Source organism: Euprymna scolopes, chromosome 6 (assembly GCF_053919585.1).
Source record: "Euprymna scolopes isolate OS-2025 chromosome 6, ASM5391958v1, whole genome shotgun sequence".
NCBI lineage: Eukaryota > Metazoa > Mollusca > Cephalopoda > Sepiida > Sepiolidae > Euprymna > Euprymna scolopes.
The window spans coordinates 31317755-31389843 of NC_136487.1; the positions used below are offsets into that span (position 1 = coordinate 31317755).

General features: G+C 36.1%; 1 protein-coding gene across 1 annotated transcript; it reads left to right on the forward strand.

Moving 5' to 3' along the window:
• Positions 1 to 16528: 16528 nt before the first annotated feature.
• LOC145278142 (uncharacterized) lies at positions 16529 to 39404 on the forward strand. The gene is made up of 14 exons (XM_080130422.1): positions 16529 to 16789; positions 20253 to 20372; positions 20589 to 20633; positions 21526 to 21673; positions 22117 to 22178; positions 26574 to 26699; positions 28080 to 28127; positions 29260 to 29373; positions 30667 to 31141; positions 35144 to 35820; positions 37562 to 37592; positions 37945 to 38192; positions 38454 to 38484; positions 38926 to 39404. The coding sequence occupies exons 1-12, from the start codon at positions 16721 to 16723 to the stop codon at positions 38124 to 38126; spliced, it is 2097 nt and encodes a 698-aa protein (XP_079986548.1). The 5' UTR covers positions 16529 to 16720; the 3' UTR covers positions 38127 to 38192; positions 38454 to 38484; positions 38926 to 39404.
• Positions 39405 to 72089: the final 32685 nt, after the last annotated feature.

Genomic DNA, 72089 nt, shown 5'->3' on the forward strand with positions numbered 1-72089 from the left:
TTTATTCCAGGGAGCCGATATACTATATATACGGGTTTAGAGACACCTTCGATAGTTAGTTAGCATGCAGTCTGTAACGGGCGGCTGAGAGAGACGGTCGACAGACGGAATACCACCCAGCAAAGGCAAGGCCGATAATTTAGATGTAGACAGGACTGTATCAGCGTTCAACATTTCCAAGATGGAAACAACAATTGAAATAACTCGAAGCTTATTGTTCGTGGTAGAATTTTCGTTGCAGCTTTCCGTGCAACAAAATCAAAGATGGCTCAATTGTGTGTTAGCCAAATGAAGAAAAGCAAGATAAAACCACTAATAGTATGAGGGCTAGGAAACTTTGGAAAAGGAATGGGAGAGATTGGAATCAGAAGGATGGCTGAGAAGATACAATGGATAACAATAATGAAAACGGCTAAAATATTAAGGAAATCCCTTGAATACAGAGGATAATTATATATGTCAATATATATATATATATATATATATATATATATATATATATGGAACCAAGCAACTTCTCAGCTACTTTGTACTTAACGGACAGTTTCCTGTTTTTCCTTTGATCCTCTTACCATAAAGGCAGTATCATCTTTTAAGAAAGTTATTCTCTATATAATATGTCTTTTTACATCCCTCTTATGATGAGAAGCGTTTGGTTTCGAAATACCATGGCCTGAAGATGTTTCTCTATTCCTAAATATTGGTTTCCCTTTTGAACTGATAGCATAATAAAAATTTATTGTAAATTTTTTGTCCCTTTGTTATCTTAACTTATTCTATAAAGCTGCTTGAGTGTATATGTAAGTATATTTATCATACTAGTGAATGTTAAACGTAAAAAATAATATACATGAAAAGTATTTATAAAATCCTTGCTGGTATATGGACCTGCAGAATAGATTTCCATATAGGGGTTAAGGAGTCAGGAGTTGGAGTCGGCATCATAGGAATTCTAGGAGTCGGGGTCGGAGTCAGACTTTTATCATCCGACTACACAACCCTACTTAATGTGTCTATAATTATGTTCGAAAATTACGTAAGATAGTGGCTAACAGCTTAGACATAATGAATTAGTATGTGGCATCTGTTATTGCAAACCTACGACACTTTGATCCAGAGGGAGATTTCTGCAGTCAAATTATTATATAGGAGACTTGTAAGTAAAAGCATATCAAGCTGAGAACGAAACCAAAATCTAAAGACAGTAAGTCAAGTACGATAACCATTAGGCCGGCTTTAAAGTGGAGTATGGGACCAAGTGAGAACTACTAGAAAGCTATCTGACAGAGTTCATGTGGAGACAGAAACTCAAAGAAGATCACTTCGTCTCATATTGGACCAGGAAGCAAACTTGTACCCTCAGATTCCTTCCACTTTCTCTAACGCCTCTTCTCCACCTCCGCTGTTATCGTCTGCTGCTCTTAAGCCTATAGAAAATATACCTACTATCTACCACCTTACTGTTGTGGTGGCAACCACTTATTTGCATATGCGAATAACATAACACTATAAATGGCAAGCCTAGGTTGGCCTTGGTGTGTCTTACTCAAATGCCACCAGAAGTGACGCCGAAGAGCGTACATGTCCTCCCACCAAGACTCTCTGACTCGACACCGTCATTTGTACATATTGTAAATATACCTTTTCTTTAATACACTTATTATTGCGTTATCTTGTTGTTGTGTCTTCATTGTATTTCCTTACTAATTATTGTTCAACCTTGCAACCACAACAGTTGGTGACGAGATATGAAGCGTCAAATATAACAGTTTGACGAAGAACTATTTAAAAAAAAAATTTTTTAAAGTACAACGCAAAGGTTGACCATTTTTTTTAAGGAATGCAAAGTGTTGACGAGCAAGCGGATTTTACGCTAAAGAGAAGTTTCAACTCAAGTGAAAAAAAAAAAAAAACTCTAACGTGGCAAAAGCGACAATTTACGCCGTTTTCTGGGAATCCGACTTGCAAACGAATGTAAAAGTGAATTTTTGTTTGTCGCTACACGACAAATCTTACTAAAGGACCAACTTGCAAACGAAAAGCAAACTTTGTTCTGTCGCAAAAACGACAGGTCAGACCCGTATTACGAAAAGCAAGGAAGTAACCTACGAAAAAAGTTCACCAGTGGATTCTAATTACTGTTCTCCGTAAACAAAACAACAACTAAAGGACTTTTTAATTAATGTTTTGGTTGACGTCGGTACTAAAAGGAAATACCACAGCTAAAATTAAAATTCAAGGAAAGGATTTTTTTTCTTGAAGTTGTCACTGAATAACGGATAATACAGTAAAACGTCACGGAAAAAAAAAGGTAATCTCAATGTAAGAGGTATTTTAATTACTAAAATACTAGAGAAAAAAAACTCAAAGAACTAAATGTACTGCATACATTTATTCAATTGTGACTCGATTAAAAAAAAAAACAAAAAAACCCAAACTTTTATTTTGTGGAAAGAGTTACTTATTAGTAAGTGCCTAAAAACGGAAAGTCAATTCCATTTCGTGATTCCAGATAAACCTGTTTTATTTTTTTTTTTTTTGCAGCGTGACTCGCAAAAAGAATATATTATTGCAAGCAGCGATATTATTATTGAAAACAGGAGCTTACAGCAATTTGCTTTTTTGTTGTAACCCAAACCGGTGTATATGGTACATGGTACAATATTTTTTTTAACTACACACTAAAAAAAAACAAAAAAACAAAAAAAAAAACATGGAAGACTTATCAAAAATGTTCATGCAATTTTTACAAGCACAGGCTGAGTGGGATGAACGCAGACAAGCTACACAAAACGAGCTTTTGCAAACACAAATACAGGCACAGGCTGACCGCGAGGAAAAGAGAGAGGACAGATTATTGAAATGGCAGCAGGAACAAGAAGAAAAGCAGAAAATGGCACAGTTAAAGCAGAAAAAACTGCAATTGGAACAGGAAGAAAGGCATAGAAACTACAATTGGAATATGAAGAAAGACAAGAGGAACGTTTTGCTAAAACACTGGAACTACTAAAGAGTAATCGAGAAAATGTTGATAGTGTTAATTTCTCCCATGCAACTATTTTTAATAGCATGGACACATTTCATTATGTGCCTGAGGAAGAGAAGAATTTTGAAGCATACTACACAAGATACGAGGATGTTTTTCAACTGGACTGTAAAAATTGGCCAAATAGTCAGAAAGTGAGCCTCTTACTCAGAAAATTGGGTACATCAGAACACAGCAAATTCGTAGATTACATATTACCTAAAAAAACTGCGGAATTAGAGTTCATGGAAGCTGTAAAATTACTAAAAGAATTATTTAATCCAAATATATCTCTTTTTCATAAAAGATGGCTGTGCATGAATCTAAGAAAGATGGACAACCAAGATTATTTGACATATGCATCAGTTGTCAATAAAAACTGCGATAATTTTAAACTTGCAGAACTAACGGTAGAAGATTTTAAATGTCTAATCTTCGCTCAAGGGTTAGTTTCCACGAAAAATGCAGAAATACGCAGACGAGTGTTGTCTAAGCTGGAATCTGAGCAAGATTTAACCCTCCAGAAACTAGCAGAGGACTGTGAAAGGGCCATTACACTAAAAAAGGATTAAAAAAATATAGAAGAATCCGGAGTGGCATATGTAAGAAAAGTTAGAAAACCATACGCACCAACCAAGAACTTTACAAAGAAAAGCAATGGAACGGGATATTCCAAAGATAAAAACCATAAATATAGTACAGAATATAACAAGCCTCTTCCTAGATATAACTGTAAGAGATGTGCAGATTTGTAAGGAGGTGGGACACAAAAGCGATTGCTGCAGATATAAAGATTACACCAGAAAGAGAGTACAGCAAACAAAATCAAATACAAAATTAGACAAAGATCGGCGAAAATACGTAAAAGTGGAAATATTTAAAACATCAATAAAGTTACAACTCGACTCCGGCTCCGATGTTTCTATAATAAACCTGAATACGTGGAAAAAGTTGGGAAAACCGGCCATGATGAAAACTAGTAAAGCAGCCTGGACGGTAACTGGTGGTGGTATAAAATTTGAAGGAAAAGTTGTCCTCCCGATAAAATTGAAAGGGATTTCGAAGAAATTAAAAATATTCGTACTAAAAAATAGTGAAAATCTGTTTGGAATAGATTTAATTGAGAAATTCGGACTATGGGATAAGCCAATCAATACATTCTGTAAAAAATTAGAATGTTCTTCTCCAACAACAGTAAATATAAAAGACGATTTAAAAGAATTATTTCCTGAGGCATTCACGACTAACTTAGGTCGCTGCAATAAATTCAAGGCCTCGTTTGAACTTAAAGAAAACGCCAGCCCAATTTTTAGAAAAAAGCGAAATGTTCCGTTCGCTGGGTTGGAAAAGATTGATAAAGAATTAAAGAGATTGGAACAGACGGGAATTCTATCAAAAATAGAACACAGCGAGTGGGCAGCCCCCACCGTATACGTAAAGAAAAAGAATGACGAAGTTAGAGTGTGCGCAGACTTTTCGACCGGGGTCAACTCCCTATTAAAAGATCACCATTACCCCCTACCAAGCCCAGAGGAAATATTCACGAAGTTGAATGGGGGTAATATCTTTTCCAAGATAGACTTGAGCGACGCGTATTTGCAAATACCGGTCGAGGAGAATTGCTCAAAAATACTATGCATTAATACGCATAAGGGATTATACAAATACAACCGATTGCCTTTTGGCATCAAAGTAGCGCCTGCCATCTTTCAGCAAGTGATGGACACCATGCTAAGTGGTATTGAGTGCACATGTGCATACCTGGACGACATTGTTGTCAGGAGCAAATCCCTAGAAGAACATAAGGAACATTTGAAACAAGTATTTACTCGAATACAAGAATTCAGCTTTAAAGTAAAAGAAAGTAAATGTGACTTTTGTATGAGCGAGATTAAGTATCTTGGACACATAATAAACAAACATGGACGACGTCCAGATCCAGACAGATCTGCGGCAATAAAAAATATGCCAGTACCCGATAATGTAACAACCTTGCAGAGTTTCTTAGGACTCGCAAATTATTACCAATCTTTTATTGAAGGAATGCATAATTTGCGAGCCCCCTTAAATAATCTGCTTAAAAAGGATACACCGTGGAACTGGACGCAAGAATGTCAAACCGCTTTTGACAAAATAAAGAGCGCACTAACATCCGAATTATTCTTAACGCACTTTGACACAAACTTAAAAATAGTCGTCGCTAGTGATGCTAGCTCCTACGGCTTAGGAGCATGCATTCAACATATTATGCCGGATGGGTCTAGAAAACCAATAGTGCACGCTTTGAGAACGCTGATACCAGCCGAAAGGGCATATTCACAAATCGAAAAAGAAGCGTTGAGCATAATCTTTGCCGTGACTAAATTTCACCGATATTTATATGGTAGACAATTCATACTTGAAACCGACCCTAAACCGTTAGTCACGATCTATGGATCAAAAAAAGGATTGCCGGTATACACCGCAAATAGATTGCTGCGCTGGGGTACAATACTACTTAATTACGATTTCCAGCTACAACATCTAGCATCAAAAAAGATTTGCCATGCGGATGGACTGTCAAGACTGATACCACAGAAACACAATCTGGAAGAATCAGTCATTGCAGCAATTCGGACAAATGTTGAAGTAAAAAATATGGTAGCAAACATCATTAAGGAACTACCCGTAACTTTGTCGGACATTAAAAGGGAAGCCGAGAAAGATGAATATATAAAGGACATAAAAGAGAAAATTATAACGGACACAAAGGTGCAGGAAGTTTTCTCCATATGTGACGATGTGTTACTGTACAGCGAGAGAGTGGTAATACCCAAAACATTGCAGAATAGGATGTTAAGAGATTTCCACACAGGACATCCGGGGATAAATCGAATGAAGTCGTTAATGAGAAGCTACGTGTACTGGCGTAACATGGACACTGACATAGCGACAACAATTGATAAATGTAAAGGATGCCAGTTAGCGGTAAAATTTCCACCTATAGTACACAAACCTTGGCCGAAAACCGACCAACCATGGTCGAGAATCCACATGGACTTCGCTGGTCCAGTAGGTGAAAACTATTATTTAATTGTAGTGGATAGTTTCACAAAATGGCCGGAGGTAATGCGTTGCAGGAATCCAACAACGAACAACTCAATAGGGTTCCTACACGAGTTGTTTGCAAGATTCGGTGTACCAGACACACTGGTCACTGACAACGGAACGCAGTTCACATCCGCAGAGTTTAAGGAATTTTGCGACACGTTCCGAGTGAAGCACATCACGACTCCGCCGTATCATCCAAGGTCGAACGGCCTCGCGGAAAGGTTCGTGGACACGCTAAAACGAGCGTTAAAGAAATCCATTGGAACACCAACAGAAAAAGCTTTGCAACAATTCTTGCAAGTATATAGGATTACACCACATCCTAGTACACCATCAAACATATCACCAGCTGATCTAATGTTTGCCAGAAAGGTAAAATCAGCGTTTGACAAACTATTGCCAAGGCAGGCAATTATCCGAAACACTACACACACGAGAAGAAAGAAATATAACTCGGGAGATCGAGTATATTTTAAGTGCTACAGAAATAACACATCTTACTGGGAATGTGGAGTAGTGGATAAACGCATTGGTGATTGTACATATATGATTAAAGGTCCACAGAATATACATAAAAGGCACCTAAATCAGATAAAAAAGCGTCATATCCAAGATGATGATGATACGACAACAGTCGAAGAGGAGGACACCATAGATATCATATACGAATCTTTTAATTTGGAACCGCCTCAAAATGCACCTGAACCCCGAAGATCAGGTAGGAAAAGAAAAGTGAATGAACCATTAATGGTAAACCCAAAAAGAAAAAGATATTGAAATCTGTGTGACTTCAAATCTTGGGAGGGGGGTGTTGTGGTGGCAACCACTTATTTGCATATGCGAATAACATAACACTATAAATGGCAAGCCTAGGTTGGCCTTGGTGTGTCTTACTCAAATGCCACCAGAAGTGACGCCGAAGAGCGTACATGTCCTCCCACCAAGACTCTCTGACTCGACACCGTCATTTGTACATATTGTAAATATACCTTTTCTTTAATACACTTATTATTGCGTTATCTTGTTGTTGCGTCTTCATTGTATTTCCTTACTAATTATGGTTCAACCTTGCAACCACAACACTTACCATCCTCGAAAAAAGCAAAAAAAGCAAAAAAAAAAAAAAAAAAAGGCTGCATAGTATGTTCACAAAAAAGAAACACTTCTGGTGACCAAAAAAATTTACGGAAACAAATGTCTCATTAATATAATTATAGTCTATGGCCAAAAAAAAGAACAAAAAACAAAAAAACAAAAACGAAAAAAACACGAAAATAGTCTCATTGTTCGTTTTTGTTATTAAAAAAAAAAAATAAGTGTACGTACACAAAGAAAACATCATATTTATTTTTATAATTCAATCGTTTTCTGTTTTTCTTTTTGAATAAAAGTTTCTCATTTACTTAAATCACAAAAATCTCATGCTTTGTTTACCTTTTGTTTTTTTTCCACACAAAAAAACCGTACACACACACAAAAAAAACTGTACTAAAAACACACACACACACACACACACACACATACACACACACACACACACACACACACACACACACACACACACACACAAAAAAAAAATATGTATTTATTTTCCTTTCGTTTTCAGTTTTGTTTTCTTGTTGAATTAAAGCTTCCTGATTCCCCTTACGCTTTTGACTCCCAAAGTTTCGTCTGCTAAAATTTTAATCACGTGATTACGGTGTAGCATCAATAAAATAAACCATTAATTAAAGTGCCGCTTGTTTTGGATTTAGCTGAATACGATACTAAAAATCACTTTATTGGTACTTATGATTTAAATTTATTAAAAGTACACGCGAATTCATTCATAATTGTGAAATTATTCAAATTGAAGAAATAAAACACAAGTGCAACTGTGGTTTGAGTTGTCCCCCTTTGCAAATTGGCTGTTTGGAGAAATGGAAAACTAGATGGCTCTGTGTGGTTTGAGTTGTCCCTCTTTGCAAATTGGCTGTTTGGAGAAATGGAAAACTAGATGGCTCTGGTTGATAGTCAATTTACATAAGTGGAGAAATGGGCAGTATATAAACGGTACTTATTTTTTTGTTTTTAGCAGGTGTGAAGAGCGCAGAGAGTGAAACGACGGTTGGAAGAAGTGACGGCGAATTCTTCTTGTGACGGTGAATTATTTTTGGACGTTGAAGAGCTCGACTTTTTGGAAGGAACAGCTGTGTCTTATATATATTTTTTAAATTTCTTTTTTTCTACTTCACTACAAGCTATTTCGGTGGGAACTATGGAAGCAAAGAGGATCAGCAGTGAAATGCTTAAGACGTTCTCTGGAGAGGGAGATGTTATAACCTGGCTGACCAAGGTTAAACTTGTCGCTAAGTTGAGGGACATCGCGGATGTAGCCAGATTGAGACTGCTGTATCTTGATGGTGATGCTCTGGCCTTATATCTTGAGATGCGGGAGGAGGATCGACTGTCTGTTGACGTGATTGAGGAAAAGTTGAAGGAAGCATTTACCGAAGGACCGTTTGTGGCATATGGCAGACTAAGCCGTATGGTGAGGACCGGAGAGCCTGTCGATGTTTATGCCAACAATATCAGGAGGTTGATGGGACTAGCAGGATTCAATGAAGGAGGCCGTCGACAGATGGTTAAGATGGCCTTTATCAATGGCTTCCTGGACCATATTTCTATAGCTCTGCAGCAACTGCCCGGTGTAAATACTATGGAGGTGGCAGAGTTGATTACACAGGGTAGGGTGCTGGTCAGGAAAAAAGAGAGTGAGCAGGGAATCGTAGCTGTCACTTAACGAAGCAAACTGCAGCAGGAAATTGTGAAGGACGAAAAGCAGAGAGGACTGTGGCAGAGACCCAGGTTCTCTGGCAGATGCTACCGATGCCAAGGCCCCCATATGGCGAGGGAGTGCAGGGAGCCAAAGCCAAAGTCACGTGTTACCGCTGTGGGGAAGTCGGCCACATCAGCAGATTCTGCCCCCAGGGAAACGAACAGGGGGAAGCCACTGCGCCGGTGGCTACCCCACTTATTCGATGAAGGCGCTTCAGGGTATGTCACCACAAGTAGAGGTGACCCTAAATGGACGAAGTGCAAAAGCCCTTGTCGACACGGGCTGTACTTCAACAATTGTCACCAAAGACATGGTTGACACATGCAATGAAACCAGCAGCATTACGGCAGTTGACGGCAGAGAGGTGAAGTGCAATGGCACAAGTATCGTTCGGTTGATGGTACGTGGGATGTCACTAACAATCCAGGCGATTGTTATTAACAAAATTGTCACGGGTGTCGATGTGGTGCTAGGGATGGACGCAATTGCTCGACTAGGGGGCGTTACGGTATATAGGAACTCCGTGATATTTGGAGGACATCAAGGGGCTGCAGGTGTGCAATTCGAAAAAGGTGACACAGGAACGGCCGGGTTAGACAAACGTTGCATGATAGAGGACCAAGATTTCTCTGTACACTTTGATGGAAAGAATTGGACAGTCAAGTGGGCATGGAAGGGAGAACCTCCCATACTGAACAACAGTGAAATGCTACGAGCATACGTTGCGAGGAGGCACAAGAGTTGAATTTGAGAAGGAGGTGGACCGATGGATCTCAGAGGGGATTTTAAGACCATGGCCGGAGAAGGTGAAAGGTGTGCTGCTGTTAATGGCGGTTGTTCAGCCCACAAAACAAAAAGTTCGGCCAGTACTGGACTTCAGGGAGCTGAACGTACACGTTGCATGTCACACGGGAGGCGATGTGATGGACGTGTGCGGAGAGACCATGCGAGAGTGGAGGCAGATTCAGAAGGCTGCGACGATTGTGGATTTAAAATCTGCATACCTACAGATCCACATTTCACAGGAATTCTGGAAATACCAGCTGGTCAGATACAAGGGCCAAACATACTGCCTGACTAGGTTGGGTTTTGGCCTGAATTCTGCACCAGAAATCATGGCAGCGATCCTCAAAACGGTGCTAAGCAAGGAGGACGTAGTCAGAAGAGTCACCAGTTCCTACATTGATGATATTTTGGTGGATGAGACGGTAACAACTGCGGAGGACGTAGTAAAACACCTCAGCAGCTTTGGGCTAATTGCAAAACGCCCGGAATCGTTGAAGGGAGGAGCTGTGTTAGGGCTCCAACTAAGAAAGGACCAGGTAGGACGGTTAGTGTTCCGGAGGGGAAATGAGATCCCGGAGGTGTCGGAAAAATTGAGCAGGCGAGAACTCTTCTCAATATGCAGAAGACTGGTGGGCCATTACCCTATTGCAGGATGGCTACGGACTGCATGTAGTTATATCAAAAGGCTAGCTAGTGGAGCGAAGTGGGAGGATGGAGTTGATAAAGAGTCTGTGGACATTATGAGAGAGATTATTGAAGAGGTGAAGAGGGAGGATCCAGTGAGAGGTGTTTGGCATGTACCCAACAGTGCAGAAGGTGTTGTGTGGTGTGATGCAAGCTGTATAGCAGTGGCGGTCACCTTGGAGATAGGTGATGTTACTACAGAAGATGTTGCTTGGTTGCGGAAGAAGGACGACGTGGCTCACAGAAATGTGGCGGAACTGAATGCGGTTATGAAGGACATCAACTTAGCCTTGAAATGGGGGTTACAGAATGTTGAGGTGAGGACCGACTCAGCCACTGTGTTCTCTTGGATCCAGTCCGAAGCTACAGGAAAAAGTAGGGTGAAGACGAAAGGCACTGCCGAGATGCTAGTAAAGCGTCGATTGATGATGTTAAGGGAGCTGATTAGGGAATTTGATCTTCAACTTAGGGTCACTATCGTTCCTTCAGCGAAGAACATTTTGGAGTGGATAGAACCTTGTTCTTGGCCAGGAAGGTGGACTCCAGAATCATAAAGGAGGCCGTTAGGACAGTGGTTGAGAGATGCAGCCGGTGTCAGTCAATCGACCCTGTGCCGAGTAGACACGAAGCTGGTGAGGTTCAGGTGGCAGAGAACTGGAGCAGGTTGCCAATAGATGTAACGCACTATCGACAGAGACCGTATCTGTCAATGGTCGACTGTGGACCAGGAAGAGTAGCCATGTGGAGGGAAATCAAGGAGGAAAATGCAGGTGAAATTGCAAAGGTCTTGGAAGAGGTGTTTTTGGAGAGGGATCCAGTGACGGAAGTGCTAATGGACTGCCTTTCGCTCAGCTGCCATGGAGAATGTGTTGGAATAGTGGGGAGTGCGGCGCTATTTCAGGGCTGCATATAGACCAGGCAGAAACGGAATTGTGGAGCGGCATCACAGGACCATTAAGGCTATAGGTGAAAGGGGCCAGATTTCGCTGCCAGAAGCTGTCTTCTGGTATAATATGGCTCCAAAGTCAGGGCAAAAAGTGGATTCAGTGCCACAGAGGGCAGTCTTCATGTACGAGTGGCGGCGTCCCCGAACTGCACAGGTACCCGCGGAGGAAGGCGAGAAGCGAGCGACTGTGCGAGTGGGAGAGGAAGTGTGGATCAAACCGCCTGATGCTCGCTGTACCACACGCTGGGGGAGGGGCATTGGTACAAGTGTCCAGTCCCCGAACAATGTATCTATCGACGGCATCCCTCGACACATCCTTGATGGCGGCCGGTAGTGGTGTCATCAGAGGAAGACAGCGACGTCGAGCCAAGTAGCGACGTTCACAAAGAGACTCCGCAGAGATCGCAGCGAGAGAGACGGCCGCCATGTTGGTCGAGCGCCTACGTGATGGGTTGACATGTGATGATCGTGTAGATCAAGGGGGCGTGTGATTTGAGTTGTCCCCTTTGCAAATTGGCTGTTTGGAGAAATGGAAAACTAGATGGCTCTGTGTGGTTTGAGTTGTCTCTCTTTGCAAATTGGCTGTTTGGAGAAATGGAAAACTAGATGGCTCTGGTTGATAGTCAATTTACATAAGTGGAGAAATGGGCAGCATATAAACGGTACTTTTTTAAAGCAGGTGCGTAAAGTGCAGAGAGTGAAACGACGGTTGGAAGAAGTGACGGCGAATTCTTTTTGTGACAGTGAATTATTTTTGGACGTTGAAGAGCTCGACATTTTGGAAGGAACAGCTGTGTCTTATATATTTAAAAAAAAATTTTTTTTCTACTTCACTACAGCAACTGAATTTCTTTTTTAATAATTACACACCACTTTAAATTTAAATCAATGTATCCAAACGGTCCTTCAAATTTTACGATGTCTTTTTGCTTATTAAATTGCTAGGTGAAAGTACAGAATAGTTACAAAACACCCGCCAGCCTGGGAACATAAGTGCATAAGTACCAATAAAGTGATTTTTAATATCGTATTCAGCTAAATCCATAACAAGCGGCACTTGAATTAATGGTTTATTTTATTGATGCTACACCGTAATCACGTGATTAAAATTTTAGCAGACGAAACTTTGGGAGTTAAAAGAGTAAGGAGTTCCGAAATGGGTTTCGACATTCTATAATCATCTGTTATTTCCCTTAGTATGACAATTTGGCAGTCTTGCAGTTAAGTCCCGACAAAGTTCGACAACTCTAGAAGGGTCACATGAGTATTTTACGCTGTCAAATCACGAATATTACGAATTATTAGTTTTAAAATAAAAATAAAAATTATTAAAGTTTTAAAATTAAAAAATATCTAATTAATATTTAATAAACTGTGGAGGGATTCTGGTCACATGTGAAAAGGAATATGAGGATGGTAGCGACTAATGAAAATTTGTTAGATTCCCATCTAATGGAAGAGTTGTGGAGACGGCGTGAGAAAGGACACGCATTTCTACGAATTATTAAAAGCATAAGACAACAATACACTTTTTAAGAAATGCTTAATTTTCAAAGTTGTTTTATTTTGTATATTTATATTCTATTACTTGGTGTTTTACTTCAGAATTGTTTCTATGACAAATTGAAAAAGGTATTCGATGAAAAATTAATAACAGTTCAAGGGAAGTAACTTTAGAATTAATAGTTGCTATTAAGAGTTGTGCCTCTTAGATTTGTTCTCTTTATTATTTAAATCTTAGTTGTATGTTTCCTGCCCTCTTACACAAACACCAACAAATAAATTCGTTAGTTTATTTTACGTCTTAAACTTTGTAATCGATAGTCTTATTTTAAAAATATTTCGATGAATTTTAGTTGTTAAAAGCTGTGAATGTTTGTTTGAAAGCAGCAGCAGACGAAAATATGTTGCTGCTTCAGTGCTTCAGTGCTTCATTAGGTGTATATGAATTTTGGGGGAAATTTTTGACACCCCTAACACGAAACTGCAAATAAAATATAACAACTCCTAACTTCTCTTTTAAAAGTGGGTTGTTTATTTTCTTTATGGAATATACTTCCAAGATAAATTATTAAAGTTGTTTAAAAAATAATGGAAATATATATATTTTTTTAATCAGTGTTTACAAAGTGCAGGCAGCGCGCCTTCATGAAGCCAGTTTTGTTTTTTTAAACGTAATGAAATCAATTGAATTTGACGAGTAAATTCTTTTTCAATTTTTAAAATTTAAAAATCTTTCGAAATTTTTCTATTGGTTAAATTTTAAAGATATTTTCAGGGTCAATGTGAAATTTTATGCTCTTTCCAATAAACCGAATAAAATATTTTAGAGAAAAGTTTTATTTTTAAAATTCAGCCCACCCATTTTCAAATGTCTATTAAAATTTTAATAATATATTTACGTACCAAAGTTTTCGATATCACGTCTATTTTTTTTTTATTGGAAGCCTATGTTCTGCTTATATTGTCCAGTAAGTAATGGATGCTGACGACAATTCTTTCTATTTCATTCAATGTTTTCTTTTTTAGATATTAAAAAAAATCACTCGATAAAGAAGAATGAGAATATAATATATCGAAAATTTATGCATTTCTTTGAGAAAAGAAAAAAAATTCTTTGAGTATTTTTTTTAAGGCAAAAACTTATGAGAAAAATTTGACTATTTTTAAACAATGGGAACACATATTTCTTCAGGTAAAAGGCTATATGGTTAACGCGAACTTGTGGTTTTTACTACTGTCTGTCCATCCGTAGTTCTAAACAAGGACAAATGGCTACTACCGGTTTTTTGATAAAGACATAAAAATGCTTGCGTAATCACGCTTTTTTTAAACAGTCGTTTAAAAAATTCTTTTATTTAAAAAATGATGGAATTTAAAATATAAATATGGATAAATTCTGAACAATGAAGAATGGAACTAAAAATTCAATAGTATTTTTTATAGGTAAGTGATTTTTTCGACTTTATATCGATTTTTTATAACCGAAGTATATAAATTTTCGTTGATTTTCTTTAAATCTTTTTTAAAGAAACCCGATTTAAAAACAAAAATATTGCATAATTTGCTATTAAACCTATTATTGTTTTTAATTTGTTCTTTGCTCCTTTAATGAAAAAAAATTAGGGTTTGAATTACATTTTTCAAGTAATTATAAGCTTGTAAAGATAGGAGGTCGAATTATTTAATTTTTCCACGTATTGTTAAGATCGGTTTCTGACACTGCTACTGCTTCAGCAACCAATATCAAAGTTAATAAATTATGTATATAATACTAAAAAAATCACAGAAAAAAAATGTTTTTAAAATGTGTTTGCTATCAGTTGTTTGTTAATCAAAAAATATTTATTCATGAAACTTACTTTACAATGAGTATTCTTTTTTCTTGATTTGAATGTTCATTTTCTTAAAGTTTCATAAAATTATCTAATATTGTTTTAATTTTTCAATTACTTTTTCATTAAATTATCTTCGTAATAATAGAAATAATATAATTTTCACTGATACAATAGACCAACATTTGTGCAAAAAGAAAAAAAAAAAGAAAAATATCATGACACTTTTGTATCTTCCAGTGTTTTAAGCAAACTGTTCTGAAAAGGCCAATGAGAACACAATCAATAATAATAATAATAATAATAATAATAATAATAATAATAATAATAATAATAATAACGGTACTTTTTACGATCTGCGTCAGCGTAGCATAAAAACCCTCAACCAATACATGTTAAGAACGGCTTTCGTAATAAACACACACACCCCAACCTGGGAAGCCGTTCTTAACATAGCGGGGTTGGGATGTTTACAGTGGGGGATGTGGTAAAAATTTACCATAATAATAATAATAATAATAGAAGAAACAAAAGAAAGAAAAAAAACAAAAAAACAAAAAAACAAACAAACAAACAAACAAACAAACAAACAACAACAACAACAACAACAACAACAACAACAACAGAGCAACTACTCCCTTCTACCACACGCCATTTTTAAAGTTTCCCAATAATAAATAAGATATATGTAGCAATTAATGTTAGGAATTTTTTGTTACCATTAATCGTAAGTTTTTTCGTTTTTTTTTGTCTAAATGAGAGTATTGAGTGCAAGATCATTCCTTTCCAAATTTAGCAATTTCTGTGTGTGTGTGTGTGTGTGTGTGTGTGTGTGTGTGTTCTTTCCCCATAGATTCCGCAACGGCTGTGCTGGTTTTTATGAAATTTCACATTAATGTACTTTATCTATCTGGCAGTTTTCTTAGATAGGTTTTGTATCGGAATATCTTTGATAAATATCGATAATCGAAATAATCCGATGAAAGAAGGAACAGGCGATTTGGATCAAAGTTAACACTTTATACAGCCTAACATTGCAAGTGCATTTGAGAAGTTTTATCATCACACATGCAGAAAGGGCTGGCATATAAAATCAACAGTAGGTTCTCTACAGTGCAATGTAGACTACAATGTCTTGTGGACTAAGTCACTGCGAAGAGGCATGTGAAGCTTCTTTCTTGTGCACGACGATGGGCCTGCAACTAGAGCAGGCAATCAATCGATTTGATTGTAAAATGAACGATTTCACTGATTTTGATGGCACTAAAAATATAGGAGTGTAAAACATTCATTGATCAATTCCAGGCAATTTCGGGTCTCCGTGCCCGTTGTTTATTAAAAGAATATATTTGATTTAAAGCAAAAGACAGTATAAGGAAAGTTACTCTGTAATTTGTTGCTGTTATTAAGAATTATACCCCTTTGATTTCCCATTTTTGTTGTTATTTACTTGAAGAATATCTTGAATATCTTGGTCTTAATACTTCACGATTATTCAATATTCACGAATATCTTGGTCTTAATACTTCACGATTATTCAAGACATTAAACGGATGATGGACACTTGTATAAACAAGTTCTGAGAGTCATGAACAGACCCATCGCCTTTCCTTGATAGGGGCACCTCAGGCAATCTGCAATAAATCGCCTTTATACCATTTTAACAGAAGGGGTAGTTTCCCTTTTCGACGTCATCCTTTCTACTAATGATGGCAAAGATGCCTTATGACGTCATAGAGGTTAACTTTCGTCATAAACGGAGATACTGGTTTTGGAGATGTCCTCTTTATGACGTCATCCATTTGTTTTTTTATTGGTTCTGCCCATTTATCGTTCATCTGTCATCCAGTGTGCACGAAAATAAGCAAGATCCACAAAGTATATACTAAGGATATATAATCATAGATGTACATGCCTATATATATATAAAGGTTTTATTATCGCAATATTTAGTGGCTTAAAACTTGCAGATTAGTAGTTGTTTTTTTTTAATTTTGTTAGGCAGATTTATCCGAAGTGTCCGTGGTCGTTTTGAAATGGCCAACACAGGAAAAATCAATTCCAGGCGAACTCTTACTTCGTCGAAACCCTATGAGAGACTAAAGGTAAGCAAACCCAAGAAGAGTTACATTCTTTTCTTATATTTTCTTTTTTTTACAATTATGTACCAAGAATTTTCTAAATCAAATAAATTTACTTATTTGCAGTAAAATAATTTTATTATCAAATTGAGATTGCATAATTTTCTGATGAGATTATTTTCTATGTTATATTTTATCAGTCACTTTGTTAGAAGGTGTTAAATTCATTGCTTTTTTAAAAATATACAAAAGATAAGTTTTGTGTTAAAAGACAAAGTAAAAAAAACAAACCAAAACATTAAATTAACAAGTTATTTAAAAAAATACATTGGTAAATAAATATATATATTAGTAAAAAAAAATGTTTCTTTGTTTTTTTAAATTTTTTTTTTTTTTTTCGGTTTCAGGAACTCGGTTTCATTTTGTCTTTTGGATTTCACTGAGCAAATATTGGCAGCCATGAGAGCTGATCAATATAAACACCATATTTAATATTTTATCTAATAACAAATTGTCTCCTTAATACTTGAAACGTAGTTTGTATTACAGATACAAAGAAACAAGTTTGATTCTTGTCTTTTTGTTGGTTTTTGTTTTTTGGGGGGTTATTATGTTTTGGAATTTTGAGATGAGCATTGGTAATGTGCTTTATTTTGAATTAATCAAATTACTGTTCTCATTTTTGGATGTATCATGGCACAACGGATACAAGTGCTAAGTTATACTCAATTATTAGTTTTTTAATTGCCAGAAGAGTTTTATAAAAACACGATTTTTTTTTTAAAGTGATATCCTTTCATATTGTTTTTCTTAACTTAAAAAAAAAAAAAAGTTATAAAATCTTTATAAAAATGTGACTATTATGGTCGCCGCCAAATAGTCCTTCCATCAAATCAGCCACATTGTTGAATCGACCACGTCGAATCAGCCATGCTGAAACATCCCATTCTCTTTAGTGATGAAAGTATTGAAAAGATACCCAGAGAATTTAATATTTACGTAAACAATTCTGAATTTCAATCGACACTTCTGAAACAATTGCAAAAATTGACACAAAAGCTTGAATAGGGAACTACCTTTCAGTTATGTTTTGTTTTGTTTGTTTTTCCAAAAGTTATTTAATGAAAATTTTTTTCTTTTTTCTTGTTTACCCAGAAAGAAAGCATTATTTTAAAATATAAGTGTTTTTTATTATTCCTTTTTGGTTGTTTTTTCTTATTGGTATTTAAAAAGGAATTGGTTTTGTTTCATTCTTTTATTTAACACAAAGTGTGATATTATTTTCTTGTTTGCACAAAGGAGACTATTGAAAGGCAGTGGGTCCTTTTTTACTTTACACTGAAAAATACATATCAATTAAGGTTTATCAAATATTTTTTTCACAAACCCTAAGTCCAAGTGGTACATGACATTTTGTCATTGAGATTTAGAGTTAGTGGTGAATAAATTTAGTTAACATATTTTTTGTGTGCGGAAAGAAGCTTGCAAATGGAGGATGGATGTCGATATATTGGGAGAAGGCATATTTACAAAATGTTATTAGATGATGGCAAAAAAGGAAATAAAAGTTAAATTCAATTAGACAAAAAATAAAAACAAGATTGATTCAGTCGCAATATCAAGAAAGGAGAATAAAATTTTGCACATAAGCCACATCTGGACAGAAGCCGCTCGGCGTGCCCTATCCAGCCTTGATAGAATTCAAAACTGGCTTTGAAACCTAGTAAGTGATGCCCTTTTCTCTTCCCTGCAACCGTTTTCTCATAGAAGAGACATTGTAAGCCTGTCTCTGTTCTATCATTATTTTCATGGCAAGTGCTCGATTGAACTCCAATCTATGGTATCCTTCTTACCAAACTTTCAAAAAATACACCCGACTAACTATAACTACTATATACGATCCCCCCCACTCTCTATTTGTGCCCAAATCTAAACACGGATTCAATGGACAAAGTAAAAAAATAAAAAAAGCGGATACAATGCTCCATCACCTGTTTAATTTCATCTTCGATTTTTTTGTGCCTGTGTTTCTTGCAAAGGTCAATGAAGCAGAAAATTATTTTTTTTTTTTACCTTTTTTCTGGGATAGAGGGAGTTGATGGGACATAAGCATCATTTTTTCTAAACATTTGTGCAAGAAATTTAGGAACTTGAGAGAAGGGAGATCATTACGAGTTGTTTTATTTGTTCATCAAAAAATGAAACAAAATCGAACTTTCTTACATTATTCTTATATTTTGAACATAATACTGGAAAACCGTTCAAAACGTGTGAACAACATATTTAACAATATTATAATCGTTCAAAGTGCAAAATTAATTTAATAAATTTTTCAATCGATTGAAATGAAAAGGAATCTTTCTAAATTCATGATGGTGGTGGTGGTGGTGGTGATGGTGATGATGATGATGATCATCATCATCATCATCATCATCATCATCATCATCATCATCATCATAATAAATTTTTCAATCAATTTTTATGCTGTTGCTGTTGTAGTTAATTTAGTTAAACTCCTGCATAAATTTCTATGAAGATTTTGTCCCAGGATTATCTCATTTAAATGAAGGTATTCTCGTTAGTCACAACTTATTCATTAATCTGCAATATTGCAGGTTTATTAAAAAATCCTTTGAAACATATAAAACTCCCAACGATGGTCTAACATTTGGAAGGAACTCTTGTTCGCATAACACCAGAATTGCATGACACATAGAGAAGCAGGGCGTAGCAGTTGTACCTATTTACAATGCCTCCCCACGGGACAGAGTTAGACACCAGGATCGTTTTTTAACATGGAGAAAAGGTACAAAAATAAAAAATCGTCTCAGTCGTGAAGGACTACTTCTCCACCAAAAGAGAACACGAAATGGAAGTGCAGCATCTGAAGAACAGATAGTACACTTTGATCTTGGCCAAACGTAGCAGTTGTATGTCGTGGAAGATTTTGCTCAGAAAAAAGCACAGGAATGGTGTAGAATCAATGAAGACATTTTCTCTAATGATTTGCAGCATCATTATTGACACAACTAGAGGAAGACAGGTTCTAATGTCGACTCCTCCTGGATTTTAACCAGAGCCCTATTAGCCAGGTTGTAGGTTTGGTGTTGTTTAAATCTTACGCTACCACATTGACACTGGCCCTACCATGATGAAGAAGAGTCAGAATTTAGGGCACGTGTTGCTGCTACTGTTGTTGTTGTTGATGATGATGATGATGATGATGATGATGATGATGATGATGATGATGATGAGGAGGAGGAGGAGGAGGAGGAGGAGGAGACGGATGAGGAGGAGGAGATGGAGGAGGAGGCGGAGGAGAAGGAGGTGGACGATGACGCCGCCGCCGACAACAATGGTAATTATGATGATGATCATCATCATGATCATCATCATCTCATCAAAAAGGACTTTTATTATTTCCGTGGGAAGCATATTTTCCCAGTTCAATAAATTCAAACTTGGCATTTATTTTTTTTTCCTCCAGACAATTCTAAAGAAATTTACTGATGCACTAAAAGCCTTCTTTGTTTCAACATGGTGGGTAGATTTCATGGAAAGCCAGCCGACAGGAGAGAATTGTGTTCAAGAAGATGCGAATTCTTTGGTAAGACATTTACAAAATTTATATTCATTTCTTTTATTTGTTTTTGTGTTTAATATATTGGGTGGAAGCTAGCCATTTGTAGAGATGAACCCCAAGAGACTGCTTCAATTTTCCAGCACATCCCCTACCTTACATCTGATGTATAACAAATACACTTTTATTTGTTTGTTTTTTTCTTATTTTTCTCACAAATTGTTTTCCAATCGTCTCTTTCAGTTCTGTTCATGTGATGGCGTCTGGTTCAAAAACTTCCAGATAGTTGTAAGTATAATGTTTGCTAAGTTTCTTCCTCGTCCCCTCCCCTTTTTTGGAGTTCCATAACTACTACTACTACTACTACAACACAAAATCTTCTATAATTTTGATATTTATAAAAACTATTGAAATATTATCGCAAGTTTGATTGTAACATTTGGGATGATAACAAAAAGTCACCATAAATTATTTAATCATGTCAATGAGTCAATTTCTTTTCCAATTTTGCAAAAGGCTTGCCTGTTAGGAACAATGAGAGAGTTAGGGTATACTTTCAATGTCTTGTCAAAAGGAATAGACCTGATGTTCAAAAAAAAAATTCAACTAAAATCATCCAAAAGTTGAGTCAACTCTGAAATAATAATAATAATAATAATAATAATAATAATAATAATAATAATAATAATAATAATAATAATAATAATAATAATAATAATAATAATAATAATAATAATAATAATAATAATAATAATAATAATAATAATAATAATAATAATAATAACAACAACAACAACAACAACAACAACAACAACAACAACAACAACAACAACAACAACAACAACAACAACAACAACAACAACAACAACAACAACAACAATAATAATAATAATAATAATAATAATAATAATAATAATAATAAAAAAAAAAAAAATAAAAATAAAAATAAAAAAAAAATAAAAATAATAATAATAATAATAATAATAATAATAAATAATAAATAATAATAATGTAAGGAAGAAGAAACAGATATAAAACAATTCAGTTCGGATGGTGGTGGTGGGAGGTGTTAGGTCCATTAGATTCCTCACATCTGATTAGTACACCAACGCCAAGTTGTTTCTTTTCTACATTCACTTTGATCTTTTTATAAAAATATGATCTTGTTTCATTTTCTTAGAACCCTGAATCCAATGCAAGTGATGGTGAATCAGTACATCCGCATCCTGCAAACACTGATCATGTCTTACTTACTCATGAAGTGCAGGACAACCCGGACGCAGCTGAATCAGGATTATCTGTTGATCCCAACGTTTCTATGAATAATGGTAAATAATTTTTCTTTTATTTTAATTTTCATACAAAATATTCAATATGTATTCTCCGTTCTTGTGTTTTTATCTTTCATTTAAAGCAGTCTGCATTCTTTCCAATAAATAATATTTTATGATAATATGAATATAAACTTGCTTTTGACTGAAGAAAAAAACACATATATCTAAATATATATATTGATAATTTATAACATTTAATATTTCACTGGGTGTAAATTGAATGATGTCATCTCATGTAACTATCAATGAATGACGGTTACAATATTCTTTTTTATTAATATATTTTATTATAATTTAATTATCATTGTGGATCCATTTCAATATCGTTTTTTGTATATGTGATAACTCCAGCCCTATTATTCAAAATGTACATATGAAGCTTTTCTCCTTCATTATTTTCTGTTTTAAATAAAGAAATGTTTGTTTTAAATTTTCAGCTGAATTTCATCAATCTGAATCAATGAACAGAAAGAATGATTTACTTGTGAAATATTTCATGGTAAGCAGATTTACTCGTTCTTTTTGATGAATTCCCACTTGATAAGTTGGAATGAGGAATTATCTATTAACTGCAATAAGTTTTTCCCATAAATAATCGATTCATTTAAGCAGTTAAATTAGTTCTCTTTTAGCAAAATTCATTATTAACATAACTGACAAAAATATATTTAGTACAAGGCTTGAAGTTTTTGTATAATGTCAGTTGGCCATAAAAAATAATATAGAAAAGAAGGAACACAATCTTTGTTTTCTAAGTCAGTTTATTAAAACACGAGACAAACATTTAATGAAATCCTTCGTTTGTAAATAGAAATGGTGTTTTACACAGTATTAGAAAGAAAACAAGCGGGATAACTCTGTGGTATAAGATGTTTTGTAATATTGACAGATTTTCATACATTTTCTTTTTCCTGATTCAAACAGACAAGTTCAGAAATACGATTATTGTAGATTTCCATTTAATCTTTAACCGGATAAACCCCCACTTTTTTATTTATTACATTATAAAAGATTTTGATTAAATAGACATGTATAATGTTTATAAAAATAAGAGAATATAGCATTCTTCTATGTAATTATCTATTTAAATTGTCTCCCCCTTGTTCATAAAATACAAGTATTCATTATTATAAATATTAAATATTAAGTAAAATATCTTTATTTGAATATTATTATAATCATAAAATGTTATTAAGTAAAATATCTTTATTTGAATATTATTATAATCATAAAATGTTATTAAGTAAAATATCTTTATTTGAATATTATTATAATCATAAAATGTTATTAAGTAAAATATCTTTATTTGAATATTATTATAATCATAAAATGTTATTAAGTAAAATATCTTTATTTGAATATTATTATAATCATAAAATGTTATTAAGTAAAATATCTTTATTTGAATATTATTATAATCATAAAATGTTATTAAGTAAAATATCTTTATTTGAATATTATTATAATCATAAAATGTTATTAAGTAAAATATCTTTATTTGAATATTATTATAATCATAAAATGTTATTAAGTAAAATATCTTTATTTGAATATTATTATAATCATAAAATGTTATTAAGTAAAATATCTTTATTTGAATATTATTATAATCATAAAATGTTATTAAGTAAAATATCTTTATTTGAATATTATTATAATCATAAAATGTTATTAAGTAAAATATCTTTATTTGAATATTATTATCACCTTGAAATTCAAATGAAGAACTAATGTAAAATGATGATACTAAGAAAGAAAGAAAGAAAAAACGAAAAAAAAAATGAATGAAAGAAAATGATTTTATTCATAGCAGTCAATAGATCAACCATTTCTTTTGCTCTGTGAAAATATTTTGCAAATATAATTTAAATTTTTAGATACGTTATTTAACTCTTTTCTATGTAATATTCTTTTTACAATGCGTAGACAACTAAATGATATTAAAAATAATTAGAATTTTATGAGTTAATGTCATGTAATATTTAAAGATATAAGTCAATGAAATTAATTTTCAAAATTTATCTATTTTTAATCTCCTGTGTTTTTTTTATACTAATTAAACATATATTGTGTTGGTAACTAATCTATATAATTATAAACTTAAATAAGCTTGTAACGAGGGATGAAACCCACTTTCTGGTTTATGACATCTGGTTGCGCATGCGCGCATAAACATTAACCTATAACAACATAAACAAATAAACACAAATCGCTTCTTTTGCAGATTTTGACCTGTGCACTGAAATATTAACGTTATTATTTCGAAATTATTATTTAACATGGGAAGAGTGGGGTGTTTTGCAACTATTCTTTATTACAACTATACTGTCGTTACTTTCTTACTACTAAACAACTTTAACCCGTTGACAAACATAAAAACAATTGTAGTAAAGCAAGACTACTACTACTACTACTACTACTACTCTCTATCCATCTCTTTTCCTTCCTTCCTTCCTTCCTTCCTTCTGTTTTTATTTTTTGTTTACATTTCTACATACAAAATAGTTGTGTGAGAACGGTGATTTTTTGACACATTTAATAATCTGTTTCAATATTAGTTTTTTTTTATTTTATTTATTTAGGTTTTATTTTTTTGTTTCAGGTTTTATTAATTATTTTTTTTTTTTTATATTTTAAGTTTGTATAACTTGGTTGAAGGATTCCAATATGGGTTTTTCATTTTTATATTTATCATCGGTACGTTCATGTGCGTTTTTGCTGCTAAATGACTTTCGTCTGCATTCGATTCGTAGGAAAATCCTGTTTAATTTTCGATTTTTGAGCGATTATTCGGAAAAATAGGTAACTACACGAATAGTGAGGACTTTTTTTTTTCATGTTTGAGTGATCCGGCCATGAGTTTTTATTTTAATATACTTTCATAGAAATGTTTCTGTTATGTCAAAAAGAAACTATCTTCTTTACGTCAAACATGTCACGCTCATACATGAATTCCATAGCTAATATAACATACTGACCCAACGGGTCACAGGTAGTCTAGACTAATTCTAAAACCCTAAACTCACTTCAATACAAACATGCAGTTTTGTTTCAATTAGATGGGGAAGGGATTAAGATAGATGAACATGTAGCAGCTGACACCCACTACATCACAGGCAGAGACTACTTCTCACGACTTTGAGATTTGAAATCCATTTCTCCCTGGCTTGTCCAATCACAAGTCAGCTCTCGATCACGTGACAGAGTATGTAAAAGGCAAAATCAGTAACCATTAATTCTCTTTCTCACTGCTTTGCCCAAAAGCACACATCGACTGGGGCTTCGGCCCCAGGCTGAACGTGAGTACTACAAGCTAGCTATGACTCTCTCCTAACTACCATTTAATTCCACATGCTGTACCCACACGAACTGCATCATTCTACAGGACTACCCAAACGAACATTCTTTGTCATGCTAAAGAACTCACACTCACGCACGGCAACACGGCAACACTCTGAAGACGTTGCCCTTTCTTTCTCTTTTAATAGGCTTCCTTTACACATGTAAACGGAACTGAACTGTTCTCTTCTTCAACCAGCCGGCATGATATTAATTCTATCTTTAAACACATTGAACACTTTTCAAACATTCTTTGTCATGCTAAAGAACATACATCTCACACTTTTCTCTCTTTTTCAACGAACTCTTGTCATGACTACTACAAGCGAGCACGAATAATGAACTCTCTTATTTTTTTTTTTTACACAGTGATCACCACTTATCAAGGCCCGGAAGCCACTCAGGGATAAGGGTTATTGCAAGTACATTACGTTAGTGTGGAGATTTGATGAAGTGTTTACTTAAGGGGGTGGTTCATTAGGAATTTGTTAACATTGGACTTGAAGACATCCAAGTTGTAGTCCGGTGGGAAGCAGGCAGACGGAACAGAGTTCCACAGGCGTGCAGTTCTAAGAAAGAAGCTTTGCTCATGGAATCCACGTTTTGATTTAGGCACAGATATAGAGTGGGGGAAATTTTTCACAGTGGATTCAGCTAGACGGGTGTTTTTCGTGAAAGATTGGCGACGGGGGACCAGAGATTGGAGTTCAGACGAGCACCTGCCATGGAAATAATGATAAAACAAGGATAGACTCGCAACGTCTCTTCTGTGGGAGAGAGGTTGCAGGGTAGAGAAAAGGGCATCCCCCACTAAGCCACGAAGTCTATTTTGTACTCTGTCAAGGCAGGATAGGCTGTTTTTAGCAGCTCCTGCCCAGATATGGCAACAGTATTCCATCCTTGGACGTACTTGACTTTTATATAGATAGAGAATTGCATCAGTAGTGAGATATCTTCTGGAGCGGTAGAAGGATCCCACCATCTTTCCAGTGACCTTGGCAACAGACTTGATGTACGTGACAAATAAAGTTTATATATATAATATTCCTTAATTGGAATTCATTTTTGAGATGAGCATTTTATATTAATTTATTTTTATTTCGGACTATTATTCTCATCTTTATTAGTTGTTGTTTTTATACCTTTTATTGGTTTTTGTTTATTCACGTTTCGGCCAACTATTGCTCTGGCCTTCGTCAGGTGTTAACCGCGACGGATAGGAACTTCGAATCCCCTAACTGCATTCTCAGCCATCACTGCCATCCGTAGTTGTTGTTGTCTCACCACATTTTGACGAAGGCCAGAGGACTAGTTGGCCGAAACGTTGTGAATAAACAAAAACCAATAAAAGATCAAAAACAACAACTAATAAAGATGAGAATAATAGTCCGAAATAAAAATAAATTAATACAAACAAAGTTGTTTATTAAATGTTTAAATGAGACTTCTTTTCATTGTCTTTATTATTAACTAAAAATATATTTTCAATAATTATCTACATAAAAATCCGGTAAAAATTGAAATAATTGCAATGATTATTTCTTCCATTTTCCAGGATGAGTCAAGTGATCCAATGTCAGTGATGCCTATATATGATCATTTTTCCGGAATTAGTAATAACCGCCGATCTCCACAAGAATGTGTTCGTTTTGTGACAAAGGAAGAACGTCCTCAAACGCATGTAAGTAACTGATCACATCATCATCTTTTTTCGAGTAGATTAACTTAACCTTTTGTCACACCACCATGTTCTATTAAAACAAGATATCTTTCAATAGTATTTACACACATGCATAAAATTAGGTGTGTGTGGATATGTTTATATATTTACATGTACCTTATTTATTTTTAAAATAATTAACTGATCATTATGAAATTTGAAACACAAGGGCGGGGCATAATGAGTCTAATATGGATTATATTTGTTTTTATGCAAAGGAGATAAAATGGGGATAGAAGCTTTTGTAAGAATTCAAATGATCTGATTTTTGTGAAATACATTAATAGATAGGAGACGTAAATTAATAAATATTATCCAAGTTTCATTTTCAGATAAATATGTGTGTGTGTGTGTGTGTGTGTGTGTGTGTGTGTGTGTGTGTGTGTGTGTGTGTGTGTGTGTGTGTGATTGTCTTTATGTTTTATCATTCTTGTTTCTTTGTTTATGATTCAATCTATCTGATTGTTTGTCTTTTTGTCAAATTTTGTAAATTCCTCACTGATAATTTGTTAAATAATTGATTTTATAACTTTTTAGATTTATTAGCTTTCATGAATAATTTATTAGTTTTTCCAGTTTTATTATTCCAACTTATTTTGTAAATTGTTCTTTATATTTCTAAGTTATAAAATAAGTCCAATTTTAAACACTGCTAATTCGATTAAGCATTTGAACAATGTCAAAACATTGTCAATTCACTACCCTCATAGCAGTAGCCAAATATCATAATAGTTTGAAGCACCGACTGTTGTTTGGGCGGTCGAGTTTCGTTCTTGGCTTCAGGTAGTTGCTTGTCTAGCCGCATTGGTGAGTTGTGATACAGCGACTATATAGATTTAATTTCTGTTTTCTTTATGTAAATATAGTCATATCATGTTACAATTTGCAGATCGTTTCAATCATTACTGATCTCATCAAGCAAGAAAAACTTTTTTTTAATTTTAAAGGAGGAAATATTTTGCCATGTCTTTAAAAAAAAGTTTTTCAATTTTTTTAAATTTTCAAATTTTTTTCTGGCCTGATGAGATCAATAATAATCAAATCGGTCTGCACATCATAGCAAGATATGACTGTATTTACATAAAGAAAATAAAAATTACAAATTTGCTCTTTTTTGATTGAGCACTATCAACGACCCTTGCTGAAATTCAATGATTCTAATCTTTCTAATATTTCAAATATTTTCAACTTGGAATATATATACATATATATATATATATATATATATATATATATATATATATATATATATATATATATATATATATATATATATATATATGCACAGTTATTATTCAATTTATTCAAGAAACCAATTATTTTGTTCAACTTTTTTTTCAGAAATATTCAGTTTTCAGAGATTTCACCAATACCCTTCTACAATTCACAGTAAGTTCAATAAATTCTCTTTTGATTTGAACAACATTTCTATTACTCATGAATCTATAATTTCTGTTCAATTTGTCATGTAATAAAATTCATGGTTTTTAAGTAAAAAAATAAAAAAATTATTTTTCAATTCTTCATGAAAGATTTGCAAATCTTAAGTTTTTTAGTTGCATTGAAATAATAAATCCCGAAATACATTTGAAATATTCATTAGATTTAATTTTGTTTCCAATTACAGTGATATGTTTCACTGGTAATGTATTTAAAAAAATGCTCGTATTGAAAATCTGTCAATCGTATTGTTCGCTTCATACAAAAACTATAATGATAAAGATATTCAACTAAAAAGTCGTATTTTTATTTAATTTTGCATTAGTTTGCATATTTTGTATTTCTATGTTGCTTTGTATTTTATGTCATCAGAATAATAGGAAAACTAAACTTTCATTTAATACCACCCGAATAAGGACGAGGCCAGTATAAATTAATTAATATACAAGATGAGGTTTAATAGCATATGTAATCTTCAGAAATATTATTTCTTTTTAACCATTAAAAAAAAAAAACATCATTCATTGTAACAAAAGCAAGGTAAAGATTATTGGTTTTTGAAACTCTACATCCTGATCATTATTTACATTTTATGAATATTTTTAAATAATGGATAAACTTAACAGAAAATAAAATACAATTCTGGAATCCAAAATCAACTTGTATTTTTAGGAAGCTTAAATTTCACAAACAGTTTTATTCTTGGAAGAACTTTCCTTGGGTGTGGGATCGAATATTGAGCATATCTTTATCACAGTATATTTTAATCTACCATTACTGAACATTAGACACAAATAGCATTTATTATGTATATTACGTGTAAGAAAAAATCATTGAAATTAAATCAAGTAATTGTTTTCATAACGAGATAAGGAGATGAGAAGAATAACTGGTTCTTAAAATTCTGTGATTTAACAACATAGATTAAAAAGTATCGCAGGAATGTGTCTTCTTATTTTCCTCCAGTTCATTTTTAAGAAAATCGATAGAATTGTAAACATTTTAAAAGATTATATCTTTGAAAAGACCAGCATTTTAGAAATGAACGAAATGCAATGAATTTTTTTCTCTCGTTTGTCAGCTTCCACCTTCAAAGGAGACCATATATGATTATCTTATTGCATTTGAGATGAAGCGAAAATTCGCAGATACTGTCTTTGGATTGTCGGCAAAGAATGGATGTGAAAAAATATCTGTAAGTAATTAATCATATTATCACTGTTTTCACACGTGACCTTTTATCAAACTTCATTATTTTTTGTTCAATCAAAACACCTTTGCATAATGTGTCAGGTTTGTAATTACCTTCATAAATAATCGATTCCTATACTTTTTAAAGCATTACATAAAAGCTTTGAATAAAAAAAATGCAAAAATAAAAATAAAGAGTACAGTTTAAATTCCTGGAAGGAGAAAAGAAATTAACATTAACCTATCGCAGACTAAGCACCTACATAATCCGACTTTTAAAAAGATTATAATGACAAAAGAGAATTCATTTATATAAGGATGCAAAAAAAAAAGATCATTAACTACAGTTGTTAAATAGAAATAGACTTAGCAATTGCATAAGCCGATTTCGCAAAAGTCTTCAATTTTAAAACAGAATTTAATTACATACGGATGAAAAGAGAAAACATTAACTCAGATTTTGTAAATGGAAAACGGGGATCATCAGCTGCTTACTATTTAGCTGTTTCGGAGATTTAAAAACAGGACAGCTGTTAAATACATGGCTCTCCAGTAGATAATACCACTTCCCCATATATATATATATATATATATATATATATATATATATATATATATATATATATATATATATATATATATATATATATATATATATATATATATATATATATATATATATATATATCATTTAAAACCCCATATATATATAATTTTCATTTACAAACTATCAAGCTATAAAGGGTTTTATTTTCCGATAATTAAATAACTTTAAGTTTGATAATTTTTGTTTCTTTGTTTATGATTCAATCTTTTTGATCGTTTGTCTTTTTGTAAAGTTTTGTAAATTTCTCACTGATTAATTTGTTAAATACTTTATTGATTTTATAAACTTTTTAGATTAAATAAAAAATAAAATAATTATAAATAAAAATTAAATTTTTAGTTTTTTTTTCTATTTATTATTTCAACTTATTTTGTAAATTGTTCTTATTTTATTTGAACAACATTTCTATTTCACATTTATCTACAATTTCTGAACAATTTGTCAAATAAAATTTTTGATTCTTAATTACAAAAAATGAATGTATATTTTTCATGCCGCATGAAAAATTCCCAAATCATTACACTTAGTTTAATCTTAATTGGATTAAAATGATTTATCAGTAAAATATATCTATATTTATCTATATAAATACATGTCAATAATAAGCAAATTTCATTAAATATCCTCCGAATAAATGATTATAATTTATTTCATTAATAGTTCTTATTAATGTTTGATATTACTTTTCAGCAGGAGTCACTTAAACTCAAGACAAAGTATACCTTTCCAAGGAGGCACAAGAAAAATTCAGTTCATCTTGATACAAACTATCATTTACTCAGGATGCCACAGGAAGAGTCAGTTCAACGTGAGACATATTCTTTTCATTCAAAGATGCCACGGACCGAGTCAGTTGAAGTTGAGACAAATTCTACCTTACCAGAGATTCCCAAGAAAAATTCAACTCAACTCAAGAAAAACTTTCTGTTGCTAGAGAAGCAAAAGAAAAAGTCGGTAGAAATTGAGGAAAATTCTATTTTCTCGAAGAGAACCATAAAAAAGGCTGTTCGAAAAAATAAAAATTTTACTTTGCCTAAAGTGCCAGAGAAAATGTCGTCTCAAACCGAGGCAAAATCTATTTCATCAGAGCTACCAAAGAAATTGTCGGTTAAGATTGAGACAAAAGCTATTTTGTCAGAAAAGCATAGGAAAAGGTCAGCTCAACGTGAGTTAAACTCTTTTGTGCCAGAGAAGCAACAGAAAACGTCAATTAATATCGAGAAAACTTCTATTTCCCCTGAGAGAACAATAAAAAAAGCGATTCGAAAAAAGAAAAAAATTATATTGCCAAAAGTACCCGAGAAAACGTTATCTCAAACTGAGACAAAATCTATTTTGTCAGAGGTGCCAAAGAAAATGGCAGTTCAGCTTGAGACAAAAGCTACTTTGTCAGAGAAGCCCATTGAAGAGCCAGCTCAACTTGAGGCAAACTCTTTTGGACCAGAGAAGCTACAGGAAACGTCAACTAATATCGAGAAAACTTCTATTTCCCCTGTGAGAACAATAAAAAAAGCAATTCGAAAGAAGAAAAAAATTATATTGCCAAAAATATCTGAGAAAACGTTATCTCAAACTGAGACAAAATCTATTTTGTCAGAGGTGCCAAAGAAAATGGCAGCTCAGCTTGAGACAAAAGCTACTTTGTCAGAGAAGTCCATTGAAGAGACAGCTCAACTTGATGCAAACTCTTTTGGACCAGAGAAGCTACAGGAAACGTCAACTAATATCGAGAAAACTTCTATTTCCCCTGTGAGAACAATAAAAAAAACAATTCGAAAGAAGAAAAAAATTATATTGCCAAAAATATCTGAGAAAACGTTATCTCAAACTGAGACAAAATCTATTTTGTCAGAGGTGCCAAAGAAAATGGCAGCTCAGCTTGAGACAAAAGCTACTTTGTCAGAGAAGCCCATTGAAGAGCCAGCTCAACTTGATGCAAACTCTTTTGGACCAGAGAAGCTACAGGAAACGTCAACTAATATCGAGAAAACTTCTATTTCCCCTGTGAGAACAATAAAAAAAGCAATTCGAAAGAAGAAAAAAATTATTTTGCCAAAAATATCTGAGAAAACGTTATCTCAAACTGAGACAAAATCTATTTTGTCAGAGGTGCCAAAGAAAATGGCAGCTCAGCTTGAGACAAAAGCTACTTTGTCAGAGAAGCCCATTGAAGAGCCAGCTCAACTTGAGTCAAACTCTTTTGGACCAGAGAAGCTACAGGAAACGTCAACTAATATCGAGAAAACTTCTATTTCCCCTGTGAGAACAATAAAAAAAGCAATTCGAAAGAAGAAAAAAATTATATTGCCAAAAATATCTGAGAAAACGTTATCTCAAACTGAGACAAAATCTATTTTGTCAGAGGTGCCAAAGAAAATGGCAGCTCAGCTTGAGACAAAAGCTACTTTGTCAGAGAAGCCCATTGAAGAGACAGCTCAACTTGAGGCAAACTCTTTTGGACCAGAGAAGCTACAGGAAACGTCAACTAATATCGAGAAAACTTCTATTTCACCTGTGAGAACAATAAAAAAAGCAATTCGAAAGAAGAAAAAAATTATATTGCCAAAAATATCTGAGAAAACGTTATCTCAAACTGAGACAAAATCTATTTTGTCAGAGGTGCCAAAGAAAATGGCAGCTCAGCTTGAGACAAAAGCTACTTTGTCAGAGAAGCCCATTGAAGAGACAGCTCAACTTGAGGCAAACTCTTTTGGACCAGAGAAGCTACAGGAAACGTCAACTAATATCGAGAAAACTTCTATTTCACCTGTGAGAACAATAAAAAAAGCAATTCGAAAGAAGAAAAAAATTATATTGCCAAAAATATCTGAGAAAACGTTATCTCAAACTGAGACAAAATCTATTTTGTCAGAGGTGCCAAAGAAAATGGCAGCTCAGCTTGAGACAAAAGCTACTTTGTCAGAGAAGCCCATTGAAGAGCCAGCTCAACTTGAAGCAAACTCTTTTGGACCAGAGAAGCTACAGGAAACGTCAACTAATATCGAGAAAACTTCTATTTCCCCTGTGAGAACAATACAAAAAGCAATTCGAAAGAAGAAAAAAATTATTTTGCCAAAAATATCTGAGAAAACGTTATCTCAAACTGAGACAAAATCTATTTTGTCAGAGGTGCCAAAGAAAATGGCAGCTCAGCTTGAGACAAAAGCTACTTTGTCAGAGAAGCCCATTGAAGAGACAGCTCAACTTGATGCAAACTCTTTTGGACCAGAGAAGCTACAGGAAACGTCAACTAATATCGAGAAAACTTCTATTTCCCCTGTGAGAACAATAAAAAAAGCAATTCGAAAGAAGAAAAAAATTATATTGCCAAAAATATCTGAGAAAACGTTATCTCAAACTGAGACAAAATCTATTTTGTCAGAGGTGCCAAAGAAAATGGCAGCTCAGCTTGAGACAAAAGCTACTTTGTCAGAGAAGCCCATTGAAGAGCCAGCTCAACTTGAGGCAAACTCTTTTGGACCAGAGAAGCTACAGGAAACGTCAACTAATATCGAGAAAACTTCTATTTCACCTGTGAGAACAATAAAAAAAGCAATTCGAAAGAAGAAAAAAATTATATTGCCAAAAATATCTGAGAAAACGTTATCTCAAACTGAGACAAAATCTATTTTGTCAGAGGTGCCAAAGAAAATGGCAGCTCAGCTTGAGACAAAAGCTACTTTGTCAGAGAAGCCCATTGAAGAGACAGCTCAACTTGATGCAAACTCTTTTGGACCAGAGAAGCTACAGGAAACGTCAACTAATATCGAGAAAACTTCTATTTCCCCTGTGAGAACAATAAAAAAAGCAATTCGAAAGAAGAAAAAAATTATATTGCCAAAAATATCTGAGAAAACGTTATCTCAAGCTGAGACAAAATCTATTTTGTCAGAGGTGCCAAAGAAAATGGCAGCTCAGCTTGAGACAAAAGCTACTTTGTCAGAGAAGCCCATTGAAGAGCCAGCTCAACTTGAAGCAAACTCTTTTGGACCAGAGAAGCTACAGGAAACGTCAACTAATATCGAGAAAACTTCTATTTCACCTGTGAGAACAATAAAAAAAGCAATTCGAAAGAAGAAAAAAATTATATTGCCAAAAATATCTGAGAAAACGTTATCTCAAACTGAGACAAAATCTATTTTGTCAGAGGTGCCAAAGAAAATGGCAGCTCAGCTTGAGACAAAAGCTACTTTGTCAGAGAAGCCCATTGAAGAGCCAGCTCAACTTGAGGCAAACTCTTTTGGACCAGAGAAGCTACAGGAAACGTCAACTAATATCGAGAAAACTTCTATTTCACCTGTGAGAACAATAAAAAAAGCAATTCGAAAGAAGAAAAAAATTATATTGCCAAAAATATCTGAGAAAACGTTATCTCAAACTGAGACAAAATCTATTTTGTCAGAGGTGCCAAAGAAAATGGCAGCTCAGCTTGAGACAAAAGCTACTTTGTCAGAGAAGCCCATTGAAGAGACAGCTCAACTTGAAGCAAACTCTTTTGGACCAGAGAAGCTACAGGAAACGTCAACTAATATCGAGAAAACTTCTATTTCCCCTGTGAGAACAATAAAAAAAGCAATTCGAAAGAAGAAAAAAATTATATTGCCAAAAATATCTGAGAAAACGTTATCTCAAACTGAGACAAAATCTATTTTGTCAGAGGTGCCAAAGAAAATGGCAGCTCAGCTTGAGACAAAAGCTACTTTGTCAGAGAAGCCCATTGAAGAGACAGCTCAACTTGATGCAAACTCTTTTGGACCAGAGAAGCTACAGGAAACGTCAACTAATATCGAGAAAACTTCTATTTCCCCTGTGAGAACAATAAAAAAAGCAATTCGAAAGAAGAAAAAAATTATATTGCCAAAAATATCTGAGAAAACGTTATCTCAAACTGAGACAAAATCTATTTTGTCAGAGGTGCCAAAGAAAATGGCAGCTCAGCTTGAGACAAAAGCTACTTTGTCAGAGAAGCCCATTGAAGAGACAGCTCAACTTGATGCAAACTCTTTTGGACCAGAGAAGCTACAGGAAACGTCAACTAATATCGAGAAAACTTCTATTTCCCCTGTGAGAACAATAAAAAAAGCAATTCGAAAGAAGAAAAAAATTATATTGCCAAAAATATCTGAGAAAACGTTATCTCAAACTGAGACAAAATCTATTTTGTCAGAGGTGCCAAAGAAAATGGCAGCTCAGCTTGAGACAAAAGCTACTTTGTCAGAGAAGCCCATTGAAGAGACAGCTCAACTTGATGCAAACTCTTTTGGACCAGAGAAGCTACAGGAAACGTCAACTAATATCGAGAAAACTTCTATTTCCCCTGTGAGAACAATAAAAAAAGCAATTCGAAAGAAGAAACAAATTATTTTGCCAAATATGCATGAGAATACGTTATCTCCAACTGATATAAAGTCTATTTTGTCAGAGAGTCCCAAGAAAAAGTCTATTCAACTTGAGAAAACAGCGATTTTGTCAGAAATGCCAAAGAAAATGTCAGTTCAATATGAGACAAAACCCGTTTTGTCGGAGATGGTTAAGGAAGAATCAGTTCAAGTAAAGACAAATTCTACTTTGCCAGAGAAGCCTAAGAAAAAGGCACTTGTACAAAAGAAAACTTCTAATGTGTCAAAGAAGTCCAAGAAAAAATCAGTTAGCTTTAATTTAAATTCTATTTTTCCCGAGGAATACACTGACATGTCTCCAACAACAACATCGTTCACATGTTTACCTTCCAGTTCTTCAAATCCAACTGATACAGGAGTGCCAGCTTTAGCCACTGCATCCCATAATCTGTTGAACTTCCCGATTACAAACGCTCATCATGTTGCATCTCCAAGTTCAACTTTGGTAAGTTTTCCTCTTTTTCTAAACACATTTTTGCTTGTATGATTTTCTTATGGATATTAGTTTTGCTAATTTGATTTGTTTTGCATAGGAATCTGTATTTTATTGACTACATTCTGTGTAGACATCAGTAACACAGTAACCTTCTTATTTAATTAATAACCAGCCAATTAATAATCAATTAATGAGCAGACAATAAATAATTAATTAATGAGCAGACAATTAATAATTAATAAAACAGCAGATAATTAATAATTAATTAATAACCAGCCACTTAATAATTAATGAATAAGCAAACAACTAATAATTAATTAATAAGCAGCCAATTAATAAATAATTAATAAGCAGCCAATTAATAAATAATTAATAAGCAGCCAATTAATAAATAATTAATAAGCAGCCAATTAATAAATAATTAATAAGCAGCCAATTAATAATTAATTAATAACCAGCCAATTAATAACTAATTAATAAGCAGCCAATTAATAATTAATTAATAACCAGCCAATTAATAATTAATTAATAAGCAGACAATTAATAATTAATAAAACAGCAGACAATTAATAATTAATAAGAAGACAATTAATAATTAATAAAACAGCAAACAATTAATAATTAACTAATAAGCAGATAATTAATAATTAATAAAACAGCAGACAATTAATAAATAATCATTAACCAGCCAATTCATAATTAATTGATAACCAGCCAAGTAATAATTAATTAATAAGCAGCCAATTCATAATTAATCAATAACCAGCCAATTAATAATTAATTAATAAGCTGACAATTAATAATTAATTAATAAGCAGACAATTAATAATTAATTAATAACCGGCCAATTAATAATTAATTAATAAGCAGCCAAGTAATAATTAATTAATAAGCAGCCAATACATAATTAATTAATAACCAGCCAATTAATAATTAATTAATAAGCTGACAATTCATAATTAATGAATAAGCAGACAACTAATAATTTATTAATAAACAGACAATTAATAATTAATTAATAAACAGGCACGATTAATAAGTAATTCATAACCAGCCAATTAATAAATAATTAATAACCAGCCAATTAATAGTTAATTAATAACCAGCCAATTAATAGTTAATTAATAACCAGCCAATTAATAATTTATTAATAATCAGACAAAACTAAATCCTTTGAATAATCGCTGAAGAAATGGTTTTTAAATGCATAAAAAAAATGCATTTGAATTTTACTCAACAACAACATTAAATGATTTAAAACACAGGGAGAAAACAGTTTTTAAAAATTACTTGAGAGATTTGCAATCATTTCTAAACCATTCGGGCAGAATAAAAAATATTAGGCATTTGTTTTAGAACGCCCCTTCGTTTGTGTATATATATATATATATATATATATATATATATATATATATATATATATATATATATATATATATATATATATAGAGAGAGAGAGAGAGAGAGAGAGAGAGAGAGAGAAAGAGAGAGAGATAGAGAGATGTATATATATATATATATATATATATAGAGAGAGAGAGATGTATATATATATATATATATATATATATATATATATATATATAGATAGATAGATAGATAGATAGATAGATAGATAGATAGATAGATAGATGGATAAACGATTGATGCTGAGAAGTTGATTTAATGTTATTAGTATGAATCTCGCCATCCATACTTTTTTACAATTTGTAAAATTTACAATGAAATCTCTTTCTATTTTTTAACACAGATGTTCCAATCCAGAATGCCTCCTTCAACAGGTGAGATTTACAACTTTCTCTAATCAATTTATCTCTTTCATCCGTTTCTCTCATGTTTTCTAATCGTTTCTGTCTCTTTATATCGATATTTTCTCTCTTTATTCTTTCCTGCTAGTTTCTCTTTCTTTTGACAATCTCTCTCCCTCTCCCCCTCTCTCTCTCTCTCTCTCTCTCTCTATCTCTCTCTCTCCCCCTCTCTATCTATCTATCTATCTATCTCACTCTCTCTCTTTATCTCTCTATCTATCTATCTATCTATCTATCTATATCTTACTCTTTCGCTCATTTCACTCTTACTCTTGTTATACTCATTAAAGAAATGCCAATTTTTCTTTTGATAAAATTATTTCAGTTGCAATGGAATCGCCTGGAACTCACCTATCAAAAAAGTGGCCACGTTCAATTCTCAAAACTTCAAGCAAAACATCTACATTTCCTACATCTGAAACTACTACACTTCCTTGTCATACAACGTTTGATCAAAGTACAAATTCTACAGTATTACCATCTGCCAATCCCACACCTCCTGGTTAATTCAATTTCTTTGGTCAAAGTAAAAACACTGTCAACGTTTCATCTGAAAATCCATCTTCGTGTTCAGTAAGTTTTCTTTTTTTTTTTTAGTTTTTACATTTGAAAAAAAAAAATGAATTTTTGTGTCTTTTGCTTATTGTTTCTTGTTTTTATTTATAAAAAAATTATGAGAAGACATGCCAAGTTATACTCATTAAAGAAATGCCGCTTTTCCCACAAATTCGTACTGGGTTTTGATCCATTTGTCATTCTATAATTATAATAAACGAGTATTTATTTCATGCATCATAAAATTCAACTGAAATCTCTTTCTATTTTTCATCACAGATTTTCCCATCCAGATTTCCTTTTTCAACAGGTGAGATTCAATCCATTCTTCACAAATTTCTATCACGCTCTCGAAATTGTCTCGGTTTCTCTTTTCTGTTATTTTATCTTCTATTTTCTCTCTTGCGGGTAATTTCTTTATATCTCTCTCCTGTGTGTGCCTTTTCTGTCTTTCATACTAGTTTCTTTATTTTTTCTTTTTTTGCATAGTTATTCTCTCCTTTTCTAGTTCCATCTTCTTTTTCTTTCTCTTTTTGTTTTTCTTGGTTTCTCTCTGTCTTTCTCTCTCTCTTTCTTTCTCTTGCTCTCTTTCTCTCTCTCTCCTGCGCTCTCTCTATATCTATCTATCTATCTATCTTTCTTTCTTTCTTTTTAGATATTTTATTTCCTTTTCTTTCTCTACTTTCCCATTCTGTTTATTCATTATATTACTTAAAAAATACCAATTTTTCTTTTGCTTATAATCTTTCAGATCTAATGCCTGGAACGCATCAAGCATCAAATTCGTGGACACGTCCATTTTTCAAGTCTCCAAGGAAACCTTAAACATTGCCTACATCTGCCGCCACCAAAGATTCTAGTCATAAAATGTCTGGTCAAAATATAAGCACAAACTTTCCTATTTCTTTTCCATGTAACTCGGATTCGTTGATTTTTCATTTGTAAAACGGGCATCTACATTAGTCAACCGAAACTTTTTCTGAACTTCTGTTAAGAAAGGACCCAAAAGACATCTTGGAGTTAATTTAAAAATTCTTTATGTAAATAAGTTAAAGTTTTATTATGCTGTTGTAAATAAGTGAAAAGTTTTATTATGCTGTTGTAAATAAGTTAAAAGTTTATTATGTTTTTGTTAAAAAGTTTAAATTCTCTTGCTATTGTTAAAAAGTTAATTTTTTCTGATTCTATTGTAAAAACGTTAAAATAAAGAAATAAACTCATCGAAACAAATTTCATCTTGTTCTTTTTTTATTTACTCAAGATATTTAATATACTTGTGATTTTTAACCAGAATTGTTTTTTTGTATGGATTTTTTTCAGTGGGGATGATAAGCAAAAAAAAAACATTTAACTAACAAGAAATGAAATTGACAGAATCAGATCACCCCAAAAAACATGCAGCAAAATTGTCTCCTTCTATCACTTCTTATAAAAATAAAAAATCGATCAAAATGTAACGATTTGTATTAAATACTTTACATATTTTTTGAACAAGGAAGAAATTTTGGTAAAAAGCAATGATGATGGAAGGTGTACAATAAAACTCTAAAAACAATAGAGTTTTCAACGATTTGTCATTTTTTTTTCTTTTTTTGTCCTTTGTACATTTTTCGGATGAGGAAATGGAGGGGAAGGTTACTATAAATCTATATCGTCCACTGTAAGCGACGAAGGTTTTTGAATGAAGAATTTTACCTCCAATGTATGAGCATTGAGAGTGGGGCAAAATCCTGTACTGGAGGGGGAAATACATGGGAAGTCAAATATTCCTACTTTCTTTTTTTCTAAATGAAAAAATAAAAACCAACGATGGGGAAGATACATGTTAAATCTTAAGGAAATAAACTAAAACATTTTAATTTTAGACTTGGAAATCAATTTTTGTGTAAAAAGTCACCGATTAAAGGGACGTAACTCATTTTTCACAATAGAATTTTGGTAGCTGAAACCAACACAACTTGGAGGGAAAAAAAAGTCATCCCAATTTTGGTAATAAAAATTCCAATTACTTTGCAACTATTGTTGCACTTGAATTTTATTGTTTTACGTTAAATATCTTAACATTTTATTTTGTATTCATGCAGAATACAGGCCGTACTATTTCTTTCAAATTAAATTCCATTAAGTTTTGGTTTTGTTCATTGAATTGTAAGCTGAAAGTAGAGAATAGTTACAAAAATATAAAGAATGGATTTCTAAATGATAAAATTATTATTTCACAACAATCTGTTTTCTGCATAAGTTCATTTTTTTTTTTTACATTTTCATCTAAAGCAAGACATAATGCCACTTTTATGTAGAGTGTTACTATCAGGGACATAAGTTGCAGGGATACTGTGTAGGGAGTTGAGCAGCAAAATGTTTGTTTACATTACACTTTAACTTCTACGTGACAGTGCAGTTAGGGAAACAGGAGCCCAGAAGTGGTTTCTAAAGTCTAGCAGTTCTAGGGAAGAAACTATTAGCGTAGAAGACGTTCTTACATCTAGGGATCTCTACTGTGTAGGAGTGGGATTTTTCTGCTTGTCGAGGGGACACAAGGACTTGAAGTTCATCAGAGCATTCACCATTAAAATACTTGTAAAGCAGGCAGAGACATGCAACATTTTGTCGATTGGACAGAGGTTGAAGCTTAGATAACAGTTCAGGACCTATCAGGTTGGCGACTCTTTTTTGTACCCTACCCAGGTGGGAGAGACCAGCAGCAAATGCACCAGCCCAGATGTGACAACAATAATCCGTACATGGGCAAATGGTGGTATTGTAGAGAACAGGATACTTTCAGATGTACGTAACTTTCTACCCTGTCTAAATCCTTAGATATATATAGGGATACTGCCCTCCCCTCACCTGCCTTATCCACTGCATGGTATATACATTCAGCGATTACAGTTAGAATATCTGCAGTAAAATGGGTTTGTCTGAATCCATATTGATGGTTGGATAGAAGTTTAGCAACTGTAAGGTGGTGGACTATAGCTTGATTTATTATGGACTCAAATATTTTGGCGAAAAGTGGGAGGAGGCTAATGGGACGATAATCTGTAATATAAATCTTATCTGTCTGTTTAAATGTATGTATGTATGTTTGTATGTCTGCTTAAAACTTTTGCCAGAAACGACTGATTTTCACGAGATTAGTATCATTTGTAAGATTGACCCTTCGGATGACAAATATAAAAAAATTGGTCAAAATCATTAATTCCTTCACCCTGAATAAGGCACTTTTCTGCAGGGAGGGGTCGCTTTTTTCGCCAATATTTTCGAAAGTCACCACTCTTTTCGAATATCTAGCCTTAATTTAAACCTATGTCACTTCCAGTTTAGTGAAGGACACAACAGCAAGGATGTCACGTTTTTTTGTTTTCACATTCTTTTCCTCCTTCACAATACAGGTTCGAGCCTGCCTACTACCACTTTTTTTTTCTCAACACACGCCTCCAAACACCCAGGCAATGCCGGGCACCCAGGCTAGTCTTTTATAAGAAGTAAAACTCCTCAAAGTTGGTTTCATCATTCCATATTTTCTTATGTAAAAATATATGCATCTCTTAGTCAGAGTTATTTCCCTTGCATTGATGACTTTTTATACAAAAGCACCAAAAACGTACTTGCAACCAAGTCACATAAGAAATCCAGGAAATAGTTTTATACAAGAAAAAACGGTTATGGTTAACTTTCGCCACCCGTTGTTTACAAAGCCATTTGCCGGAAGTGACGTTTTATCTACGGATGATCAAAACCGTATAGAATGAACCTTTTTTTTTATATAAGTTTTATTCAAACAGGCTTTATGGACTTTTTTTTGTATTTATTAACTGTTTTATTCTTTTTATCAAAAAAAAATAGAATTTTTATATTGACATATTATGGACTGTTTTTCAAACATCGAAATTTTAAAATTAGTTTTATTTAAAAAAAAAAAAAGACGGTGTTTTTTTTTTTAAATTAAATTCTAAACTTTATTTGAATTTTTCAACAAACTTTTACAGAGATAAAAAATAGACTTTATAGATATTAACGAAAAGTCTTTGTTTATTTTAACTCTAACAAATTTTTACAGACATAAAAAATAGACTTTATAGATATTTTATAATTTATTTTAAATATATTTAATGAAAAGTCTTTGTTTATTTTAACTCTTTAACAAATTTTTTCATTCATATAAAAAAATAGACTTTATAGATCTTTTATAACATAAAATTTAAAAAATTTTTAAAGAAAAAGTTTTGTTTTTTTCATTGTTAATGTAGTTAACTCATACATCATAAAAAAATCGTATCCAATACATTATATTCCCAAAATAATTGCTTTTGATTCGCCGCCGCCAAAGGAATTCTTGTAGATGACTATTAAAATTTGCATCGCTAGTCCTCCTCATGGACCTGAATTTATTTTTGCAAAGACTCCAGCTACCTTCCACACGATTTGTGTGAATAGTAGGATCATTTGGGTCCACAAAGTTATACCGGTGGTTTACCACAGCATGGTTCGGTAATGTATTATAGGCGCGCCAACCATCTGTCACAATCCGTGTGCCTGGTCTCACGTATGGGAAATGATTGGTAATAGGGTGGCAGCATCTCTCGTTTCGACTGGCACCATCATTGTCAAGTTCGTTTCTCGTTCTACCATGCCAAGAACCCACTGACCTGGACGGAATCTTCCTCGGTGATATTTTCGATGCATGAACTTACTTTCGTCAATTTCTACTGTTCGTTCAGGACCACCTAATTGTATTGGATTTTCTAGCATCGTCATCGCGCATATATCGCGAATGAAATTATACCAGTCGATTACAGATTTTTTAGAGACGCCAGTTTCTTTGCAAACAGTCACTATTGGTTCCCCCAACGACCACCAATACAAAATTTGTATCAAGTCTTGTAGCCGTAAATGGCTACCTTCAAAGAAGGAACCAGCTCTAATGTTTATTGTTTTTTTGCATTTGGAACAAGACCAACAATAGCCGTCAATAATGCGCCTTCCATTTCTATGTTGGAGATTCATACTTCGACATGGGTCAGTACATTTTGTACACATGTGTTGGTTGGCAATTAGGCCACGTCGTGCCAACCATTTCATGATATTCAGTGTATTTGCAGAGGACGTTTCTTTAATCACATCACTGAATACTATATTTGTTGTTGCTAGTTCTGTCGCTGGCATTACTGTATTTGCTAAAATGTTCATAATTTGGAAATCAATTTGGAAATCAATTTGGCAGTCTTGCAAATTCGAAAGTAAGTTCGATAACTCTAGAAGGGTCATAAAACTTTAATTTTAAAATTTCGATGTTTGAAAAACAGTCCATTATAGGCACCGCCAAAAATGGCCGCAAAATCAAGTTGTTGTTGTTTTTTAAAACGAAATTACATTTATTAAAATCCATTATTTCTGAGTAACTTTTTTTTTCCAGAAAGATAAACCCCTGAATTTTATCATATAGAAAACAGAATAATGTAAAACTTTTTCTACTATTTTTAATTCAATTTTAAATGTTAAATTTTCCCAAAAAGTTAACAATTGACATTTTTTGTCTTGCACAAAAAACGTATTTAAATATTAAAAAAAAAGGGTTTTTGAAATAATTAATTAATTTATTTATTGTCTAACTAAGATTTAGGATGATATTCTAAGAGAATATGCAAAAATATTATAATATAAGTACCTGAATTTCAAATAATTCCCCTTATTCATAGAGGTAACCAGATATTTCACGTTGACGTAGAGTTCAGATCGACTCTGTTTACGTTTTCGTTTGATAAAAAGCAAACTATGGAAGACCAAACAGGCCAAAAAAAACTTATTTTTCAGTGACGAAAATTTCAATGTATTATTAAGCTGAGGCTGGCCAGTACCAGATGGGTGACCATTTGTATGCGTTTGGTTTTTAATGTGTATGTGTGTGGGGGCCAGGCTCCCCAAAATGGGGGGGGGCAATTTAAAGCAGAATAAAAAAAAATTATTTCAGCGCGTTTGGTCCACCGTAGTCGAAAGGCGGCAAACGTTTTCAAACGGGATCGAAAAAAATGATGCTATTTTTAACACAAAGGGCACAATATTTATCGAATTTTTTTTTTGGTATCGATTCTTCAAAGCATGCCCTGTTTAATAATGGTCATGCATTATTCGGCTCGCTAAAAAAAAAATGTTAATTTATTTATCAAAAATTTTAAAATAGCTTTTTTCGTATAAATATTAAAAAAAATTTTTTTTTGTTTTGCTTAACTTAAATTAATTATTTTACTTAACATATTCACCGAATTTCACACTTCAAAACTCAAAAGCGGGATAATTAAACACAATCGAAGTTCTGATATTCAGACGTCAAAATAAGGTATGCAAACAATTTTTTTTTTTTTTTTTTTTTAATCTATAATTCTGTCCCTTACAACAACACAATATGTTGATTTCAGTTTCAGATGATTATTTTAAGCATATTTGTTCCCACTTCAAAACAAGGGGGGGTTTGTAAGCAAAAATATATATATAAATATCGTTTATGAAAAATAAGTACACTGTTATAAAGTTCATTCTTCTCCTAATAATCGCTGAAAATTTCGTATTGATCGGATAATTACCTGATTTTTGGTAGATTTTTAAAAAGACGGTCCGTCAAAAAGTACTGACCTGCCCCCCCCCCCCAGTTTTGGCGGTGCCTAGTCCATTATGTCTGTAAAAGTTTGTTGAAAAATTCAAATAAAGTTTAGAATTTAATTAAAAAAAAAACACCGCCTTTCTTTTTTTTTTTTTTTAAATAAAACTAATTTTAAAATTTCGATGTTCGAAAAACAGTCCATAATATGTCAATATAAAAATTCTATTTTTGTTTGATAAAAAGAATAAAACAGTTAATAAATACAAAAAAAAGTCCATTAAGTTCAAATAAAGCCTGTTTGAATAAAACTTATATAAAAAAAAAGGTTCATTCTATACGGTTTTGATCATCCGTAGATAAAACGTCACTTCCGGCAAATGGCTTTGTAAACAACGGGTGGCGAAAGTTAACCATAACCGAAAAAACATTTACTAATAATATGAGAGTTATTCCCCTTGAAAACGATTTTGGGTGAGGATGATGGCGTGGAAGGTTGTAATTTTTAATAAAGCAGCAACAACTGTTTTTTTGTTTTTTTTAATGTAACAACGTTTATAATTGTATAGTTATTATATAGAAATATTACATAACGGGGAATGACAACAGGACACAAACATTTGGTTATTCATCTACGATGAACACAACATCTTTCATTTACTCTGCTAGGCTACTTGGCATTTGGCCAAGATCAAAGTGTAAAGTGTAGTATCTGTGCTTCAGATGCGGCACTTCCATTTCTTGTTCTCTTTCAGTGGAGGAGAAATCCTTCACGACTGAGACAATTTTTATTTTTGTACCTTTTCTCCACGTTAAAAAACGATCCTGGTGTCTAACTCTGTCCCGTGGGGAGGCATAGTAAATAAGTACTCTGCTAGGCTACTTGGCCTTTTGGCCAAGATTAAAGTGATGTATCTGTTCCGGCAGATACTGCAAGCAAAGACCAGATGTGGGGGCAACCCCACATGCCTGACCTTTAACCAGCTCCCATTTCCCACCTCTCGGGAGCTGGTCCCCTTTTTCCCTTCCCCCTCCCTTCACTCCTCACATTAAAAATCGGCCTTGTGCCTAATTTGCTCGGTGGGGGAGCAAATAAATACCATCTGTTCCGGCAGATACTGTAGGCTATGACTAGCTATGACTAGCAAAGACCAGATGTGGGGGCAACCCCACATGCCTGACCTTTAACCAGCTCCCATTTCCCACCTCTCGGGAGCTGGTCCCCCCTTTCCCTTCCCCCTCCCTTCACTCCTCACATTAAAAATTGGCCTTGTGCCTAATTTGCTCGGTGGGGGAGCAAATAAATACCATCTGTGCTTCAGATGCGGCACTTCTATTTCTCGTTCTCTTTCAGTGGAGGAGAAATCCTTCACGACTGAGACAATTTTTATTTTTGTACCTTTTCTCCACGTTAAAAAACGACCCTGGTGTCTAACTCTGTCCCGTGGGGAGGCATTGTAAATAGGTACTCTGCTATGACAGCTGTACTCCTTTCCTTCATTCGTAGAGAGCTCGGGTCAAGGATAGATAACCCGTCTGACTGAAACTACTGTCAATGATTTTCTCCCACTCTTTATCTGTGCCTAAATCCAAACGTAGATTCCATGAGCAAAGCTTCTTTCTTAGAACTGCACACCAGTGGAACTCTCTGCCGCTTGCCTGTTTCCCACCTGACTACAACTTGGACGTCTTCAAATCCAACATAAACAAACTCCTAACAAACCGCCCCCTTAAGTAAGACACTCTATCAAAAACCCCAATACTAATGATTACTACAATACTATCTCATTGATTACTGTACACGCAATAACCCTTATCCCTGAATGGCCTTCGGGCCTTGATAATTGGTGACCCCCATGTAAAAGAAAAAAAATCGAAACCAAAATCTGAAGACACGATAACCCTTAGCTCAGTTTGACACGATATTTAAAAATTGTTTTCAAACCTACTTATTCTTAACATAAGTAATCTGTCACGTGAACGATTCACACATGTGCATTCATAAAATAGATAAAAATCTGATGGGGCCTTTGTTATTGAATTATATTATAAAAACAGTCATTCCAATTTTGCTAATTAAAATTTCCAATTATCGTCGCACTTGAATTGTTTCTTTTACATCAAATATCTTGACATGTTTTGATATTTATAAAGAATAAAAACCGTACTATTTGATTTTTTCAAATTAAATTCAATCTTTATGGTATGTTTTGTTCATTAAACTGTGAAGAGAATAGTAACAAAAATGTAAATAATGGATTTCTAAATGATAAAATGATTATTTCAGAACGGCCTCTCTTTTGCATAATTACCTATTTTTCTTTGTTTTTTTTGTTTTTTTTTATAAAAGCGTGTTTCATCATTCGACGTTCTCTTAGGTACAAAAATTATGAATCTCTTAGTCAGAATTAAGTAAATATGAAGAAGTATACTCCACCTTCGAAAATTGCTTTAAAATTACCAATCTTAACGGTTTTCGGAGTCGCTGAAAACGAAAATAACATTTAAAATTACGGCAAACGAGTAGTTTCCAAGATATGAACAAAGTGGGTGCTTATTTTACGTTAAATTATTATAGAAAAGTAGGCACCGCAAAAACTGGTGGGTGGGGGGCAGGTAAGTACTTTTTGATGGACCGTCTTTTTAAAAATCTACAAAACATCAGGTAATTATCCAATCAATACGAAATTTTCAGCGATTATTAAGAGAAGAATGAACTTTATAACAATGTACTTATTTTTCATAAACGATATTTATATATATATATTTTTTTTTTGCTTACAACCCCCCCTTGTTTTGAGGGGGTTCCAAATATGCTTGAAATAATCATCTGAAACTGAACAAAACATATTGTGTTGTTGTAAGGGACAGGATTATAGATTAAAAAAATAAAAAAAAATTGTTTGCATACCTTATTTTGACGTCTGAATATCAGAACTTCGATTGTGTTTAATTATCCCGCTTTTGAGTTTTGAAGTGTGAAATTCAGTGAATATGTTAAGTAAAATAATTAATTTAAGTTAAGCAAAATAAAAAAAAAACAATTTTTAATATTTATACAAAAAAGCCATTTTAAAATCTTTGATAAATAAATTAACAATGTTTTTTACCGAGCCTAATAATTCATGACCATTATTAAACAGGGCATGCTTTGAAGAATCGATACAAAAAAAATTCGATAAATATTGTTCCCTTTGTGTTAAAAATAGCATCATTTTTTCAATCCCGTTTGAAAACGTTTGCCGCCTTTCGATTACGATGCACCAAACGCGCTGAAATAATATTTTTTTATTCTGCTTTAAATTGCCCCCCCCCCATTTTGGGGAGCCTGGCCCCCACACACATACACATTAAAAACCAAACTCATACAAATGGTCACCCATCTGGTACTGGCCAGCCTCAGCGTTAATAATACATTGAAATGTTCGTCACTGAAAAATAAGGTTCTTTTTTGCCTGTTTGGGCTTCCATAGTACAAACGTAAACATTGTCTAGATCGACGCGAAGTAACTGGTTGCCTCTATGAATAAGTGGAATTATTTGAAATCAAGGTACTTATATTATAATATTTTTGCATATTCTCATAGAAAATCACCCTAAATCTTAGTTAGACAACAAATAAATAAATTAATTATTTCAAAAACCTTTTTTTTTTCTTTTTTTTAATCATTTATATACGTTTTTTGTGCAAGACAAAAAATGTCAATTGTTAACTTTTTGGGAAAATTTAACATTTAAAATTTAATTAAAAATAGTAGAAAAAGTTTTATATTATTCTGTTTTCTATATGATAAAATTCAGCGTTTTATCTTTTTGGAAAAAAAAGTTACTCAGAAATAATGGATTTTAATAAATGTAATATCGTTTTGAAAAACAACTTGATTTTTCGGCCATTTTTGGCGGTATCTATAGAAAAGTGAGCGCCCCCCCCTCCCACTTTTTTAAAACTAACATTTTTTCATATCTTGGAAACTACTCGTTTGCCGTAGTTTTCAACGTTATTTTCCTTTTCAGCGACCCCGAAAACCTATAAAGGTGGTAATTTTAAAGGAATTTTCGAGGGTGGAGTAATTCTTCATATTTATCCAGAGTTATTTCCCATTAATCGATTACTTTTCATACAAAAGGGACAAAAATGTATTTGCCAAGTGTAGATAACGTAAGAAATCCAGAAAATTTCAAGGGAAATAACTTTTACTAATAAGATGAGAGTTATTCCCCTTGAAAGCGATAAAAAAAATAATAATTTAAGCTTTATTTTTTTAACTTTTGCAAGGCGAATAGCTTAGAGAAATACATATTGTGATAGTATTTCTAAAAATTGATTGAATAATGTTTTCGCGTATTTTAACTTTTATTAACCGAAATTTGTCCCTGTTTTGTTGTTTTCTCAACAGCACAAAGTAAAGCGCAAAGATCGATTTCCGGCGCTTATCCAGGATTTGGTCTTTATCTAAAGGAGATAACTGGCATTTAAGGTCCTTCTAGAATTTAATCAAGACATTAAAAAAATGAAAATATCGAACAAGTTTTTATTTTACGCATCCGTTACGGAATGAAGTTCTCCGAGAAAAAAATTCACTTAATTTCATCCAGTAGTTATTTTTATTTTTATTTTTTTACAGCGAAAAAAAAAACAATTTGTTATGATATCGAAGAAAAAAAAAGCATTTACACGTGAAAAAAAAAGTTATAATGGAAATAGTTTTTACAGCGTCATTCGGAAACTGACAAATTCAGTTAAATTTTGAAGTTAAATAAATTCGTTGGAAAATCCCTTGAAAGATAAATATTAGTTTTCTGGAACTATTGTCGCGGTTTCAAATCACCGCCTTCATTTCTTTTTCTTTTTCTCTTCGCCCTCGCTGCTTCCCTTGCCTTAAACAAAGTACGCGATCATCGGCTAACTACGAGTGAAGCGCGTTGAACATATCTGGGCTTAGTGAATTCATTCATTCACCCACTCTAGCGTTATAATCAGGATTCGGTTCTGGGGTTTGGGAAGGAGTGAGTCAGTGCTGAGTAGTCACTCTCTCGACAACAGCACGTTTCTGCCCTCTTCTTTTCCAATCGACCACACCTGGCCTCTCGCCATCAATGTCATACCACACAATCCGAACGTCAGCAATACGAAATTCTTTTCAAGAGAAGATATTCACGACTCTTTTCTTTCTGCTGCCCCAAGGAATTTTTCCCATCTTTTATATCGTCCTATCTAGAAAAAAAAGGAAGAGACAGGAAAAACATAGCTTCTCCTATCATGCTCTGCGTTCCCAAGATGCCCTTCGCGTTTACAAATGCGCTGGCCATCCTTTCCTTCTTCTTTCCCAAAGAGCGATGCAGATACACCCGGTACGTTTCTTTTTTCTTTTTTTTTCTTTTTTTTTTTCTTCTTTTCTAACCATATACCACACACGCTCCTCTGATCTTTGAGATCAATAAGACGCTTCATAATCCTTCATCCTCTCACGTTGAGGCCTCTGGGGGACAACTTCCTGGGGGTTAACGTTTTCAAGTTAACTACAGACATTCTCGTCCAGTTGTAAAGAACCACAATGTGGGGCTAAGGCGAATTGTGGTGCATCGTTAGCTTCTTGGTGGATATCGACTTCCTCCTCTTCATTGCCATCACTGCACACCGGCAGGGTTACACAATGCAGGTCTAGGATATGCCGGGGAACGCCATTCACCATTACGTTGTTCTTTGACTGCGTTCCTGTTACGACCCCCCTCCCCCAGTGAGTGGTATATTTTTCATTGGGGAGCTTTACCCACACCTCCTCGCCCACTTTAATGGTAGCTTCTTTACCCTCAATTCCTACTGTTTTGTTGCACGGATGCCGCCACTCATATGCAAAGATGGCTCTATGAGGCACAGTTGTCTCATTTTGTCTGGTTTTCGGTGAGATGTTGTACCAAAACACCGCCTCCATGGGTGAAATGTTGCTTTTTTCCGCAGCAGCCTTGATGGTGAGATGATTCCTCTCCACTATCCCATTGCCACTCGGCCGATATACTGCTCTAAAAAATTGCCTTACTCCCCATCTATCACACACCTCTTTAAAAGCTTCTGATCAGAAAGCGGGGCCATTGTCCATTAACAGTTCCTCAACCGGCCCTCTTTCCAAAAATATTTCTTCGATGACCCCTCCGATCGCCCATGCAGCTTCTGCTCTTATCTCTCTCCATATGGCAAACTTCCCCGGTCCACAGTCAACCATCGACAGATACAGCTTATGGCGATAATGGGTCACATCAATGGCCAATCGCTTCCAATCCTCTGCAATGTGTAACTCTCCTGCTCCGTGTCTGGATGGTTCGGGGTCTATCAATTGGCACTCCTGACAGTGCTCCACTACCTCCCTGACCTCCTTCTCGGTGGTTTCCGGGTAGACCTCTCTTGCCAGGAATAACATCCGTTCTTGACCAAAGTGGTGCATTTCATGTAACTTTTTAACTTCCTCCCCTGCACAGCATACTGAAGAAACCTCCTCTCTTGCAACCAGGTATTCTTTACCCATGTCATCGAATCCGCCTTGTTCTTTTCTGATGGAGTCAGCACTACAGATTCCTTCAACTGGAATTCCGCTATCAAATCTGCAAGTGCTCCAAGCCTACACTTGATCAGCATTTCTGCAGCACCTCTGGTCCTAACTCTCTTATCGCAAGTCACTGTTGACCTGATCCATGAAACTACTGTTGCCGAATCGGATTTGATTTCAATCGTTTTCAATCCCCACTTCAGGGCCAGATTGATTCCTTTCATAGTGGCCTCCAGTTCGGCTATGTTGATATGGGAATAGTCGTTTTTCTTCCTTAACCACACCGCATCTTCCACAGTTACGCCTCCCATCTCTAATACAACGCCCAATGCCAGACTGCTGGCATCACACCAAATCACCCTTGCATCTCCACCACTGACGTACCATTCCCCCTTTACTGGGTCTTCTTTCATCACTCTCGCGATGATTTCTTGTAGCATGTTCGTGACCTCCTTCGTCACACAACCCTCCCAGCCATCAGTGCCCATTTATCGTTTAATAAAGCTGCACGCTATCCTGAGCCAGCTGAGAAGAGTTCTCATTTTTTTCAGGTCGGTTCCGATTTCGGGTATTGCATTCTCTCGTCTAAAGACAAGGCTTCCTTCACCATCTCGGCATAGTTTCAACCCCAACGCTGCTCCTCCATCCAAGGACTCCGCCGGTTTTGCAGTCAACCCATACCTCGCGACATGGCCTCTCACTTTCTCTGCTGTCACTTCTACTTCCTCCACAAGAATGTCGTCAATGTACGAACTAGTGGCCTTGTCCACTGTACAGTCTTTACTCAGCACCGTCTTCAGCATGGCACTCATAATTTTGGGGGCTGAGGTCAGCCCAAAGTCTAACCTCGTCAGGTAATACAACTTCCCCTTGTACCGGACCAATTGATGTTTCCAGAGTTTTTCATCTACACAGATCTGGAGATAAGCCGACTTCAGATCGACAATCTTAGTGGCCTGCTTCATCCTCCTCCATTTCCTCATCATCTCTTCGTATACATCAATCCCCTTTCCAGTTTGGCAGGCTACGTATCTGTTTAATTCTCTGAAATCCAGTACCGGTCTAACTTTATTTTTTGTCGGTTGAACAACCACCAGTAATTGTAGCACTCCTTTTTCTTCCCCTGTCCACGGTTTCAGAATTCCCTCCTCTATCCACCTCTCCACTTCTTCCTCGAATCCTTTTCTTATTTCTCCTCGTAGTGTTTTCTCGTAGCAGCTTACTTTGTTTCGTAGTTCCTGAGGCCCGGAGATCCATTTCGATTCCACTGTCCACCTCTCACCATCGAACTTCGCCAGGAAATCCTCGTCCTCGATGTAGTATGCCTATGGTTTTTGTGTTCTGATATTTCTATCTCCTTTCACTCCTGCCATTCCTACTGTGTCGAGGTGTCCAAAAGTTACTTGGCCCCCGCTCTCAACATAGCACCCCCCAGTTGGTTGATCGCACTTACACCTAAAACCACATCAACATCACCAACCAGACGATCCAACACCTTGCACCAGTACTTCCGCTGTTGTCTCTCCCAGGCATTTCACCTCCCTGCCATCCACGATCTTAATACTCCTGGCTCTGCTCCATGACCTAGCGACATTCTTTGTTACCAACGTTGTGGTGCAACCTGAGTCAACAAGGGCCATGGCTCTTTTCCCATTGACTACTACCGGTAACTGACGCAACGTTTCATTGTGTGCCATTTCCACATAGAAGGGGGAACCACTGGCGCAATAGCTTCCCTTCACTCGTTTCCCTGGTCCCATGCAGCAACGCAATAGTGGCTAATGTGCCCCACTCGTCCGCATCGGTAGCAGATGTCCCCCGTTCTCGGCTCTTTGCAGTCCTTGAGCAGATGAGGACCCTGACACCGGAAGCACTTGATGGCAGGCCTCCCCTCCTGTCGCGTCGCTGCCTGTCTCTGATCATTCAAGTGGGGCCTCATGAACTTATTTCAACTCACAGCTGCAGCCACGATTGGGTCCTTGACATTCTTGACTAGGACTCTGGCGTTGACCAAGAGATCGTCCACTTCCATCGTATTGATCTTAGTGATTCTCTACATGTTTGCAAAGATTTCTTCTGGGAAGCCATTCACTAACCGACATCTCCAGACTCCTCCCCATGTAACCAGCCAATCCTGCCAGTCTTCTGATCTCCGCAGCAAAGACGTCAACAGACTCGCCGGTCCACCTCAAACTTGCAAGCTTGCCGAGTGCTTCAAATGAACTCTCGGTGAAAGCTAATTTCAGTCTTTGCTCCACTGAGGCAAGGTCTCCCTTATCTTCATCGTGCATCTGCTGGTAAATAGTGAGTGCTTCCCCTCTAAGTAGAGCGGCAGCAGGATGACCACGTCTTCAATTTTTTGCAACCTTGCCACCATCTTTAATTTTTCCAGCCATTTAATTAGGTCACCCTCCCCAGTGAAGGGTCTCAACATCTGAGTTGAGAGTCTCCAGTCAGCCATGTTAACCTGCTTGACTTGCCGAAATAGCTTCTAGCGTTATAATCAAGATTCGGTTCTGGGGGTCGGGAAAGAGTGAGTCACTCTCTCGACAACAGCACGTTTCTGTCCTCTTCTTTTCCAATCGACCACACCTGGCCTCTCGCCACCAATGTCACACCACACAATCCGAACGTCAGCAATACGAAATTCTTTTCAAGAGTAGATGTTCACGGCTCTTATCTCTCTGCTGTCCCATCCTTTCCTTCTTCTTTCCCAAAGAGCGATGCAGATACACCCGGTACATTTCTTTTTTTTTTTTTCTTTTCTAACCATATACCCCACACCCACCCTTTCTCTTTTCATCATCAACGTCGCTATGCACGTGGGAATTTAAATATATCAACAAAAAAACAATAAAACAGGCGATAGACTTTTTACCCTTTAGACAAAATTAATTTAAATGGAATCAACAAACTCACAACCTACTTTTGATTGCATAAATTTCGTTCTAGCAGATACTGCAAGCAAAGACCATTGCCCTTGTAGCAATGAGTTTCTGGTCCATGTAGGGGAAACCCTATCCAGCTCCCATTTCCCACCTCTCGGAAGCTGGTCCCCATTCCTCTTCTCCTCCCCCCCTCTCCACATAAAAAAACGGCTTCATGCCTAATTTGCTCTCGTGGGGAAGCAAATATATACAGTTAACTCGTGATCTGCAATCTGCACTTGATGTGCACGATCATAGAAAATTTAGAAGACGACACCAAAGCCGCACCAATCAATTCGCTGTTTCCCGGTCAGTCAGCCAGGGGTGCCCGCTGTCTCCCCTGTCATACATCCTCGCGTTAGAACCTGTCCTGTGCAAGTTGAGGACTGGGGAGACTACACGGAATCGAATTGCCTGGTGGTGCGCGAGCTATGGTCTCTGCGTTTGCCGATGATGTCACTGTGAGCGTTTCGAGCCATTATGACATTTATGCAGTGATTAAGGCACTCAAGCAGTACAAACAAGTCACAGGGGCAGTTGTCAATCTCAGCAAGTTCGTTGGCCTGAGGTTGGCCGCCAGGCAGGGCTCGTTAACACTGCCGAGCTTTTTTGTCTGGATAGACGGACCGGTTCGCATACTCAGAGTTTGGTTCGGACCAGGCCTCCAGCTCAACAAAAACTGGAAAGAGGTACAGGCAAAGGTTGGAGCATCTGTGAGGACTTGGCTTCGGAGGGGATTGTCCCTTAAAGGTAGAGCGGAGGCGTGTGCTTCATATGTCTTTCCGCTCGTCCTTTACAAGCTTACAAGCTGGCTGTACTTCCCTGCCTGCGGGTCGTCTTGCAGCTTTGACCCAGTTGCTCTTATCCCTTTTGTGGAACGGGAGGCAGCCGCTCATCTGTAGACAGGTCTGTACTCAACATCCGATTGATGGGGGCTTGGGGATGTCAGATTTGATGAGTCACAAACGTGCCGAGAGACTGGCGTTCCTGAGCAGAACTCTGGTAGAAGAATCTGCATGGGGCTCTGTGATCAGTAGAGCATTTCCTGACCTCATCCCCGATCTCACAATCAAAGGCAGACGTAGACCGAGAAAACAACCGCAGTTCTATGACGAATCCCAAGAGGTGCTCAGAGTGTTGCCGGGGTCCAGTGACCTCGCCCGGCCTAGAAGGGCATTTTACAGGGAGCTAGTGGAGGGACCACGTCGGACCCACTAGGGGAGTGGCTGTGGCTGTCGGATGGGGAGGTGCCCTCTCTGTGGAATTACTTTTTCCCTGACCTGGCGACTGGTTAGGAATGTGCTTGTCCTTAATGGCAGGCGTCACAGTATCAACAATGAAATCAACCCTACTTGTCCTCGGTGCGAGGAGGATCACAAGGAAACTGTGGAACACGCTTTTTTTTAGTGCTCCAAGCTCCGCGAATACTGGACTTATGTCAGCGATGTCACAGCTCGCATCATCCTGACCAGATGATGTGCCTGGATTTAGCATCCGTTGTCTACAACGCAGATCCACCGTGGCTTAGGGAGGAACGAATGGTGTTCCTAGTGATCTTAGGTGTAGCTAGACTAGTTGTGTGGGCATCACGCTTAGAGATAGGGCGAGGGGGGGATCTAATCGCTCATTACTATCTGATTTCGCATTTTAAACATCAACTTAAAATCAAAATCAGATGTGATAGAAGGAGGCTATCCCACTCGGAGTTTAGTCGTAGGTGGATATACACTACTAGTTTGTGTGCGTTCACACAAAACAGGCTCAGGTACGTGTTTCCTGCCTAGACATGGCACACGCTGACTACAAGAACAAGAAAATCCGATCATAGTGGATCAGTTCCTTAGCTAGTTGGTATGAATAAATCTCACGTCCCCACCATTTATTTTCAAGGTGTTAGAATACCTCCAAGAAGGCCGCACCCAACAATTTATTTTTTGACCCTATCCATTCCCACGGTACACATCTTGGAAGTCACCGAACAGCCCCGAAAACCCCACCCATTTGTTTTGTCTGTAGACTGCCCACTCCCACTTAGGAAATGACTCCCTTGTTTTCGGTCGAGAATCGGAAAACAGGAAGACTTTCAGAATTAGATTAGGAAAGGAGGGTTCCCGCTAACACATCACCATTAGCATTTTATTTGGTTTCTTTGTTTTTTATTACTGTTATTTTTCTTTATTTTGGCGTGTATTTAAGGCTTTCATTCCCTCCCCCATCATCCTCATATATCATACACATCACAATTACATTATTTCATATTTCATACAAATCACCCGTTTATTATCTCATTAAAATTCATGTTCAAAAAAAAAAAACCCTAAGATATATATATATATATATATATATATATATATATATATATATTAGCATTGTAAATATAGTAAATATGTCATTTTCATCTCATCTGGGTAAATTTTAAATAGCTTAAGTTCATAGCATGAATGCGCTATTGTGGTGATTGCAACTAGTTTTAGGGAATAGACCAAGTGGACGACCCCCGACACCCCTTCCCCCCAGATTCCCTCTGTGTTTCATGCCTAATCATAAAATTGTAACATTTGTATTGTATAATACCTGCCTGGCAAGGGTTATTTACCCAATAATATGTATTATAATTTTCATGATAAATAAAGCTAACTCCGCTGGGGAGTAACAGGAGGGTCCTGAAGTGATAACTGACGTTACCAGTCATGTCGACCGAATCCACCAGCGCCGAAGGATTCCAACAGCAGCAGCAGCAGCGACAGCAACCGTCTCAGCAGCAGTTCAATCAGCCCTTATCAGGGCTAAACAACCAGTCCTTATAAGGGCTAATAAGTTTTTTAACAAATGTGATTCACTACTGCTTGCTTCCTGAGACCCACCAGCAGTGAACTTCACTCCCAGTCTCCAGCGCTTCCAGCTCACTCCAGCGGGTTCCTGCTCATTCCCACAGCCTTCCAGCCCTTGGTGCCTCCAGCTCGTTCCAGCACCTCCAGCTTCCTCGTGCAGCTTTCCTGCACCTCGCTCCTCCAGCCTGCAACCTTGCTTGCACCTCGCTCCTCCGGCCTGCAACCTCACTTGCACCTCACTCCTCCGGTCTGCAACCTTGCTTGCTCCTCGCTTCTCGCTTCTCCGGCCTACAACCTTTCATGCACCTTGCACCTCTGGTCTGCTACCTCACTTGCACCTAGTTCCTCCGGTCTGCAACCTCGCTCGCACCTGGCTCCCTACCGACTGTCCGTTCCTTAACACTGATCCTTTGTTCTCAGTGTCGTCCGTTTCTTAACACTGATCCTCCGTTCTCAGTGTCGTCCATTCTTTAACACTGACTCCTACATTAACAGGGTCATCCATTCCTTAACACTGACCACCTCAGTTCTCAGTGTCCACCGTCCATTCTGGATCGCCTTGACGTCCAGCCGATCATTCCAGACCCAGCGAGCAATCCTGAACAATGCTATGTCCAGAATACCTGTTCCAGACCTCCAGACCTTAGCCTCCAGTGACGTGCGACCTTCCAGGCGACCAGCATCCAGATCATACGATTTTTCGCTTTCATTTGCAAATAAAACCCTATTCTTTAACCAAATAACCTGTGTCTGTCATTCTTCTTTGCCTTTTTGCTGTTTACTTTTTGCCTGTATCTACCTTGTTAGTTGTTGGATCGATTGTCCCCGGACGACCGGCCCCGCAAAGATAATTAGTAAAGTTCTAAGATATTGAATTACATTTTTTAAAAATAAGCTTGTTTGTACAAAAAAAGAACTTAATTAGTCCCTTAGAAGTAGTAGATTCTGCCTTCGCACAAATAGAACAAACGAAAAATCGTTTAGCATAAGTTCTACGGAAGCCCAAAATGTCAGAAAGTCAAAAGGCTGTCTGAAAATGATGTCAGGTGGTTGAAGAGAGGAAGGGAAGAGGTGCAAAACCGACTGATTTTCTTTCTTTTCCCATCCCTGCATCCATACATTCCTATCGTGAACTTATGTATAATTTTTACCATTTTTTAATTTAATTATTTTTGTGTGTTTCCTACTTTTAAATTTGGGGGAGGGGAGATTTTTCAAAATTATATAAAAATTATGTTACGTTGAAGATTGCACCTTCATTCATGCAAGGAAAATATTAAAATCTTACTCATTAAAATTATGCTAAAAGTGTAACCCTAAAAAAACAGGAAATATGTTTTGCAATTATAATTTTTTTGTGTGAAAATATTGAATAAGCAATGCTTAATTCAATGATAATATCGTTAGTTCTATAAATTATCAGAATGTAGGTGTCGTGGTTCTATAAATTATCAGAATGTAGGTGTCGTGGTTTATTTTAGTTTTGTTTATATTTGTTTGCCTTGGGTTAATACATTTGATGTTTCATGGCCATTAAAAATGCGCGGGAAGTAAGCAAGAGAAAAAAGAAAGCGAATAAATAGGGAGGAAGGGAGACTGTGAATTTAGACAGTCGGAAATACAATTGCCCAGCAACTGTCCAACTTCGTCCTGAACTGATCCGTTGTTGGTGCAGTGACAACCTCAAGCGGCAGTTTATTCCAGGGAGCCGATATACTATATATACGGGTTTAGAGACACCTTCGATAGTTAGTTAGCATGCAGTCTGTAACGGGCGGCTGAGAGAGACGGTCGACAGACGGAATACCACCCAGCAAAGGCAAGGCCGATAATTTAGATGTAGACAGGACTGTATCAGCGTTCAACATTTCCAAGATGGAAACAACAATTGAAATAACTCGAAGCTTATTGTTCGTGGTAGAATTTTCGTTGCAGCTTTCCGTGCAACAAAATCAAAGATGGCTCAATTGTGTGTTAGCCAAATGAAGAAAAGCAAGATAAAACCACTAATAGTATGAGGGCTAGGAAACTTTGGAAAAGGAATGGGAGAGATTGGAATCAGAAGGATGGCTGAGAAGATACAATGGATAACAATAATGAAAACGGCTAAAATATTAAGGAAATCCCTTGAATACAGAGGATAATTATATATGTCAATATATATATATATATATATATATATATATATATATATATATATATATATGGAACCAAGCAACTTCTCAGCTACTTTGTACTTAACGGACAGTTTCCTGTTTTTCCTTTGATCCTCTTACCATAAAGGCAGTATCATCTTTTAAGAAAGTTATTCTCTATATAATATGTCTTTTTACATCCCTCTTATGATGAGAAGCGTTTGGTTTCGAAATACCATGGCCTGAAGATGTTTCTCTATTCCTAAATATTGGTTTCCCTTTTGAACTGATAGCATAATAAAAATTTATTGTAAATTTTTTGTCCCTTTGTTATCTTAACTTATTCTATAAAGCTGCTTGAGTGTATATGTAAGTATATTTATCATACTAGTGAATGTTAAACGTAAAAAATAATATACATGAAAAGTATTTATAAAATCCTTGCTGGTATATGGACCTGCAGAATAGATTTCCATATAGGGGTTAAGGAGTCAGGAGTTGGAGTCGGCATCATAGGAATTCTAGGAGTCGGGGTCGGAGTCAGACTTTTATCATCCGACTACACAACCCTACTTAATGTGTCTATAATTATGTTCGAAAATTACGTAAGATAGTGGCTAACAGCTTAGACATAATGAATTAGTATGTGGCATCTGTTATTGCAAACCTACGACACTTTGATCCAGAGGGAGATTTCTGCAGTCAAATTATTATATAGGAGACTTGTAAGTAAAAGCATATCAAGCTGAGAACGAAACCAAAATCTAAAGACAGTAAGTCAAGTACGATAACCATTAGGCCGGCTTTAAAGTGGAGTATGGGACCAAGTGAGAACTACTAGAAAGCTATCTGACAGAGTTCATGTGGAGACAGAAACTCAAAGAAGATCACTTCGTCTCATATTGGACCAGGAAGCAAACTTGTACCCTCAGATTCCTTCCACTTTCTCTAACGCCTCTTCTCCACCTCCGCTGTTATCGTCTGCTGCTCTTAAGCCTATAGAAAATATACCTACTATCTACCACCTTACTGTTGTGGTGGCAACCACTTATTTGCATATGCGAATAACATAACACTATAAATGGCAAGCCTAGGTTGGCCTTGGTGTGTCTTACTCAAATGCCACCAAAAGTGACGCCGAAGAGCGTACATGTCCTCCCACCAAGACTCTCTGACTCGACACCGTCATTTGTACATATTGTAAATATACCTTTTCTTTAATACACTTATTATTGCATTATCTTGTTGTTGTGTCTTCATTGTATTTCCTTACTAATTATTGTTCAACCTTGCAACCACAACAGTTGGTGACGAGATATGAAGCGTCAAATATAACAGTTTGACGAAGAACTATTTAAAAAAAAAATTTTTTAAAGTACAACGCAAAGGTTGACCATTTTTTTTAAGGAATGCAAAGTGTTGACGAGCAAACGGATTTTACGCTAAAGAGAAGTTTCAACTCAAGTGAAAAAAAAAAAAAACTCTAACGTGGCAAAAGCGACAATTTACGCCGTTTTCTGGGAATCCGACTTGCAAACGAATGTAAAAGTGAATTTTTGTTTGTCGCTACACGACAAATCTTACTAAAGGACCAACTTGCAAACGAAAAGCAAACTTTGTTCTGTCGCAAAAACGACAGGTCAGACCCGTATTACGAAAAGCAAGGAAGTAACCTACGAAAAAAGTTCACCAGTGGATTCTAATTACTGTTCTCCGTAAACAAAACAACAACTAAAGGACTTTTTAATTAATGTTTTGGTTGACGTCGGTACTAAAAGGAAATACCACAGCTAAAATTAAAATTCAAGGAAAGGATTTTTTTTCTTGAAGTTGTCACTGAATAACGGATAATACAGTAAAACGTCACGGAAAAAAAAAGGTAATCTCAATGTAAGAGGTATTTTAATTACTAAAATACTAGAGAAAAAAAACTCAAAGAACTAGATGTACTGCATACATTTATTCAATTGTGACTCGATTAAAAAAAAAACAAAAAAACCCAAACTTTTATTTTGTGGAAAGAGTTACTTATTAGTAAGTGCCTAAAAACGGAAAGTCAATTCCATTTCGTGATTCCAGATAAACCTGTTTTATTTTTTTTTTTTTGCAGCGTGACTCGCAAAAAGAATATATTATTGCAAGCAGCGATATTATTATTGAAAACAGGAGCTTACAGCAATTTGCTTTTTTGTTGTAACCCAAACCGGTGTATATGGTACATGGTACAATATTTTTTTTAACTACACACTAAAAAAAAACAAAAAAACAAAAAAAAAAAAACATGGAAGACTTATCAAAAATGTTCATGCAATTTTTACAAGCACAGGCTGAGCGGGATGAACGTAGACAAGCTACACAAAACGAGCTTTTGCAAACACAAATACAGGCACAGGCTGACCGCGAGGAAAAGAGAGAGGACAGATTATTGAAATGGCAGCAGGAACAAGAAGAAAAACAGAAAATGGCACAGTTAAAGCAGAAAAAACTGCAATTGGAACAGGAAGAAAGGCATAGAAACTACAATTGGAATATGAAGAAAGACAAGAGGAACGTTTTGCTAAAACACTGGAACTACTAAAGAGTAATCGAGAAAATGTTGATAGTGTTAATTTCTCCCATGCAACTATTTTTAATAGCATGGACACATTTCATTATGTGCCTGAGGAAGAGAAGAATTTTGAAGCATACTACACAAGATACGAGGATGTTTTTCAACTGGACTGTAAAAATTGGCCAAATAGTCAGAAAGTGAGCCTCTTACTCAGAAAATTGGGTACATCAGAACACAGCAAATTCGTAGATTACATATTACCTAAAAAAACTGCGGAATTAGAGTTCATGGAAGCTGTAAAATTACTAAAAGAATTATTTAATCCAAATATATCTCTTTTTCATAAAAGATGGCTGTGCATGAATCTAAGAAAGATGGACAACCAAGATTATTTGACATATGCATCAGTTGTCAATAAAAACTGCGATAATTTTAAACTTGCAGAACTAACGGTAGAAGATTTTAAATGTCTAATCTTCGCTCAAGGGTTAGTTTCCACGAAAAATGCAGAAATACGCAGACGAGTGTTGTCTAAGCTGGAATCTGAGCAAGATTTAACCCTCCAGAAACTAGCAGAGGACTGTGAAAGGGCCATTACACTAAAAAAGGATTAAAAAAATATAGAAGAATCCGGAGTGGCATATGTAAGAAAAGTTAGAAAACCATACGCACCAACCAAGAACTTTACAAAGAAAAGCAATGGAACGGGATATTCCAAAGATAAAAACCATAAATATAGTACAGAATATAACAAGCCTCTTCCTAGATATAACTGTAAGAGATGTGCAGATTTGTAAGGAGGTGGGACACAAAAGCGATTGCTGCAGATATAAAGATTACACCAGAAAGAGAGTACAGCAAACAAAATCAAATACAAAATTAGACAAAGATCGGCGAAAATACGTAAAAGTGGAAATATTTAAAACATCAATAAAGTTACAACTCGACTCCGGCTCCGATGTTTCTATAATAAACCTGAATACGTGGAAAAAGTTGGGAAAACCGGCCATGATGAAAACTAGTAAAGCAGCCCGGACGGTAACTGGTGGTGGTATAAAATTTGAAGGAGAAGTTGTCCTCCTGATAAAATTGAAAGGGATTTCGAAGAAATTAAAAATATTCGTACTAAAAAATAGTGAAAATCTGTTTGGAATAGATTTAATTGAGAAATTCGGACTATGGGATAAGCCAATCAATACATTCTGTAAAAAATTAGAATGTTCTTCTCCAACAACAGTAAATATAAAAGACGATCTAAAAGAATTATTTCCTGAGGCATTCACGACTAACTTAGGTCGCTGCAATAAATTCAAGGCCTCGTTTGAACTTAAAGAAAACGCCAGCCCAATTTTTAGAAAAAAGCGAAATGTTCCGTTCGCTGGGTTGGAAAAGATTGATAAAGAATTAAAGAGATTGGAACAGACGGGAATTCTATCAAAAATAGAACACAGCGAGTGGGCAGCCCCCACCGTATACGTAAAGAAAAAGAATGACGAAGTTAGAGTGTGCGCAGACTTTTCGACCGGGGTCAACTCCCTATTAAAAGATCACCATTACCCCCTACCAAGCCCAGAGGAAATATTCACGAAGTTGAATGGGGGTAATATCTTTTCCAAGATAGACTTGAGCGACGCGTATTTGCAAATACCGGTCGAGGAGAATTGCTCAAAAATACTATGCATTAATACGCATAAGGGATTATACAAATACAACCGATTGCCTTTTGGCATCAAAGTAGCGCCTGCCATCTTTCAGCAAGCGATGGACACCATGCTAAGTGGTATTGAGTGCACATGTGCATACCTGGACGACATTGTTGTCAGGAGCAAATCCCTAGAAGAACATAAGGAACATTTGAAACAAGTATTTACTCGAATACAAGAATTCAGCTTTAAAGTAAAAGAAAGTAAATGTGACTTTTGTATGAGCGAGATTAAGTATCTTGGACACATAATAAACAAACATGGACGACGTCCAGATCCAGACAGATCTGCGGCAATAAAAAATATGCCAGTACCCGATAATGTAACAACCTTGCAGAGTTTCTTAGGACTCGCAAATTATTACCAATCTTTTATTGAAGGAATGCATAATTTGCGAGCCCCCTTAAATAATCTGCTTAAAAAGGATACACCATGGAACTGGACGCAAGAATGTCAAACCGCTTTTGACAAAATAAAGAGCGCACTAACATCCGAATTATTCTTAACGCACTTTGACACAAACTTAAAAATAGTCGTCGCTAGTGATGCTAGCTCCTACGGCTTAGGAGCATGCATTCAACATATTATGCCGGATGGGTCTAGAAAACCAATAGTGCACGCTTCGAGAACGCTGATACCAGCCGAAAGGGCATATTCACAAATCGAAAAAGAAGCGTTGAGCATAATCTTTGCCGTGACTAAATTTCACCGATATTTATATGGTAGACAATTCATACTTGAAACCGACCCTAAACCGTTAGTCACGATCTATGGATCAAAAAAAGGATTGCCGGTATACACCGCAAATAGATTGCTGCGCTGGGGTACAATACTACTTAATTACGATTTCCAGCTACAACATCTAGCATCAAAAAAGATTTGCCATGCGGATGGACTGTCAAGACTGATACCACAGAAACACAATCTGGAAGAATCAGTCATTGCAGCAATTCGGACAAATGTTGAAGTAAAAAATATGGTAGCAAACATCATTAAGGAACTACCCGTAACTTTGTCGGACATTAAAAGGGAAGCCGAGAAAGATGAATATATAAAGGACATAAAAGAGAAAATTATAACGGACACAAAGGTGCAGGAAGTTTTCTCCATATGTGACGATATGTTACTGTACAGCGAGAGAGTGGTAATACCCAAAACATTGCAGAATAGGATGTTAAGAGATTTCCACACAGGACATCCGGGGATAAATCGAATGAAGTCGTTAATGAGAAGCTACGTGTACTGGCGTAACATGGACACTGACATAGCGACAACAATTGATAAATGTAAAGGATGCCAGTTAGCGGTAAAATTTCCACCTATAGTACACAAACCTTGGCCGAAAACCGACCAACCATGGTCGAGAATCCACATGGACTTCGCTGGTCCAGTAGGTGAAAACTATTATTTAATTGTAGTGGATAGTTTCACAAAATGGCCGGAGGTAATGCGTTGCAGGAATCCAACAACGAACAACTCAATAGGGTTCCTACACGAGTTGTTTGCAAGATTCGGTGTACCAGACACACTGGTCACTGACAACGGAACGCAGTTCACATCCGCAGAGTTTAAGGAATTTTGCGACACGTTCCGAGTGAAGCACACCACGACTCCGCCGTATCATCCAAGGTCGAACGGCCTCGCGGAAAGGTTCGTGGACACGCTAAAACGAGCGTTAAAGAAATCCATTGGAACACCAACAGAAAAAGCTTTGCAACAATTCTTGCAAGTATATAGGATTACACCACATCCTAGTACACCATCAAACATATCACCAGCTGATCTAATGTTTGCCAGAAAGGTAAAATCAGCGTTTGACAAACTATTGCCAAGGCAGGCAATTATCCGAAACACTACACACACGAGAAGAAAGAAATATAACTCGGGAGATCGAGTATATTTTAAGTGCTACAGAAATAACACATCTTACTGGGAATGTGGAGTAGTGGATAAACGCATTGGTGATTGTACATACATGATTAAAGGTCCACAGAATATACATAAAAGGCACCTAAATCAGATAAAAAAGCGTCATATCCAAGATGATGATGATACGACAACAGTCGAAGAGGAGGACACCATAGATATCATATACGAATCTTTTAATTTGGAACCGCCTCAAAATGCACCTGAACCCCGAAGATCAGGTAGGAAAAGAAAAGTGAATGAACCATTAATGGTAAACCCAAAAAGAAAAAGATATTGAAATCTGTGTGACTTCAAATCTTGGGAGGGGGGTGTTGTGGTGGCAACCACTTATTTGCATATGCGAATAACATAACACTATAAATGGCAAGCCTAGGTTGGCCTTGATGTGTCGTACTCAAATGCCACCAGAAGTGACGCCGAAGAGCATACATGTCCTCCCACCAAGACTCTCTGACTCGACACCGTCATTTGTACATATTGTAAATATACCTTTTCTTTAATACACTTATTATTGCGTTATCTTGTTGTTGCGTCTTCATTGTATTTCCTTACTAATTATGGTTCAACCTTGCAACCACAACACTTACCATCCTCGAAAAAAGCAAAAAAAGCAAAAAAAAAAAAAAAAAAGGCTGCATAGTATGTTCACAAAAAAGAAACACTTCTGGTGACCAAAAAAATTTACGGAAACAAATGTCTCATTAATATAATTATAGTCTATGGCCAAAAAAAAGAACAAAAAACAAAAAAACAAAAACGAAAAAAACACGAAAATAGTCTCATTGTTCGTTTTTGTTATTCAAAAAAAAAAATAAGTGTACGTACACAAAGAAAACATCATATTTATTTTTATAATTCAATCGTTTTCTGTTTTTCTTTTTGAATAAAAGTTTCTCATTTACTTAAATCACAAAAATCTCATGCTTTGTTTACCTTTTGTTTTTTTTCCACACAAAAAAACCGTACACACACACAAAAAAAACTGTACTAAAAACACACACACACACACACACACACACACACACACACACACACAAAAAAAAAAAAAATATGTATTTATTTTCCTTTCGTTTTCAGTTTTGTTTTCTTGTTGAATTAAAGCTTCCTGATTCCCCTTACGCTTTTGACTCCCAAAGTTTCGTCTGCTAAAATTTTAATCACGTGATTACGGTGTAGCATCAATAAAATAAACCATTAATTAAAGTGCCGCTTGTTTTGGATTTAGCTGAATACGATACTAAAAATCACTTTATTGGTACTTATGATTTAAATTTATTAAAAGTACACGCGAATTCATTCATAATTGTGAAATTATTCAAATTGAAGAAATAAAACACAAGTGCAACTGTGGTTTGAGTTGTCCCCCTTTGCAAATTGGCTGTTTGGAGAAATGGAAAACTAGATGGCTCTGTGTGGTTTGAGTTGTCCCTCTTTGCAAATTGGCTGTTTGGAGAAATGGAAAACTAGATGGCTCTGGTTGATAGTCAATTTACATAAGTGGAGAAATGGGCAGTATATAAACGGTACTTATTTTTTTGTTTTTAGCAGGTGTGAAGAGCGCAGAGAGTGAAACGACGGTTGGAAGAAGTGACGGCGAATTCTTCTTGTGACGGTGAATTATTTTTGGACGTTGAAGAGCTCGACTTTTTGGAAGGAACAGCTGTGTCTTATATATATTTTTTAAATTTCTTTTTTTCTACTTCACTACAAGCTATTTCGGTGGGAACTATGGAAGCAAAGAGGATCAGCAGTGAAATGCTTAAGACGTTCTCTGGAGAGGGAGATGTTATAACCTGGCTGACCAAGGTTAAACTTGTCGCTAAGTTGAGGGACATCGCGGATGTAGCCAGCTTTAGATTGCTGTATCTTGATGGTGATGCTCTGGCCTTATATCTTGAGATGCGGGAGGAGGATCGACTGTCTGTTGACGCGATTGAGGAAAAGTTGAAGGAAGCATTTACCGAAGGACCGTTTGTGGCATATGGCAGACTAAGCCATATGGTGAGGACCGGAGAGCCTGTCGATGTTTACGCCAACAATATCAGGAGGTTGATGGGACTAGCAGGATTCAATGAAGGAGGCCGTCGACAGATGGTTAAGATGGCCTTTATCAATGGCTTCCTGGACCATATTTCTATAGCTCTGCAGCAACTGCCCGGTGTAAATACTATGGAGGTGGCAGAGTTGATTACACAGGGTAGGGTGCTGGTCAGGAAAAAAGAGAGTGAGCAGGGAATCGTAGCTGTCACTTAACGAAGCAAACTGCAGCAGGAAATTGTGAAGGACGAAAAGCAGAGAGGACTGTGGCAGAGACCCAGGTTCTCTGGCAGATGCTACCGATGCCAAGGCCCCCATATGGCGAGGGAGTGCAGGGAGCCAAAGCCAAAGTCACGTGTTACCGCTGTGGGGAAGTCGGCCACATCAGCAGATTCTGCCCCCAGGGAAACGAACAGGGGGAAGCCACTGCGCCGGTGGCTACCCCACTTATTCGATGAAGGCGCTTCAGGGTATGTCACCACAAGTAGAGGTGACCCTAAATGGACGAAGTGCAAAAGCCCTTGTCGACACGGGCTGTACTTCAACAATTGTCACCAAAGACATGGTTGACACATGCAATGAAACCAGCAGCATTACGGCAGTTGACAGCAGAGAGGTGAAGTGCAATGGCACAAGTATCGTTCGGTTGATGGTACGTGGGATGTCACTAACAATCCAGGCGATTGTTATTAACAAAATTGTCACGGGTGTCGATGTGGTGCTAGGGATGGACGCAATTGCTCGACTAGGGGGCGTTACGGTATATAGGAACTCCGTGATATTTGGAGGACATCAAGGGGCTGCAGGTGTGCAATTCGAAAAAGGTGACACAGGAACGGCCGGGTTAGACAAACGTTGCATGATGGAGGACCAAGATTTCTCTGTACACTTTGATGGAAAGAATTGGACAGTCAAGTGGGCATGGAAGGGAGAACCTCCCATACTGAACAACAGTGAAATGCTACGAGCATACGTTGCGAGGAGGCACAAGAGTTGAATTTGAGAAGGAGGTGGACCGATGGATCTCAGAGGGGATTTTAAGACCATGGACGGAGAAGGTGAAAGGTGTGCTGCTGTTAATGGCGGTTGTTCAGCCCACAAAACAAAAAGTTCGGCCAGTACTGAACTTCAGGGAGCTGAACGTACACGTTGCATGTCACACGGGAGGCGATGTGATGGACGTGTGCGGAGAGACCATGCGAGAGTGGAGGCAGATTCAGAAGGCTGCGACGATTGTGGATTTAAAATCTGCATACCTACAGATCCACATTTCACAGGAATTCTGGAAATACCAGCTGGTCAGATACAAGGGCCAAACATACTGCCTGACTAGGTTGGGTTTTGGCCTGAATTCTGCACCAGAAATCATGGCAGCGATCCTCAAAACGGTGCTAAGCAAGGAGGACGTAGTCAGAAGAGTCACCAGTTCCTACATTGATGATATTTTGGTGGATGAGACGGTAACAACTGCGGAGGACGTAGTAAAACACCTCAGCAGCTTTGGGCTAATTGCAAAACGCCCGGAATCGTTGAAGGGAGGAGCTGTGTTAGGGCTCCAACTAAGAAAGGACCAGGTAGGACGGTTAGTGTTCCGGAGGGGAAATGAGATCCCGGAGGTGTCGGAAAAATTGAGCAGGCGAGAACTCTTCTCAATATGCAGAAGATTGGTGGGCCATTACCCTATTGCAGGATGGCTACGGACTGCATGTAGTTATATCAAAAGGCTAGCTAGTGGAGCGAAGTGGGAGGATGGAGTTGATAAAGAGTCTGTGGACATTATGAGAGAGATTATTGAAGAGGTGAAGAGGGAGGATCCAGTGAGAGGTGTTTGGCATGTACCCAACAGTGCAGAAGGTGTTGTGTGGTGTGATGCAAGCTGTATAGCAGTGGCGGTCACCTTGGAGATAGGTGATGTTACTACAGAAGATGTTGCTTGGTTGCGGAAGAAGGACGACGTGGCTCACAGAAATGTGGCGGAACTGAATGCGGTTATGAAGGACATCAACTTAGCCTTGAAATGGGGGTTACAGAATGTTGAGGTGAGGACCGACTCAGCCACTGTGTTCTCTTGGATCCAGTCCGAAGCTACAGGAAAAAGTAGGGTGAAGACGAAAGGCACTGCCGAGATGCTAGTAAAGCGTCGATTGATGATGTTAAGGGAGCTGATTAGGGAATTTGATCTTCAACTTAGGGTCACTATCGTTCCTTCAGCGAAGAACATTTTGGAGTGGATAGAACCTTGTTCTTGGCCAGGAAGGTGGACTCCAGAATCACAAAGGAGGCCGTTAGGACAGTGGTTGAGAGATGCAGCCGGTGTCAGTCAATCGACCCTGTGCCGAGTAGACACGAAGCTGGTGAGGTTCAGGTGGCAGAGAACTGGAGCAGGTTGCCAATAGATGTAACGCACTATCGACAGAGACCGTATCTGTCAATGGTCGACTGTGGACCAGGAAGAGTAGCCATGTGGAGGGAAATCAAGGAGGAAAATGCAGGTGAAATTGCAAAGGTCTTGGAAGAGGTGTTTTTGGAGAGGGATCCAGTGACGGAAGTGCTAATGGACTGCCTTTCGCTCAGCTGCCATGGAGAATGTGTTGGAATAGTGGGGAGTGCGGCGCTATTTCAGGGCTGCATATAGACCAGGCAGAAACGGAATTGTGGAGCGGCATCACAGGACCATTAAGGCTATAGGTGAAAGGGGCCAGATTTCGCTGCCAGAAGCTGTCTTCTGGTATAATATGGCTCCAAAGTCAGGGCAAAAAGTGGATTCAGTGCCACAGAGGGCAGTCTTCATGTACGAGTGGCGGCGTCCCCGAACTGCACAGGTACCCGCGGAGGAAGGCGAGAAGCGAGCGACTGTGCGAGTGGGAGAGGAAGTGTGGATCAAACCGCCTGATGCTCGCTGTACCACACGCTGGGGGAGGGGCATTGGTACAAGTGTCCAGTCCCCGAACAATGTATCTATCGACGGCATCCCTCGACACATCCTTGATGGCGGCCGGTAGTGGTGTCATCAGAGGAAGACAGCGACGTCGAGCCAAGTAGCGACGTTCACAAAGAGGCTCCGCAGAGATCGCAGCGAGAGAGACGGCCGCCATGTTGGTCGAGCGCCTACGTGATGGGTTGACATGTGATGATCGTGTAGATCAAGGGGGCGTGTGATTTGAGTTGTCCCCTTTGCAAATTGGCTGTTTGGAGAAATGGAAAACTAGATGGCTCTGTGTGGTTTGAGTTGTCCCCCTTTGCAAATTGGCTGTTTGGAGATATGGAAAACTAGATGGCTCTGGTTGATAGTCAATTTACATAAGTGGAGAAATGGGCAGCATATAAACGGTACTTTTTTAAAGCAGGTGCGAAAAGTGCAGAGAGTGAAACGACGGTTGGAAGAAGTGACGGCGAATTCCTTTTGTGACAGTGAATTATTTTTGGACGTTGAAGAGCTCGACATTTTGGAAGGAACAGCTGTGTCTTATATATTTAAAAAAAATTTTTTTTTTCTACTTCACTACAGCAACTGAATTTCTTTTTTAATAATTACACACCACTTTAAATTTAAATCAATGTATCCAAACGGTCCTTCAAATTTTACGATGTCTTTTTGCTTATTAAATTGCTAGGTGAAAGTACAGAATAGTTACAAAACACCCGCCAGCCTGGGAACATAAGTGCATAAATACCAATAAAGTGATTTTTAATATCGTATTCAGCTAAATCCATAACAAGCGGCACTTGAATTAATGGTTTATTTTATTGATGCTACACCGTAATCACGTGATTAAAATTTTAGCAGACGAAACTTTGGGAGTTAAAAGAGTAAGGAGTTCCGAAATGGGTTTCGACATTCTATAATCATCTGTTATTTCCCTTAGTATGACAATTTGGCAGTCTTGCAGTTAAGTCCCGACAAAGTTCGACAACTCTAGAAGGGTCACATGAGTATTTTACGCTGTCAAATCACGAATATTACGAATTATTAGTTTTAAAATAAAAATAAAAATTATTAAAGTTTTAAAATTAAAAAATATCTAATTAATATTTAATAAACTGTGGAGGGATTCTGGTCACATGTGAAAAGGAATATGAGGATGGTAGCGACTAATGAAAATTTGTTAGATTCCCATCTAATGGAAGAGTTGTGGAGACGGCGTGAGAAAGGACACGCATTTCTACGAATTATTAAAAGCATAAGACAACAATACACTTTTTAAGAAATGCTTAATTTTCAAAGTTGTTTTATTTTGTATATTTATATTCTATTACTTGGTGTTTTACTTCAGAATTGTTTCTATGACAAATTGAAAAAGGTATTCGATGAAAAATTAATAACAGTTCAAGGGAAGTAACTTTAGAATTAATAGTTGCTATTAAGAGTTGTGCCTCTTAGATTTGTTCTCTTTATTATTTAAATCTTAGTTGTATGTTTCCTGCCCTCTTACACAAACACCAACAAATAAATTCGTTAGTTTATTTTACGTCTTAAACTTTGTAATCGATAGTCTTATTTTAAAAATATTTCGATGAATTTTAGTTGTTAAAAGCTGTGAATGTTTGTTTGAAAGCAGCAGCAGACGAAAATATGTTGCTGCTTCAGTGCTTCTTCATTAGGTGTATATGAATTTTGGGGGAAATTTTTGACACCCCTAACACGAAACTGCAAATAAAATA

What these genes read in the sequence shown, in the direction of transcription:
- LOC145278142 (XM_080130422.1), top strand. Translation starts at nt 16,721, where the DNA reads ATGGCCAACACAGGAAAAATCAATTCCAGGCGAACTCTTACTTCGTCG. An exon ending in TCAAAAACTTCCAGATAGTT is followed by an intron (nt 20,634 to 21,525) that starts GTAAGTATAATG and finishes TCATTTTCTTAG; the next exon opens with AACCCTGAATCCAATGCAAG. An exon ending in CAGAATGCCTCCTTCAACAG is followed by an intron (nt 37,593 to 37,944) that starts GTGAGATTTACA and finishes AAATTATTTCAG; the next exon opens with TTGCAATGGAATCGCCTGGA.